This window comes from Lolium rigidum, chromosome 4, assembly GCF_022539505.1.
Source record: "Lolium rigidum isolate FL_2022 chromosome 4, APGP_CSIRO_Lrig_0.1, whole genome shotgun sequence".
NCBI lineage: Eukaryota > Viridiplantae > Streptophyta > Magnoliopsida > Poales > Poaceae > Lolium > Lolium rigidum.
Window position 1 is genome coordinate 23,364,345 of NC_061511.1, and position 72,089 is coordinate 23,436,433.

The window sequence follows — 72,089 nt, forward strand, 5'->3', positions numbered from 1 at the left end:
GCAAAGACTCGGCACGCACGTCCGATGCTGGTGCAAGGGCGTGCCACCTGACCTATACCTGGCCAGGAAGGTGTTGGATGTGCCTCGCTTAGTTTCCTGCATGGCATACATGTAAACATTAAATACGAGCCTCGATCGGCTCTCGAGTTGTCTTGTGAATCGGCTCAAGGAGCCGATCCACCCATGATCCGTACGAGGTGTACGATCAGATGGTGGTCCTGCTTGATCAAAATAAAGCTAAAACGACCTACTACGATTTAGGGTTTTCACCACATAATCGGAACATCCTACTCGTGATTGAGCATGGCGGCCACGCACGGTGATCATAAACCGACCCTAAACAAGGCCTAAAAACCAACACGAAGTTGATCCCCGGAACATCCTGTCTAGGGCTAGCAAACTACACCCTACGCGCCACTGGATCCTTCAACCCGTTTGTAAGGCCTAACTATGCAGATATTAAACTAATCCTTGAAGAACAAGGAGCAATCATAACGGATCGGATCTACTAAATAATGATCAAGCGGGGTGCCGCCCTTACACCCAATATAGGTGTAAGGGCGGCTAGACGTTTAAGGGTTGCATGGACGAAAGCATATGATACGATGAAACAATGCTAACCCTAAAACATCTATGATAACTACGTTGCTCGCCATCAACAAGGCTTCAGCACGAGCAACGCTTGAACAGCGAATAAACGTATACTGCCTAGATCGCAAGATGCGATCTAGGCAGCATGATGCTTACCCGGAAGAAACCCTCGAGACAAGGGAGTTGGCGATGCGCCTAGATTGGTTTGTGGTGAACGTGATTGTTGTTTATTTCATAAACCCTAGATACATATTTATAGTCCGTAGACTTTCTATCGTGGGAATAATCCCAACCGAGCACGAGCCAAACTCTATCTAATCAACACGTATCCTACTATGTTACAGATACACGGGCAAACTAGCCCAAACTTTGCATATAAGGCCGATTCATGTATTTCTTCCATGTATATTCTTCAAGCCCATCTTTAATCGCGGCCCACCTCTGATCCGGACAAATTCTGGTGATAACACATGCCCCCCTGGTTTTGGAAATGATAATTCCAAAATCACTATGCTTTTCCTTCGTCGGGTCATGTCGTGGCAGAGCAGAACCGTCGCAGTATCCTTCATCATGATGCCTTGCCTCCTCCACTTCTCCGCGTGACCTGACAATTTTTTTTTCTGTTGGGCACCACTTCCTCGGAAACTGCTGTGGCATTGAATCTCCACTATATCCCCTTTTATTTAACCGCTCCAAACAGTTTGCTTCTTCATCCCCTTCGCATTAGCACTCCAAAAGCCCTCCTGCGCCACCATGTCTTCTTCCTCCTCCGCCTCATCGGATCTTTCCACCCAATCCTCCTCCTCCCGCGAGCCGACGCCGGAGTGGGACCCGGAGGAGGCCCATGCGGCCAACATCCGCCGCGCCATCGAAGCCGGGGAGGAGTCCAGTCACGACTTCTCCTTCTGGTCTGAGGACGACAAGTCCTCGACCGACGGGGAAAGTGACCTCCGCTTCCTTGCCGACGGGGAAACGGAGGAGGAGAGCGATGATGATCGCTTCTCCTGTGATGACTTCACCTTCTCCGAGGAGGAGGAGGAGGAGGAGGAGGAGGAGGAGGATGACACCTCCTCCGACGAACCGCCGGCCAGGCGCTTCTGCCCCTGGCCGGGGAACCTCAGCGACTTCAACAGCGATGACGACGACGCTGACGAGGAGGACGAGGACAACGAGGGTCCTGCCGGCGGCCGCTACAGCAGCGACGACGAGCCCGCCGGGAGTAGCGCCGACAGCGGCGACGACGGCGACGACGAGGGCAGCGATGGCCCGTAGATAGGACCCTTAGCATAGGATCAGTAGTAGTAGATGGGGCAATGTATCCCCTAGTACTCCTTTTGAGAGCAATCAGCTCTTTATGTAAGAAATCCTGTTCATCAATGAAGAATTTCCCCCAATTTGATTTTGCCGATTTCCTTTAAGCTAATTTAGCCGATTTCCCCTCATACTGACCCTGCCGATTGTCCACTTAGCCAATGCTCAATGAGCCGATGGCAACGCATCGGTCCTTCACAATCTATCCTTCAACTCTTCGACTGATAACTTTGAGACCTGGTGGATAACATGGAAGACCCTTGCCTTCACGAGACACTAGTAGGAAAAGCCTCATCAGTGGCGCACCAAAAATGGATTCTGTGGCGCATGGGAGGTGCGCCACAGAAACGTCGCGACAAAAATAAGGTTTCTGTGGCGCACCTGCCCATGCGCCACAGAATTAAGGTTTCTGTGGCGCACTTTTTCTTAGGTGCGCCACGAAAAGCGTGCGCCACGGAATTGGTTTTTAGTGCGCCACAGAATTTGCTTGTATTATACACGATTTTGTGCTGCCTGCTATACACATGCGGTTTATAGACAGCAATACGGATACACGGATACACGAGTTATATACAGCAACATTCAGATATAATATAAATATCATGTACATTGCACGAGATATAACATAGACATCATCATCACATTACTTAGAGCCCGATCGAGATACATATATAGTGGCAAGTGTCAAATGTTTTGCATACAACTCTTAATTCATACAAAATTCACAATTTCGAGATACAAAGTAGTCTTCATCCGGTTCCCCCTTTGCTCCGTCATCTCTACCCACCAGGCTCGCTTGCATCGGGGTCCTTCATCCAGTTCCTACTATGATGAAAATGGAAGAAAGTGAGACCAACAAGTCCGACGCACAAGAGAAATGGAATAAATGCCTCATACATTGTTGGTCAACACAAATATTAACATTCAGGGACGGTGTAAGTGAGACCAAGTCCGATGCACAAGAGATTGATATTTGTGCTATCTTACCAGGCTCACTTACGCCGCCCCCGAGTGTACGGTGACCAAACAATTTAGTCATCGGCATTTTGAAAATCTCAAAGCAAATGGAATGACAAAATGGAATAAGTGCCTCATACATTGTTGGTCAACACAAATATTAACATTCAGGGATGGCGTAAGTGAGACCAAGTCCGATGCACAAGAGATTGATATTTGTGCTATCTTACCGAGCTCACTTACGCCACCCCCAAGTGTACGGTGACCAAACATTTTAATCATCGGCATTTTGAAAATCTCAAAGCAAATGGAATGACAAAATGGAATAAGTGCCTCATACATTGTTGGTCAACACAAATATTAACATTTAGGGATGGTGTAAGCGAGGCCGGGTAGGATGCACAAGAGATTGATATTGTGCTATCTTACCGAGGCTCACTTACGCCACCCCGAGTGTACGGTGACCAAACATTTTAATCATCGGCATTTTGAAAATCTCAAAGCAAATGGAATGACAAAATAGAATATGTGCCTCATACATTGTTGGTCAACACAAATACTATGGTCAGAAACCATAGTTGCGGTATACACCGCCGTATACTTTGCGAAGGGCCCCTTTCCCCGGTCGGCGTTCCGTCAACGGGTGCTTGACGACACAACAACGCCGATCCGCATCTCCGGCGCGAGAACCACGCCAGTCCCTCGCTGTCCGGTGAACGAGTCCTTGATGCAAAGACCGTGCCGGCCTGCCCGAGCATTATGCCGGGCCGTGTTGCCGTGCTTCAAGCCGTGTGTCCCGCTCCCGCATCGTTCGCCTTCTTGCCCGGTGAACCAATAGGCTGATCGTTGGAATAAGGAAACCGATGACAGCCGGTCGCAAGATTAAATTGCGATCGGCCGTCATCGGCTTCCTTATTCCAACGATTAGTCTATTCGTTCACCGGGCAAAAGGCGAAGAGTGCAGGCGCGTGATCGACACGGCCCGAAGCGCGACAACGAGGGTCGGCATGATGCTAGGGAGGCTGGCACCGTCTTGGCATTAAGGACTCGTTCACGTACTCGGACGGCGAGAGAAGAAAAGTGGTGCTGCGCCGGAGAGGCATGTCGGCGTTGTTGTCTCATCAAGGACTCGTTCACGGAACGGCGGCCGGGAAAGGGGGGCTCGTCTACAAAGTATATTGCGGCGTATAGGTGACCAAACATTCTAATCATCGGCACTAAAATGGAAGAAAGGCCAATGCAATTAAGAAGTAGCTAGTATGAACTAAATGGAATGCCTCATACTTTGTTGGTCGAAACAAATATGAACATCCCGGGATGGCGTTAGTGAGGCCGGGTAGGATGCACAAGAGATTGATATTTGTGCCATCACACCGGGCTCACTAGCGACACCCCGGAGTGTACGAGTGATCAACCAACCATCTAATCATCGACAAGTACAAAAACACCACCAAACCAAGCAACCATGGTGACATAAGTCAAGATGCTCAAACACACATAGCATGCATGGAGCGAGATGCTCCAAAGGGATTATTCATCACTTGGTAGTAACCAAGTGATGCTGGCAAGAGAGAGGCCAAGCCTGAGCTAGTCAATCCAGTAGAGATGGATATGCATAAGTAAGCAAGAACACATAGCCTATCCAAGTTAACCAGATAAAACCAACCTTGACAGCCAACTGAATCACCTAGCACCACCTAGCCTTTTAAAACCATCAGAAACAGTCCTTTTTCTTCAAAGGATACCACAGTGGCATTCATTTACATGATCCCCAATAGTGGATATCTCTAATTTCATCAAAGCCAACAAGAAAAAGAAATATATCATTACTCAGTTGAGTTCAAAACAAAGCTAGGGTCCATAAGGGATTACTCATCACTTGGTAGTAACAAAGTGATGTCGGCAAGAGAGAGGCCAAGCCTCGAGCTAGTCAATCCGGTAGAGATGGATATGCATAAGTAAGCAAGAGCACATAGCCAATCCATGTTAACCGAGATAAAACCAACCTTGACAGACCAACTGAATAACCTAGCATCACCTAGTCTTTTAAACCATCGAAACTTCCCATTTTCTTCAAAGGATACCATAGTGGCATTCATTTACATGATTCCCTACTGTGAATATCTCTATTTGGATAACATAAGCAATCCACACCAGGTAAACAAGTCCTCATCACCTTATACGAGGTTCAAACTTTGGATTTGTTTCCAACAAAGGTTGGAAAACAAATCAAATCCATTTAGTTTAACTGAATCATCACCAACACATGGTTCATTAATAAGAAGTGACAAGCATAGCACCAATTAATCAAGCAATATAGCGAGTATCGGTAACAAACATAGCACCAATTAATCAACTATAGCTCCATCGGTAACAAGCATAGCAGCAATTAATCAAGCAATAGCAGCATGACACTGCACATGACACTTTACTAAAGACAAAGCTTCGAGTAAAGCAATCAAGGCTTTCATGCAGTTCTTGACAGGCAACAAGCGCAAGCAATGGGATCATAATTCAATCCCTGTGCACATACAAGGTGATAAGCGGTTAATTACAATTGCATTAGACATCAATTGCAACCTGGCACAGGTGAAGATTGAATCACCCAATGTCCAGAACCAAGCAATTGCATGGATTCGAGTTACCATAGCAAGACAATCAAAGTAGCGAGATAGCTTCACTTGGCTGCATAAAGGAGATACTGAGTAACAAACCAAGCCGGCAAAGGAGGGAGAGAGTTCTCCCCTCTCTCGCATAGAGGAGATACCGAGAAACAACATCCGGAGCATTTCATCGAGCACCTTGCTCGCGCGGGAGAGGAAGAGGGAGGGGAGGGCAGAGGTGGAGCTCACCGAAAACAGGGGTGGAGGAGGAGTTTGACGACGATGGCAGGGGTGGAGGAGGTGGAGGACGCGGCGGCTCGGCCTCCTCCTTGATGCGGCGGCGCCGGACCCTCCTCCTGCACGCCTTGGCCCCTCCTCCACGCTGCAGCGGCATGTGCTGCTGGTGGCGGGGATGGGTGGAGCGTGGGGGCATGCGCCCCTCGCGGAGGAAGGCGGCGGCGACGGCGATGGCGACGGCGACGACCATGGCGGCGCGCCTTGGTACGGATCGGAGGGGAGAAGGGAGAGAGGCGGCGCGGCGGTAGAGGGGATGAGGGCGCGGGGAGGGGTACGGGGATAATATAAGTTCCCCTATTTCCGTGGCGCACCGGCTCAAGTGCGCCACGGAATCAACAACTTCCGTGGCGCACCGAGCAAGTGCGCCACGAAATAGTTATTTACGTGGCGCAGCGGGCCGTGTGCGCCACGGAAATACCTACGCTAATAATTGGGAGTGCCGGGATGTGGGCCCCACATAGTTTACGTGGCGCAAGGTTCAGCAATGCGCCACAAAAATAAGCTAGTTTTGTGGCGCACACAGTCTCGTGCGCCACAAAATAAGTTTCTATGGCGCATTCAAAACGGTGCGCCACAGAACTAAGCTTTGCCTATAAGGGTTTTCCTACTAGTGAGAGTCCTTAAATTCCACCCACCAGCTCCAGTGATCCTCTTCTGCAAGAACTCACCATCTTTGAAGAAGGTTGCGACGCAGGACCAGCCGATGACGCTCCAATCGGCTTCTAAAAACAGAGCATCTACCAGGTCAGCTGCCCCCCGAGCCTCAGTCAAGGCGAAAACAGTGATGAGGACACGCAATTCAGACAAATGGACCTGAACTCGATCACATCTGAGAAAGCTACCATGCAGAGCCAGCCAGAGCCGATCACCTTTCTTGCGTTGAAAGCCGATATTGCAGATGATCATCAGCGGCTTAGAAACCAGAACTCCTCTGACAAGGTTGTCTTGTACGCCAAAACTCCTCTGACAGCACTGCTGAACTGGCAACCTTGCGCACAGAGTTGGAGGTCCTCGTGTCTTGAACACGCAACTGGTAGATCCCATGAAATTTGTACTAGAGTCGATGGCTGTGCATCGGCTTTGTTCCTTAGCTCTAAAGTCGATGTCCGTGCATCGGCTGTACATCATGAGAAATTTTTTTTTACTGGCCGATTTTTCTATCGGCCCCCAATATTTCACTGCACATGTATCGCACATGTTCATCTGATTAGGTGCCCCCCGAGCCGATTCTCGCCGAGTAGCTGCTGATATCGGCTCTGTGGTTAGCCAAGGCACTATATGTGAACGTCGGCTCTGTTAGGACCAGTGTTGACTTCTTCCAGCTCATCAGCCGACGTAAACCCATTGCCCATTAGATGACGTTGAACCCCGACAGAATACATGGTGAGGATAATTTTGGCCGATTGCTGGAATCGGCCTCCATGTTGATTGAATCGCTCAATGAAGGTTTTGCAATGTTCCTTCATAGATCTTTGGGGCCGATCCCACGGATCGGCATCGCCACGTTTGTCCATATATGTTGCTCTTGTTACACGGTCAGGCCGGTGGATAAAACCAACCTAACCCCGTCCTTCGTCACGTCGATGCGCTCGCAGTCGTCCAAATTGATGCCTGAGAGTGGCTCTTGGCCTGTTGTCTCCCAAACGTTCATGCCAACCGTTGAAATCTCGGCTGAGTCATCTGCATGGACGACCTCTACCTCATCTCCATCCCACTGTATTAAGCATTGGTGCATCGTGGATGGAATGCAACAGTTGGCGTGGATCCAATCTCTTCCTAGCAGGGCAGCATAGGTGCTCTTGCTGTCGACAATAAAGAACGTCGTAGGGATGGTTTTCCTCCCTACGGTCAGATCCACGTTCAGAACACCTTGTGCGTCAGATGCTTGGCCGTTGAAATCGCTCAGTGTCACGTTGGTCTTGATCGGATCCGAGCTAGAGCGTCCCAACCGACGTAGCATGGAGTATGGCATAATGTTGACTGCCGCTCCGGTGTCCACCAGCATCTTGTTGACAGGCTGCCCATTGATATAGCCTCGCAAGTACAGGGCCTTCAGATGTCTGTAGCTTCTTTCTCGTGGCATCTCAAAGATAACCGGTCGTGGGCCGCAGTCAAGTTGTGCCACAGGTGCTTCGTCTAATCCTGGAGCACTAAACTCCGTTGGAAGGATGAACACCATGTTTGTGCCAGCCGATGTCTCATCATCGGCTTTCTTTTGTCTGGGGCGCCACTCTTTCCTTTGTGGCCGACCTTCTTCGTCCAGGGTTCGCTGAATTTTCGCGGCCAGATCAGGCCGCGCCTTCCTTAACGTGTGAAGGTATAACCTTTCGGCTTCCTCCAAACCACGTAGTCGCTGAACCCTACGCTTTTGGGAACGGCTGAGTCCATCAGGGCACCACCTTGGCCGATGGTACTTATCTTCTTCTTCATCATCGTCCTCTAGTTCCTCGAGATCTTCTACCCGAGAGGACTCGGCGTGCTTGTTCCGAGGCGGGAGAGGCCCTAGACGTTTGAACACGGACACGTTAGCTGCATCCTTCTCCTTCGTCTACATTACGGGCGGTTGCCGATTGTAGGCAATCGGCTCATTCCTGAATCCCAGCGAGTGTCCGAAGAAGGGGCAGTCCCAGTGCCTATCCACGTCATCTTGCTCTCTCGACTTTTCCTTGGCGTGGCGCTCATATCTCTCCTCGTCGCGATCATGCCAACGGTGTCTCCTGGCGTCCCTAGCCAGACGATCTCTTTCATCATTGTCGTTGTATCGTCGGCGTTGGTCGTATTGACTCACATATTTGTTGAGGAGGTGATCAGAAAGAGGTCGCTGATATCTCACATTCCTCACTTCTCCCTCTGTGATATAGCGCTTGCCATCGTGACGGAGCCGATCGCGTGGAACGGCTTCCTCTGTGTCCTTGCTATGAGAGCAGCTGCCCTCGTCTCCGTCCTTACCAGAGTGATGCCCAGGTCCTACCATGTTGATGTTGAACGAGAATCCTGGCTGGCACCCTCCAGGGTAAGTGCACTCCACCATGTTAACGGCGGGGAAGGGGTGTGTGTCGACCTTCATGGCGTACTGGCTGAAAATTAGACGCCCTTGTTCTATCGCCATTTGGACCTGCTGAGGCCACACCCTGTAGTCGTTGGTGGCATGGGTGAACGTGTTATGCCACTTGCAGTATGGCTTTCCGTTCAGCTCCTGCACCGTGGGGATCTTGTGGCCTTCGGGTACCTTTAGCTGCTTCTCCTTAAGTAAGAGATCGAAAATTTGCTCAGCCTTGGTGACATCGAAGTCAAACCCTCTTGGAGGACCTTGTGGCTTAACCCACTTACAGGACACGGGGCTTGCCCCCCGAGTCCATTCATCCACTGCTACCTCTTGATCTCCCGCAGAGCCTTCATCTTCATCTGCCTCAACTAGGACCACCGCACGTTTGAATTTGTCCTGGTATACATCTGGGTGGCGCTGTTCATATACTGACAGCTTCTGCACCATGTGCGCCAGTGAAGGGTAGTCTGCTTGGGAGGCCACGTCCTTGATCGGTGATGCGAGACCCACCACCGCCAACTCGGCTCGCTTCTTTTTCGGTCACACGAGCCGAATAGCATCGGTTCCTAACGGTCCTGAAGCGCTGGACGTATTCTGAAACTGTTTCTCCGCGCTTCTGTCGTACTTGTGCTAGATCGGCAATGCCAGCCTCGGAAGCTTCTGAGTGATACTGCATGTGGAACTGCTCTTCCAACTGCTTCCAAGTCCGGATGGAATCTGGCGGCAGCGATGTGTACCACCCGAAAGCCGATCCTGTGAGGGACTGTGCGAAGAACCTCACACGCAGCTCATCTGATGCTGAGATCGTGCCCAGCTGTGCCAAATATCGGCTCACATGCTCGATGGAGCTGGAACCATCCGATCCATTAAACTTGGAGAAATCGGGGAGCCGATATTTGGGTGGTAGAGGGATCAACTCGTACTCGTTGGGGTACGGCTTGGAATAGCCGATTGTCCTCCTTTTCGGCACCATGCCGAACCGGTCTTTCGAGATTGTACTCGATCCGATCCGCGGTGCTTGGCTGTAGGCGTCGAACTCGAAGATTCGCCGGAGTGGCATACTTAGCCAGCCATGCTTGCTTTTCCAGCTCCGAGCCAACCGCAAGAGCTGAGCTCTGGAGGTTTGTCGGAGTGGCATACTTAGCTAGCCACGTCTGTTTCTCAAGATCTGTTCCCGAAGTTCCTCCTGTTGTTCCAGAAATCCCTGCTGTTGCAGTCTGGTTTGTGAGTGCCCAGTTACTGTAGTCTGGCACGTATGTGCACGTGTATCCGTGAGGGATCTCCTTGGGCGCCTCATGCAAGAACTGGTAGTCACTAGGGTCACCACCGATCTTGTAGACGATGTATGCCGGTGAATTCGGCACTTCTGGTGCTGCCAACGCGAATGGCAGCGGTGGACGGGACTGGAGTGGCATCTCTCCTTGGTGAGTCCCCGCAGCTGGTCCCGACGGAGAGTACCGATGCCTCATGATTTCCTGGATCACGCGAAGAGCGACACGCTCCAAAGTGTTCACCGAGGCTCTCGGAATGGCGGTGTAGCGAATGAGCTACCATGAAGTTAATCTCCCGACGCAGAGACCTGGTGCGTTCTTCCGACGGGGCGGACAGGTCCACTCCATCGAGCGCGCCTCGGTGAGAACCCTTTCCACCCGATGCCATGTGAGCGGGTTCTGTGAAAAGAGCCGATGAGGTCGGCTTCGAGGATTGCTTTGACCTCGTCATGCTTCTTCTTGAGCTCCTCGGTCAGATCCTCGTACGTGACTGGAGTGCCTTCCGCCATCTCAGATGTAGATGGCGATGCGGTTGATGTTGAAGATGGTCCCACCGGGCGTGCCAAAATGTGTTGCGGTCGGAAACCCACCGGCGAGCAGCGACGGGCAACACGGTAGAGCCGGGAGGCTCCCGGGACTGCGGCTGGCCCCGGCCCCTCCGAGCGACGGCCCGCAAAGACTCGGCACGCACGTCCGATGCTTGGTGCAAGGGCGTGCCAACCGACCTATACCCGGCCGGGAAGGTGTTGGATGTGCCTCGCTTAGTTTCCTGCATGGCATACATGTAAACATTAAATACGAGCCTCGATCGGCTCTCAGGTTGTCCTGTGAATCGGCTCAAGGAGCCGATCCACCCATGATCCGTACGAGGTGTACGATCAGATGGTGGTCCTGCTTGATCAAAGTAAAGCTAAAACGACCTACTACGATTTAGGGTTTTCACCACATAATCGGAACATCCTACTCGTGATTGAGCCTGGCGGCCACGCACGGTGATCATAAACCGACCCTAGACAAGGCCTAAAAACCAACACGAAGTTGATCCCCGGAACATCCTGTCTAGGGCTAGCAAACTACACCCTACGCGCCACTCGGATCCTTCAACCCGTTTGTAAGGCCTAACTATGCAGATATTAAACTAATCCTTGAAGAACAAGGAGCAATCATAACGGATCGGATCTACTAAATAATGATCAAGCGGGGTGCCGCCCTTACACCCAAGATAGGTGTAAGGGCGGCTAGACGTTTAAGGGTTGCATGGACGAAAGCATATGATACGATGAAACAATGCTAACCCTAAAACATCTATGATAACTACGTTGCTCGCCATCAACAAGGCTTCAGCACGAGCAACGCTTGAACAGCGAATAAACGTATCTCGCCTAGATCGCAAGATGCGATCTAGGCAGCATGATGCTTACCCGGAAGAAACCCTCGAGACAAGGGAGTTGGCGATGCGCCTAGATTGGTTTGTGGTGAACGTGATTGTTGTTTATTTCATAAACCCTAGATACATATTTATAGTCCGTAGACTTTCTATCGTGGGAATAATCCCAACCGAGCACGAGCCAAACTCTATCTAATCAACACGTATCCTACTATGTTACAAATACACGGGCAAACTAGCCCAAACTTTGCATATAAGGCCGATTCATGTATTTCTTCCATGTATATTCTTCAAGCCCATCTTTAATCGCGGCCCACCTCTGATCTGGTCAAATTCTGGTGATAACAGAAAGATCATTACCCTTTACCATTTATTGATCAAATGCTAGAAAGGTTGTCTAAAAATACTCATTTTTGCTTTCTTGATGGTTATTCTGGGTTTTCACAAATTGCTGTTAAAACTAAAGATCAAGAGAAAACCACTTTTACTTGTCCCTATGGAACTTATGCTTATAGGCGTATGCCTTTTGGTTTATGTAATCCTCCTGCTACTTTTCAAAGATGCATGTCTGCTATTTTTCATGGCTTTTGTGAGAGTATTGTGGAAGTATTCATGGATGATTTTTCTGTCTACGGGAATTCTTTTGATAGTTGCTTGCGAAACCTTGATAAAGTTTTGCAGAGATGTGAAGAAACTAACCTTGTTCTTAATTGGGAGAAATGCCACTTTATGGTTAATGAAGGAATTGTATTGGGACATAAAATTTCTGAGAGAGGTATTGAAGTTGATAGAGCTAAAGTTGAAGCAATTGAGAAGATGCCCTATCCGAGGGATGTTAAAGGTATTCGTAGTGTTCTTGGTCATGCTTGGGTTTTATAGGAGATTTATTAAAGATTTCTCCAAGATTTCAAAGCCTCTTACTAATCTTCTTCAAAAAGACGTACCTTTTGTTTTTGATGATGATTGTAAGGAAGCTTTTGAAACTCTAAAGAAAGCCTTAACAACTGCTCCCGTAGTTGAACCTCCTGATTGGAATTTGCCTTTTGAAATTATGTGTGATGCTAGTGATTTTGCTTGTAGGCGCTGTTCTTGGACAGCGAGTAGATAAAAAACTGAATGTTATTCATTATGCTAGTAAAACTCTTGATGCTGCTCAAAGAAATTATGCTACAACTGAAAAAGAATTATTAGCTGTAGTCTTTGCTTGTGACAAGTTTAGATCCTATATTGTTGATTCAAAAGTCACGATTCATACTGATCATGCTGCAATTAGATACCTTATGACAAAGAAAGATGCTAAGCCAAGGCTTATTAGATGGGTACTTCTTTTGCAAGAATTTGATTTACATATTGTAGATAGGAAAGGTGCTGATAATCCTGTTGCCGATAATTTGTCTAGATTGGAAAATATTGCTTATGATCCTGTTCCTGTTAATGATAGTTTTCCAAATGAACAATTGGCTGTAATAAAGGTGAGCTCGCGAGACATTCCTTGGTATGCTGATTATGCTAACTTTATTGTATCCAAGTACTTGCCTCCAACCTTTTCAGCTCAGCAGAGGAGGAAATTCTTTTATGACTTGAGGCATTATTTCTGGGATGACCCACACTTATATAAAGAAGGAGTGGATGGTATTCTGCGAAGGTGTGTTCCCGAATATGAACAACAAGAGATATTGAGTAAATGTCATGGTAGTGCTTATGGAGGACATCACGCCGGAGATAGAACCGCGCAAAAGGTTCTACAATCAGGTTTTTATTGGCCAACTCTCTTCAAAGATGCAAGGAAGTTTATTTTATCTTGTGATGAATGTCAAACGGTTGGTAATATCTCCAGACGCAATGAAATGCCTATGAATTATACTCTTGTTATTGAATCATTTGATTGTTGGGGACTTGACTTCATGGGACCTTTTCCCTCTTCAGAAGGTAACACTCATATACTTGTCCCTGTTGATTATGTTACTAAATGGGTAGAAGCTATACCCACAAAAAGTGCTGATGGTGAAACTTCTTTAAAAATGCTTTTAGATATTATTTTTCCTAGATTTGGAGTTCCTAGATATATTATGACTGATGGAGGTTCTCATTTTATTCATGGAGGTTTTAGAAAAACTCTTGCTAGGTATGGTATTAATCATAGAATTGCTTCCGCTTATCACCCTCAAACTAGTGGTCAAGTAGAATTATCAAATAGAGAGATTAAATCTATTTTGGGAAAGACCGTTAATAAATCTAGAAAGAATTGGGCTAGTAAATTGAAGGAAGCACTATGGGCTTATAGAACTGCTTATAAAAACCCCATGGGAATGTCACCTTATAAAATGGTTTACGGAAAAGCTTGTCATTTACCTTTAGAACTAGAGCACAAAGCTTATTGGGCTATTAGAGAACTAAATAAAGATCCTAAACTAGCCGGTAATAAGAGGTTGTTGCAATTAAGTTCTCTAGATGAATGGAGAAGTGAAGCTTATGAAAATGCTAAACTCTTTAAAGAGAAAGTTAAAAAATGGCATGATAGAAGGATTATCAAAAGAGAGTTTAATATTGGGGATAAAGTCCTATTGTATCGGTCTCGTCTCAGATTCTTTGCAGGGAAATTACTCTCGAAATGGGAAGGACCATATGTTGTTGAGGAGGTGTATCGTTCGGGAGCAATTAAAATTAGCTCTCTCCAAGGCAATGCTACGCAAGTGGTGAATGGACAAAGACTCAAGCATTATATCTCGGGTGATTCTTATAATGTTGATGTTGATATTATTCAAGTGGAAACACCGGAGGCTTTCATCAAAGGACAAATTGACGAGTCCGCAGAACTCGACTTTGAATAGGTAACAGTACAGGTAATAAAAAGTTCGCGATTTACTTTCCGAACAATGTTTTTGCTGTTTTTGGAAGATATGAAAAATTACGAGATCGAAACGGAGTGGAAAAGACGCACGAGGGCGTGCCACCACAGGCCGGCGCAGCCTGGCCTGGGCCCGCGCCGCCCTATGGTTTGGCCGCCTCGTCGCCCCTTTCCGACTCTGGTTCGACCTGGTACTTTCCGTTTGTTCTAAAAAAAATTACTATATAATCCCCCGGACCCCTGGAGGTCCGTATATCGTTTTCTCGACGTGTTTTGTTTCGAGCTGTTTCTGCCAGGATCTATTTTCAATCTAGGAGCACCATGGCCTCCGACAACAAGGGCAAAGGGCCTTCGAAGGAAGAAGTGAAAAGGGTGTCGTCAAAACAAGAGCAACAAGCTGTTGGGAGTAAGCAAGTCTTGGTGGGATCTGTTGATACTCGACGTTCTTTCTCTCATAACTTGCAGGGACCCTTACCACCTGCTCTTGGCCTCGACTCTTTCCCGGTGCTGGAAGAAGCTCTACGGACTACCGATGAGTTTTGTGGTCAATACCGGGCTCTTAGAAGAGAAGTGGAGATACTCAGGGAGGAGAATTACCGACTCCGTAGAATGCTAGAATATTACTTGATGCCCGTCACCAGGTCGCCACCGCCGATTTCAGATAACAATGAATCTCTTCGAGACTTAGTGCAGATTTGCCAAGCTGAGAAGCTGAAGCTGAAGGAGATCTGTAAGAAGCGCATGAGGAATTCATCACCACCATCGCCAAAGGAGTAATTCATCATCGGTATTGGCATCCCCTTGGTTTGTTCCAAGCTTGGGGAGTGCCGCGGTATCACATCATCACTACCTTTTACTTTTTACTATCAAGTAGTGTCATATCATGAGTAGGGAAGTTATCGTATAAGATGGGTTGCAGTGTGGAAGTATCTCTCCTTTAGTTTGTCTATGTATCCCTTGGTGTGAGTTATCGTTATGAAATATTAATGAGAAGTCTTATCATTTACATATTGCACACCTTATTTTAGTTTGCAATTTATACTATATGATTGATCTTGATTTTAGTATTGGTACCACTTTGGGAGCATTGAGTAAATCTATTTGGTTTTGGCAAACTTAGCATTGGTCAATAGCAACAACACCTTGAGGTTTAAGTAGAAAAGAGAAATTCATATAGTTGTTTCATTGTCTTCCTTTCTTGTTAGCTCATAGCTTATTATTATGAAGTTAAGATTGTTTGTACTTACAAGTAAGATGCATGATTGTTTCTATCACATGTATATTTGTTTGTTTCCCTCAACTCCTATGCTTGCTATTTAACCTTGCTAGCCAAAGACCTGTACTGAGAGGGAATACTTCTCGTGCATCCAAACCTGAACCCAAACCTATGCCATTTGTGTCCACTATATCTACCTACTGCATGGTATTTTCTGCCACTCCAAGTAAATACTTCATGTGCTACCTTTAAACAATTCAAAATTTATTACTTCTTATTTGTGTCAATGTTTTATAGCTCATGAGGAAGTATGTGGTGTTTTATCTTTCAGTCTTGTTAGGCAGCCTCCACTAATGGACTAGTGGCTTCATCCACTTATCCTATAATTTTGCAATAAGAGCCGGCAACGGGGTTCCCAGCCCCAATTAATCAACTTTCATTAATAATTCTCTTCACGTGTTTTGCTCGATTCATCAGTAAGCAACTTAATTTTGCAATAGACACTCCTCCATGGTATGAGATTGTTGGAAGACACCCGAGGATTCGGTTAGCCATGGCTTGTGTAAGCAAAGGTTGGGGGGAGTGTCATCCTTAAATAAACTAAAATACATGTGTAAACAAAAGAGAAGAGGGATGATCTACCTTGCTGGTAGAGATAACGTCCTTCATGGGAGCCGCTCTTTGGAGGTCTCGTTTGGCAAGGGGGTTAGAGTACCCGCTACCAGTCGTTGACAACGACAAACACTTCTCAAAACTTTACTTTTATTCTCTTTATATGATTTCAAAACTGAAAAAGCTCTAGCACATGATTTAATCCCTGCTTCCCTCTGCGAAGGGCCTGTCTTTTACTTTATGTTGAGTCAGTAAACCTATTTCCCTCCATCTCAAGCAAGCATTTGAGTTGTTGTGATCAAATTATTATATTGTGATTTGCTTCATCATGTCTTTTATTCTTTCTTGTTTAGTACAAGTTTACCTGAATGAATATAGCTTTGAAAGTCATCAATGATTAATATGATTGAGTATGCGAGTTTACCATAAGCTTTAATATAAGAGCGCTGCTCAATAGATAAGTATAATCTGTTAACTGTTCTCTGACCAAGAACAAAGTTTGCCATCACCAATTATGATTCCTTATGCACCTTTATTTGTGATTACCTTATACTTATTTCAAGTTGAGTTATATGAGGAAGTTGTTTACTATAATGTCTTGTGTGAATGAATATGATGCTTCTTGTCCGTATTTTATTTATCGACTCTTCACTCCATAAACATGTGGTCCTGTTTACCGAGTTCAGTTTCGCTTGGGGACAAGCGAAGTCTAAGCTTGGGGGGAGTTGATACGTCCAATTTGCATCACTATTTTATATCATAATTTTCTGTTATTAATCGATATATTTCATATTGGGACGCAATACTTATGTTATTTCATCTATTTTGCATGTTTCATGATTATTTGGAGATCGCGCACCGGAGCCAGGATTCTGCTGGAAAAAGCACCGTCAGGATGCAATATTTCGGAAGATCAACTGTGGAAGGAAATTATACCAAAAATCCTATTTTTCCGGATGACGGAGAAAGCCGGAAGGGGAGCCGAGAAGACCCAAGGTGGGGCCGGACCACGGCCGGCGCGGCCCATGGCCCGGCCGCGCCACCTTGTGGTGTGGGGGCCCCACAGCCCCTTTCGCCTCCTTTTCTTCGCGAAACCCTTCGTCCCGAAAACCTAAGCTCCGGAGGGTACGTCGCGAAGAGCCACAGCCGCCTCGCGGGGCGGAGAACACCGAGAGAGAAAGAGCTCTCCGGCGGGCAGGAATCCGCCGGGGAAATTCCCTCCCGGAGGGGGAAATCGACGCCATCGTCACCGCCATCGAGCTGGACATCATCTCCATCACCATCACCATCATCTTCATCATCATCACCGCCATCTCCACCGCAGCACCTCGTCACCGCTGTAGCAATTTGGGTTTGATCTTGATTGTTTGATAGGGGAAACTCTCCCGGTGTTGATTTCTACTTGTTATTGATGCTATTGAGTGAAACCGTTGAACCAAGGTTTATGATCAGATTGTTATTCATTATCATATCACCTCTGATCATGTTCCATATGATGTCTCGTGAGTAGTTCGTTTAGTTCTTGAGGACATGGGTGAAGTCTAAATGTTAGTAGTGAATGATGGTTGAGTAATATTCAATGTTATGATATTTAAGTTGTGGTGTTATTCTTCTAGTGGTGTCGTGTGAACATCGACTACACGATACTTCACCTTTATGGGCCTAGGGGAATGCATCTTGTATTCGTTTGCCAATTGCGGGGTTGCCGGAGTGACAGAAACCTGAGCCCCCGTTGGTATATCGATGCAGGAGGGATCGCAGGATCTCAGAGTTTAAGGCTGTGGTTAGATTTATCTTAATTACTTTCTTGTAGTTGCGGATGCTTGTGTTATCACCAGAATTTGACCGGATCAGAGGTGGGCCGCGATTGGAGATGGGCTTGAAGAATATACATAGAAGGAATACATGAATCGGCCTTATATACCAAGTTTGGGCTAGTTTGCCCGTGTATTTGTAACATAGTAGGATACGTGTCGTTTAGAAGTTAGAGTTTAACCCGTGCACGGTTAGGTGCACGCTTGAATTAGAAAGTCCCCCGGACTATAAATATGTATCTAGGGTTTATAAAATAAACAACAATCACGTTCACCACAAACCAATCTAGGCGCATCGCCAACTCCCCCGTCTCGAGGGTTTCTTCCGGGTAAGCACCATGCTGCCTAGATCGCATCTTGCGATCTAGGCAGCACACGTTTATTCGTCGTTCATGCGTTGCTCGTATTGAAGCCTTTTTGATGGCGAGCAACGTAGTTATCATAGATGTTTTAGGGTTAGCATTGTTCATCATATCATATGCTATCGTCGTGCAACCCTTAGGCATCTTGCCGCCCTTACACCTATCTTGGGTGTAAGGGCGGCACCCCGCTTGATCATTGTCTAGTAGATCCGATCCGTTATGATTGCTCCTTGTTCTTCAAGGATTAGTTTAATATCTGCATTGTTAGGCCTTACAAACGGGTCGAAGGATCCAGTGGCGCGTAGGGTGTAGTTTGCTAGCCCTAGACAGGATGTTCCGAGGATCAACTTTGTGTTGGTTTTTAGGCCTTGTCTAGGGTCGGTTTACGATCACCGTGCGTGGCCGCCGAGCTCGATCACGAGTAGGATGTTCCGATTATGCGGTGAAAACCCCAAATCGTAGTAGGTCGTTTTAGCTTCATCTTGATCAAGCAGGACCACCATCTGATCGTACACCTCGTACGCATCATGGGTGGATCGGCTCCTCGAGCCGATTCACAGGATAACCTGAGAGCCGATCGAGGCTCGTATTTAACGTTTACGTGTATGCCATGCAGGAAACTAAGCGAGGCATCATCCAACACCTTCCTGACCAGGTATAGGTCAGGTGGCACGCCCTTGCATCAGCATCGGACGTGCGTGCCGAAGGCTTTGCGGGCCGTCGCTCGGAGGGACCAGGGTCAGCCGCAGTCCTGGGAGATTCCCGGCTCTACGGTGTTGCCCGTCGCTGCCCGCCGGTGGGTTTCTGACCGCAACACATTCTGGCACGCCCGGTGGGACGATCTTCGACATCGACCGCATCGCCATCTACATCTGAGATGGCGGAAGGCACTCCGGTCAAGTACGAGGATCTGACTGAGGAGCTCAAGAAGAAGCATGACGAGATCAAAGCAGTCCTCGAAGCCGACCTCATCGGCTCTTTTCACGGAACCCGCTCACATGGCATCAGGTGGAAAGGGTTCTCACCTGAAGGCGCGCTCGATGGAGTGGACCTGTCCACCCCGTCGAAGAACGCACCAGGTCGCTGCGTCGGGAGATCAACTTCATGGTGGCTCATTCGCCGCACCGCCATTCCCGAGAGCCCGGTGAACACTTTGTAGCGTGTCGCTCGCGCGTGATCCAGGAAATCATGAGCCATCGGTATTCTCCGTCAGGACCAGCTCTGGGGACTTACCAAGGAGAGATGCCACTCCAGTCCCGTCCACCGCTGCCGTTCGCGTTGGCAGCACCAGAAGTGCCGAGTTCATCGGCATACGTCGTCTACAAGATTGGTGGTGACCCTAGTGACTACCAATTCTTACATGAGGCGCCCAAGGAGATCCCCCACGGATACACGTGCGCATACGTGCCAGACTGCAGTAGCTGGGCACTCTCGAACCAGGCCGCAACAGCGGGGACTTCTGGAACAGCAGGAGGAGCTTCGGGAACAGATCTTGAGAAGCGTACGTGGCTAGCTAAGTATGCCACTCCGACAAACCTCCAGAGCTCAGCTCCTGCAGTTGGCTCAGAACTGGAAAAGCAAGCATGGCTGGCTAAGTATGCCACCCCGGCGAATCTTCAGAGTTCGACTCCTGCAGCCATCACCGCGGATCAGATTTGTACAATTCTGAAAGACCAGTTCGGCATGATGCCGAAAAGGAGGACAATCGGCTATTCCAAGCCGTACCCCAATGAGTACGAGTTGATCCCGCTACCACCCAAATATCGGCTCCCTGATTTCACCAAGTTTAATGGATCGGATGGTTCCAGCTCCATCGAGCATGTGAGCCGATATTTGGCACAGCTGGGCACGATCTCAGCATCAGACGAGCTGCGTGTGAGGTTCTTCGCACGGTCCCTCACAGGATCGGCTTTCGGGTGGTACACATCGCTGCCACCAAACTCAATCCGGACTTGGAAGCAGCTTGGAAGAGCAGTTCCACATACGGTATCACTCGGAGGCTTCCGAGGCCGGCATTGCCGATCTAGCACAAGTACGACGAAGCGCGGGAAACGAAGCGGCGGAATATGTCCAGCGCTTCAGGACCGTTAGGAACCGATGCTATTCGGTTCATGTAAGTGAAAAAGAAGCAATCGAGTTGGCGGTGGTGGGTCTCTCATCATCGATCAAGGATGTGGCCTCCCAAGCGGACTCACCCTTCACTGGCGCACATGGTGCAGAAGCTGTCAGCATATGAACAGCGCCACCCGGATGTTTACCAGGATAAATTCAAGCGCGCGGTGGTCCTGGTTGAGGCAGATGAAGATGAAGGTGCTGCGGGAGATCAAGAGGTAGCAGTGGCTGAATGGACTCGGGGGCAAGCCCCGTGTCCTGTAAATGGGTTAAGCCGCAAGGTCCTCCAAAAGGGTTTGACTTCGACGTGACCAAAGCTGAGCAGATTTTCGACCTCTTACTCAAGGAGAAGCAGCTAAAGTTACCCGAAGGCCACAAGATCCCCACGGTGCAAGAGCTGAAAGGAAAGCCATACTGCAAGTGGCATAACACGTTCACCCACGCCACCAACGACTGCAGGGTGTGGCGTCAGCAGGTCCAAATGGCAATAGAACAAGGGCAGCTGTTCTCATAACGAGGACAAGGAAGAAGCCCTTCCACGCGACCGGCTCCGACGACACTGCCCAAAAAATCTATGTATGGACAAACGCGGCAATTCCGATTCGTGGGATCGGCCCCAAAGATCTATGAAGGAACATTGCCAAACCTTCGTGGATCAACCAACATGGAGCCGATTCCAGAAATCGGCCAAAATTATCCTCACCATGCGTTCTGCCCGGGTTCAACGTTGATCTAATGGGCAATGGGTTTACGTCGGCTGATGAGCTGGAAGAAGTCAACACTGGTCCTAACAAGAGCCGACGTTCACATGTGGTACCTTGGCTAACCACAGAGCCGATATCAGCAGATACCTGGCAGAATCAGCTCGGGGGGCACCTAGTCAGATGAACATGTGCGACACCGATACATGTGCGGAGAAATATTGGGGGCCGATAGGGAAATCGGCCAGTAAAAAAAAAGAAAATCGGTACATGCAATCAGAGCCGATGCACGGCCATCAACTTTAGACAAGTTCAGCAAAGCATGCATCAGTTTACACAAAGAGGCCCTACTGAAGAAAAGCGTTAAGGGCGTGAAGAGCATCGGCACGGATTCGATCCACCTCGGCGATCTCAGCCTCGTCGTCCTCGTCTCTCCCCATCACCAGCTGACTGCTCAGGGCACGAATTTCAGCCAGATCGGTCTTCAGATCGGCTGTGAGACCTTTCGCTTCCTCTTGAGAGCGAGCAATGAGGGTTTCCTTGTCTTGGATAAGTTGTTTGGTCTCCCTGACCCTCTTTTCAAGGTCCTCCAGTTCCTTGCGCAAGGTCTCGAGTTCGACACTATGGGTAGAAGTGGCGGTTTTGGCGTCTAAAGCTGCCTTCTTCTCGTTGAGCCGTTGATATTTGTCTGTAATATCGGCTCTCAACGGGAGCTGGGCGCGGCGAAGAGTAATTCTTTGACGAGCCGACTGCACCCTTGACCTGAAAACCGACAAAGTCACAGCCGGCCAAAGCTTAACCTGCAGCGTCACCGGGAGACGGGGCTGGATGTCTTCGAGGATGCCCTTGATTGCCTCGGGGTTTTCGACCAGGGTTTCGACCGAGGAGGAGAGCAAAACCTTGAGACGCTGGAGCGGGCCATGGACCGCGCTTGGGTTTGGCTCTTCACCTGCTTTGGAAGTAGCTGGCTCGATGGAGTCGGGATCGAACGTCAGCAAGCTTGAAGGATCACAACCCTGACAGACGAACAAGAGCAGCATGAGCATACGACAAAGGAAAAGGGTAGGCCCGAGAGAGTGGAGCGTACCTCTCCCAAGAAAGGAAGGGCAGCCGATGTTGTGACAATCGGCTTTGCGGTAGACTGGGCCAGGTTAGCCACTTGGTCAGCCACGCTCGGCGAGTTGGATAGGCCGAGTGTAGCAGATGGCATCGGTACCTCTTCAACGTCCCCGCTAGAGGTCCCATTAGTCTGCAAAGGAAATGGTGAGGCAATCCAATTAGTAACGGGACGGTGTGGAATATGAGCTGTTGAGGTAATTACATTTGAAACTTCCTGGCTCGACGAGGAAACTTGTGGGCCTTTGCGAGCCCTTTTGACGCATCGACGCTTCATGCGTGACCCCGTTTTGATCGGAGCTTGAAGGTTAGCAGGCTCGGGAGTCGACCTTTTCCTAGAAGCCGACGCTGGCGAGTCCGTCTGGCTCTGTGTGGTGGATCTCTCTGAATCGCCCGGGGAGGAGTCCCTTGGGCTGGACTGTGCTCCCTCACTGGAGTTCTCTTCAGTGGAAGTCTGAAAGAAGAGGTACAACCATGTTACAAAGGTTGGGAAGGCAAATGTGTTCGGTCAAGACACGAGTCAGCTTACATGCAAGCTTGCTTGGACAGGAGCTTTGCGCTTCAGGGTTTTTCTGACAGCTACTTTCCTCACTGCCTTCCTCGCCTGGGTTGAGGCTCGGGGGGCAACTGACCCGGAGGATGCTTTACTCTTGGGAGCCGATTTCGGTGAAATCGGTTGGCTCTGCATTATGACCTTTTTCAAGGGCGGCGAGCTCTGACAGAAGAGAACTACCGGGGCTAGTGGAAGGAACTCGAATGGGGAACCGTCGGCTTGTGTGGGCTCTGGGCCATCCTGTTGCTGCCAAGGAATAAAGTCAGTTTACAGATAATCATCATGAGCCATTGCAGGTAATTTATATGTAATGGTACCTGGTGTGCAGGAACGTCATATTCAGCATCAAGTTGCTTCAGCAACGGTCCTAGAGCTCTTCTGAAGGCGTGAGTCTTCCACATCGACCACCAGGTCTCGAAGCCATCGGTAGTAGTGGTAAAACGGAGGTTATGAGGAATTGGAATGGCCAGAGCGTCGAAGAAGGTATAACACCTTTGGCCCGTAATAATGTCGGGCAATTCAGCCCTGCTTGCTGTCGGTGGTGGAGAAAGAAGTGTGGGGGCACTTGCCCGAGGCCAAGCTGCCGGGCTACTACCACCGGTTGGTAAGACTCGTAACCAGTGCTTTATGATCCTGTTTGAGGTACTCATGCCAACTCGGGAGAAAGCAAGGACGGATCATGATGGAGTACAGGTGCTGGGTGCTGGCGTCATCGGCAAGACTGTCTAATCGGAAGGAGACTGGGTTCTCAAAGATTTCCAATTCACTATAGGGGAAGAACAGGGGGTTGTCCAGGCCTTGGAAGAAAATCTTGAACCACTCTGCTGCTTCCTTGGGGATCAGCCTGCTGCCTGGGAGACTGTACAGAGCTTGGCCATAGCTAGTGCATCGGATTTCCTTCCCATTTGCATTTGGGAAGGTGCAGGTGGCCAAAGGTGGGAAATTTGGGATTTGATTTTGAAAGTACAATTGAGCCCATAACTGAATAAACCACCAGGGGCCTCCTGTTTTGACTGTCCTTTGGGAGAACAGTTTGACAGACATCAGTTGAAGAGATCGATAGACTTCTCCAAGGAGCAGTTTTCCAAGGCCAAGTTGAGTACCTTTGGCGAGTTCATAGGCCAGGGAGAGGTAGTTCTTGGTTGGGGCGAGTGAAGGACCACAAAATATGAAGTGCTCCAGCCCGAAGTTCAAGAAAGCCGTGTGCTCTCTTCTCGTCACGGTGGCCTTTGGTTTTCATATAACGCCCGAGGTAGGCACCCCAGCCTTGTGCACTCGTTTTGGAGGAAAGGGTGAAAGGGACCTTTGGCAATTTAAAGGCGAGAGGGGCTTGGGGATGAAATGTCTAGGCCTCGTGATCATGGCCACGTCCAGCAGAGTTGGTGTCATGGGGCCATGGCCGAACATGAAGCAGTTCAGTGCATCAGACCAAAAGTAGCCGATGGTTTTCAAGATGTTCTCGTTCTTTTCGAGAGGAGACAGTGGTAATGATAAGGCATCGGCTATCCCTATCGAGTCCCGTGTAGCATAGTGTGTTTTAGACACTCTACCGTACCATGCCACCCAACCTTCGGGAGGATTAGGCCAGGCTCGCAGCGGTCGGCCAGGAAGTCAGATCTAAATTCTGATTCACGAAGGGGATCCTATTGGCCTCGCATGAGATTAGGTGAGCGGGACTCTCGGAAGAACGGGGGCCAAGACACATAGAGTTTGGGAGAGAAGGATGCGGCAACAGGATGTCTGAAACCTAGAATTGATAATGGAATAGAACATTAATTCAGGTGTTTGCTGTTTACTCCTAACATTGATTCGCATGACGAGGAGGCTGTTGAGGATTACCTTCAGACCGGAGACCATGGCGTTGGCGTTGGATGATTCCGCCATTTGATGCGCTGAGGAATTGGGGCGGCGCGGCTGAGATCTGAGATTCGTGGAGCTGCTTGGGCGTCGATTTGGGGATCTGAGTTTGCTTTCTCAGACGGAGGGCGCAGGTTACCGTTTGGAGGAGCAGTTAGGTTGGCCTTACTCTTGTTTTATCATAGAGGCTGATGTGAGACCATCGGCTCTTTTGGGGAGTGCTTGACTCTGACTATCGGCAAAGTTAAGTGAAGACATTCCTTCATTTTAAGATGGATTTTTTAGATTGGTGATAAAAGTCAAGGAGGCAAGACGCCACGACATGACCCGACGAAGAAAAAACAGAGTGATTTTGGAAATGTCATTTCCAAAACCAGGGGGCATGTGTTATCACCGAATTTGACCGGATCCAGAGGTGGGCCGCGATTGGAGATGGGCTTGAAGAATATACATAGAAGGAATACATGAATCGGCCTTGTATACCAAGTTTGGGCTAGTTTGCCCGTGTATTTGTAACATAGTAGGATACGTGTCGTTTAGAAGTTAGAGTTTAACCCGTGCACGGTTAGGTGCACGCTTGAATTAGAAAGTCCCCCGGACTATAAATATGTATCTAGGGTTTATGAAATAAACAACAATCACGTTCACCACAAACCAATCTAGGCGCATCGCCAACTCCCCGTCTCGAGGGTTTCTTCCGGGTAAGCACCATGCTGCCTAGATCGCATCTTGCGATCTAGGCAAGCACACGTTTATTCGTCGTTCATGCGTTGCTCGTATCGAAGCCTTTTTGATGGCGAGCAACGTAGTTATCATAGATGTTTTAGGGTTAGCATTGTTCATCATATCATATGCTATCGTCGTGCAACCCTTAGGCATCTAGCCGCCCTTACACCTATCTTGGGTGTAAGGGCGGAACCCCGCTTGATCATTGTCTAGTAGATCCGATCCGTTATGATTGCTCCTTGTTCTTCAAGGATTAGTTTAATATCTGCATTGTTAGGCCTTACAAACGGGTCGAAGGATCCAGTGGCGCGTAGGGTGTAGTTTGCTAGCCCTAGACAGGGATGTTCCGAGGATCAACTTTGTGTTGGTTTTTAGGCCTTGTCTAGGGTCGGTTTACGATCACCGTGCGTGGCCGCCGTGCTCGATCACGAGTAGGATGTTCCGATTATGCGGTGAAAACCCCAAATCGTAGTAGGTCGTTTTAGCTTCATCTTGATCAAGCAGGACCACCATCCGATCGTACACCTCGTACGCATCATGGGTGGATCGGCTCCTCGAGCCGATTCACAGGATAACCTGAGAGCCGATCGAGGCTCGTATTTAACGTTTACGTGTATGCCATGCAGGAAACTAAACGAGGCATCATCCAACACCTTCCTGACCAGGTATAGGTCAGGTGGCACGCCCTTGCATCAGCATCGGACGTGCGTGCCGAAGGCTTTGCGGGCCGTCGCTCGGAGGGACCAGGGCCAGCCGCAGTCCTGGGAGATTCCCGGCTCTACGGTGTTGCCCGTCGCTGCCCGCCGGTGGGTTTCTGACCGCAACAGCTTGCAAGGGGTATAATCACAAGTATGTATTAGTCCTAGGAAGGGCGGTACATTAGCATAGGTTCACCCACACAACACTTATCAAAACAATGATGATTAATCAGCTGTATGTAGCGAAAGCACTAGACTAAAATCCCGTGTGTCCTCAAGAACGTTTGGTCATTACAAGTAAACAAACCAGCTTGTCCTTTGTGCTAAAAAGGATTGGGCCACTCGCTGCAATTATTTCTCTCGCATTTTACTTACTTGTACTTTACTCATCTGTTACATCAAAACCCCCTGAATACTTGTCTGTGAGCATTTACAGTGAATCCTTCATCGAAACTGCTTGTCAACACCTTCTGCTCCTCGTTGGGATCGACATTATTACTTATCGAAGATACTACGATACACCCCCTATACTTGTGGGTCATCACTCATGCATGTTAGTTTGTGTCATTGTGCAAGAAAAAGCCTTTACATGGTGCTCCGAGCCAGATAGTCACACGACTCTTCTTTAACTGGCTAATCTAGCGAACGACACAACCAAGAAACGGCCTAACAACCTAAGGCAATATTCCTACATTGGTGAGCAAGCCATCTCCTGGTTCGAGTTAAGTGGAATTTTTTAATATTATACATTTTGTAATTGTATGGTTATTCTTTCTATAAACATGACTTAGAATCATATATTTTATCTCAATTACATTTTGTTTGAAATACAATTTAACTATATTTAAATATTATAGTGCTATATTTTTAAATTATTTGGATCCGTAGCAACGCACGGGCATTCAACTATTTAACTATAGTAAAATATTATAGTGCTATATTTTTAAATTATTTGGATCCGTAGCAACGCACGGGCATTCAACTAGTAAAATAAATATCGTAGTTTTGTCTAGATTCGGACTCGTATTTATACGCATTTTAGTTATATAGATATATCTATATTTATATGGATTTTAGTTATAGATAGATTTATCTGTATTTATAAAGTTGCGACACTTATATTTTATAATTGTTGCGGTCAGAAACCCACCGGCGAGCAACGACGGGCAACACAGTTGAGAGCGAGTTGTCCCCACGCACGGTAGCTCTAGGCCCTGCGCATCACCGTCGAGCACCAGCAGGAGAGAAAGGAAGGGGAGTTGAGAGCGAGCTCGATTGTTGGGGATTGGGGGTAACCAATTAACAGAGAGAGATCCTCTGTCCCGAAGTTCTGTGTGTGCAACGCAGTTCGTCAATCTGGCATCATTGATTGACCAAGATGATGTCTGCTATTCTAACCTGATTGTATAGAGTCTGACACATCTTCATCCCCTCTGGTTCATTCGTTGGTCACTTAGGTTGATTGTTTGGACTTTTTATTGTTGTCAAGAATTGGTTCCGAAATAATTAGAGTTTGAGAATCCTAATTATTTGTATTTGCAAGCTGGTCTGCAGCGATCTTAGTTCTTATCTTTGTCGACCATTGCAGGTAGCTGTCAACACCCGGATTTTTAAGTCCCGATGCCTATTATGCCATACATCGCAATCCCAGGAAAATTGTTTTTGCGAGACATAACAGTTGAATATCATAGAGTCATCATTCATTACAACACCATAGTAGTCATTACATAAAAGGGCTCACATGATCCAGTCTCATTACAACACTTGATCTAATGATCATTACACAAATACGTAGCAGAAGTGAAGTAGTAGTGGACTATCTATTCCACAGGCAACGCTTGACGTCAGGAGAAGCTCCTAGTTGTCGTAGACGTCCTGCTGGCCGTCATCTTCATACTGCTGTTCAGCTTCATAGTCTGGCCATTTGAATAGCCAGGGACACAGCTCGTGAGTACTTTCAAGTACTCGCAAACTAATACTAGTGTAAGTACTAACAGCTCTAGTGAGAGGGTGCTAAGCTCTAGGTTTATTTGCATAAAGCCAATTTTAGTTCATAACCACTTTAGTAAAAGACTCCTCATATGCTAACTAACTCAAGTGGGAACATTAGTGTCATTCCCACAACTCCGTTGTGATTCAAAACAAAGTCTCATTTCAAATTCAAACCATAAGTCACGCTTTGGTAAAAGTTCTGATGACGGAACAGTATGGCCTTTCCAATCGTCCATGACCGCGGACGCGGCTATTCGAATAGGTTTACACTCTGCAGAGGTTGCACACTTGTGCCACAACATTTGATTACATCTGTCAAGGATAACCTTGAATAATCATAACTCAGCATGCGGATCATCAATCATTAATCTTTCACTTACACCCCCTAGTATAGGCACCTCTCCCCATGAGCTTGGCCTCCCGGTGATAGCCAACTGTTATCCCGGGAACTGCACAGGGCTTGGGTCGTACATTCACCTCATTTTACGTCATTTCACTTTCAACGGAGGCAGCCTCGGCATAACCTCTATGACGCTTGTTTAGAGGGAACCCATACTAAGACACATAAATTTCAGCTAAAGCCTTACCCATAATCAGGTATTGTGAGGTACTAAAGAATTGGAATGGTATCGCATCCGAACCTAATCATCAGTTTTCATCAAAGACACCATTTTATTCAAGTCACATTCACCTTTAAAATCTTTCAATAGAATGACTCATCATTCCAAGGTTTTCAAAATTCAAAAGTTTCACAAGTTCCCAGCCTAGAGTAGTCATTTTTAATTTAGCACTAGCAACTAAGCATGAGGGGTGCTACCTAGCTTGTAGCTTTCTAGGATAACTTTGATACTCTTGTACTACTTCACAACTAGACTCAAGTCAACTATAAATGAAATCTTGTAAAGCAAAGTAAAGTTTTGAGAGATAAAACTGGGATTGTAAAGTGGGACACCAATTAATAGGGCAATGGTGCCTTGCTCAAGGAGAGCTTTGCACTAAGGTAGCTTGCAAGAATATTAGCTTGCCTTGGTTGGTGTACTGATCAAAGTGGTCTTCTTCTTCCTGGAAGTAGACCTCCTCCTCCTGGTACTCCTCGGTACTAGCGTCTAAAATCGAATATGAGGTATACAATCACCACACAAATCTTAAGGCTAAACTAAGCACACACATAGTTCACACAAGCTATTCATTCATCATAACCCTAATCAAAAGGGGTTGCCTTGTGTGTTAAGAAAACTTGTAAGAGAGAAATAATTTCCTCTCACTGAATCTTTTTACAATTTAATTTCCTCAAATAATAATAAGGTATGAATTCATGTTGAACAAGGTCAACACTTCATATCTATTTTTTGGGAACAAAGATTTAAATAAGGTACTAACCTCATACAATTTAAATCTTACTCTTGCAACAATTTAATGTCTCTAAGTAATCCAATATGGGATGATATAGACTAAGTCAACACATCACTTTGAATTTCTTAGGACCATGATTTAAATGAGAGGGAACCTCTCATTGTTGGGGGGATGACCCCCGGTATGCCAAAGGCATGCCAAACCGGATGGTTTGAGCCATCGAGATACCGGTTTAATGTTCATACCGGAACATAGAGATAAGAAGTTAGCTAAGTGAGGCTAAGCCGGTATCCCCAAGAGGGGTATGCCGGACCGGATAAGAAGATACCGGGTTACCGGAAGGAAGAGCACGTCGGCAGGACTGGTCAAAGATTCTCTCCAGAGCTAGAAGACAAGGATGAGCTAAGCAAAATAGCTTTAAACGAAGGGCTGACGATAAAGAGAAGGATGACGGTCAAAGAAGCCGGAGAACGTCGACATCCCTGATTAAAGAGGACTCCGGTGTCATCTATGATTAAAGTAGCTTTATAAAGTAGTTTGTCTAGTCAAAGATGCCATTAGGGTTTCTTGCCCTGTAAGCCACCCTCTTCCCTATATAAGGAGAGGGGGCAGCCCTTCTTACGGGCAGACGCACGGAGAGACCTAGGGTTAGAAGAAAACTTGTATTGAGAAACTTGTAACCTGTTGAGATCAATAAAGAAGATGATCTAGAGCGAGTTCTTCCTTATGTCTTTCTTCTTCAACCTCTAGCCTTGGCTAAGTTCTTGAGGAAACCATCCGGAAGTTCATCCCGTCTAATCACAAACCCTCCCCCGAATCCTCTTGCGTCCCTTCGGCCTCAACCTAAGCCATCCTATGGCATCTGTTTGTTCACCACGACGACAGTTGGCGCCCACCGTGGGGCACGAAGTGGCGCTTGCTGGAGTACATATTCGGGCGGGCATCCTCGAGGTCGCCGGCGAGCGGACAGTGTCTGCGCTCGTCCAGCGCTTCTACTCCATCGACTTCATCAACGACAACGCGGGTTGCTTCGCCAACGGCGGCATCTTCCCCAAGAACGGCCGCATCATCGAGTTCGGCAGCCACCGCGTCTACTTCGGCACCGTCCCTGTGCGCCAGCGCCTCTCGCCGGTGCTGGTGGCACCGGACCCGCCAAGGTGGCTCTGTGCTGGCCGCGCCGCCGGCAGCGTCGAGGTGATGATGGCTGGCGCAGCCGGCGCGGGCAAGGAGGCTGCGGATGAAGTTGCTGGTCGTGCGGCTGCAACTCGTGCGGCCAAGCCACCGCTGGAGCGCGACACCGGCGCACCGGGAGCGTCTTCCGCACCACCGGCAACACCTCTCCAGGCGGCGATGAACGTGCTGGCAACGCCCATCGCGCAGAACATCGACCCGGCAGCGGCTCAGGCGGAGCTGGAGGCGCAACGCCAGAAGATACTCGAGAGCGGCAAGGACGTCGTCAGGCGCAGCGCGAGCTGAACCTAACCGTACGTGAGTATAACGCTGCCCATGGCTTTGCTTCTGTTAGCGCTCATGCTGCTAGGATGCCGGAGAACCGGCTTAAGGCTCGCAATCTAGATCAGGATTTGCGTAAGGAAGTTCTTACCGGCAAGAGTACCTCTGCATCTGCTAGCATCATAGAGAAACCTAAGTACAGTAGCCCGGATAAAACCATAAAAGCTGCTAAGGCTGCTGTAGATCTGTGTGATTCGCTTACCGGAGAGGCTTCGGCAAAACAACAAGAGCGTGTCAGAGAGCTGCTAGACACTGTAGAGCAGCAGAACGCTGAGCAGCTGGCTAAGCTAAACAAGGCTATGGCCTCAAGATCCGCGCGTTCAACAAAGAATGCCGGAAGCAAGTCCCATGGGCAGGCCTCGTCCCCCCATCCGGACAGAAGAAGAGAAAAAGAGGTGATGCACAGCAGATGACTGTGTACGATCCGGTCCTTGCCGATAAACAACAAGCCGGGCAACACGATGCCGGTAGAAAAAGCCAAGGGGCAGATCGAGGCTACGCCAAAGGAGGCTATGCCGGAAACAATCATGCCGGTAGACACGAAACCGGGCAAAACTATCCGGCTGCGAGGGCAGCGTATGATGATGAGGAAATGCCTCCACCAAGGTACCGGCAGGCAAGGGCCGCGGTACCGGAACATTACGATGAAGCTGATTCAACAAGACTCACCGCTTACCGGAAACCTTTGGGGGAGCGGTTGGGAGAAAGAAACTTGCCGGAATAGGATGCGAGGCACCGTCTGGACAGAGTGTACCTGTCTGAAATGATTGAGGCAGAGGGTCCTCCGGGTCCGAAGTGCTTTGGCCCAAGGATCATGAAAGAGCAACCACCAGTCCGCAACTTTCAGTTGCCCCGTGACACCAAAACATACGATGGCACCACTAAGCCGGAAGACTGGCTCGCGGATTACGTGACCGCGGTATACGTCGCCGGTGGCGGAGGTGTCATAGCCGGAGGAGGAAACCGGCGTTGGGCCGTGAGAATCGTGCCAACGGTTCGGTAGGACCGGCAAGAATCGGCTGAACAACTTGCCGGAAGGAAGCATAAATGGCTGGTTGGACTTTGAGGAAGCTTTTGTGAGCAACTTCAGCAGCACCTACGGAAGGCCAAACAGGCCTCAGCAGCTCGCTTTGTGCGTGCAGCGCCCGCAAGAAACAGACCGGGATTACCTGACCCGGTGGAACTCCACTAGAAACTCTTGTGAAGGAGTGATAGAAGCACAGGCCATTGCTTGGTTCAGCCAAGGATGCAGGCGAGGTTCACCTTTGTGGCAAAGGCTGCGAGAGGAACATGCCAACAACGTTGGCGGAAATGATGCGTGTGGCGGAAAACTATGCGTTGGGAGACCCAATGCAACCGGCGATACAAGCTGAGCCGGAACAGTCAAACCCGCCTCAGCAGCAATACCGGGATAACCGGAACAACAAAAGAAGGGAAGATTTCCCGGATCGAAGGTATGGCTCGCAGCAAGTTGCTGCTCGTGCAAGAAAACTCGATGCCGGCGGCAGCCGGAGGCAAAGAACCGGATCGCAGCCATGGGCAGGTCCTAAGAAACAATGGGTCGAAAAGAAACCCTGGGGCCAGAAAAAGAATTGGCAAGAACCCGCGAAATACACCATGGAAGCTGCCATGGATCAGCCTTGCCGGTGGCACACGCCGAATCCGGCTCACCCGTCAAACCACTTGACAAAAGATTGCACCTGGACCAAGTACTTGATGCAAAAGGGAGCGGTAAAAGACACCCAAGGACAAGGGGGCAATGCAATGATGCCACCATGATACGTCTCCGACGTATCGATAATTTCTTATGTTCTATGCCATATTATTGATGATACCTACATGTTTTATGCACACTTTATGTCATATTCATGCATTTTCTGGAACTAACCTATTAACAAGATGCCGAAGTGCCAGTTCTCGTTTTCTGCTGTTTTTGGTTTCGTAAATCCTAGTAACGAAATATTCTCGGAATTGGACGAAACGAAGACCCGGGGGCCTATTTTGCCACGAACCTTCCGGAAGACCGAAGAGCATACGAAGTGGGGCCACGAGGTGGCGACACCACATGGCGGCGCGGCCAAGGGGGCCGCGCCGCCCTATGGTGTGGGCCCCTCGTCGGGCCCCCGACTCGCCCTTCCGCCTACTTAAAGCCTCCGTCGCGAAACCCCCGATGCGAAAAACCACGATACGGAAAACCTCACCGAGACGCCGCCGCCGCCGATCCCATCTCGGGGGATTCGGAGATCTCCTCCGGCACCTGCCGGAGAGGGGATTCATCTCCCGGAGGACTCTACACCGCCATGGTCGCCTCCGGAGTGATGAGTGAGTAGTTCACCCCTGGACTATGGGTCCATAGCAGTAGCTAGATGGTTGTCTTCTCCTCAATGTGCTTCATTGTTGGATCTTGTGAGTTGCCTAACATGATCAAGATCATCTATCTGTAATACTCTATGTTGTGTTTGTCGGGATCCGATGGATAGAGAATACCATGTTATGTTAATTATCAAGTTATTTCATATGTGTTGTTTATGATCTTGCATGCTCTCCGTTATTAGTAGAGGCTCTGGCCAAGTTGATGCTAGTAACTCCAAGAGGGAGTATTTATGCTCGATAGTGGGTTCATGCCCGCATTGACACCTGGGGAGTGACGAAACCCCTAAGGTTGTGTTGTGCTCGTTGCCACTAGGGATAAAACATTGATGCTATGTCCGAGGATGTAGTTATTGATTACATTACGCACCATACTTAATGCAATTGTCTCGTTGTTAGCAACTTAATACCGGAAGGGGTTCGGACGATAACCTCGAAGGTGGACTTTTTAGGCATAGATGCGATTGGATGGCGGTCTATGTACTTTGTCGTAATGCCCAATTAAATCTCACTATACTTATCATGACATGTATGTGCATTGTTATGCCCTCTCTATTTGTCAATTGCCCGACCGTAATTTGTTCACCCAACATGCTTTTATCTTATGGGAGAGACACCTCTAGTGAACCGTGGACCCCGGTCCATTCTTTTAATACCGAAATACAAATCTGCTGCAATACTTGTTTTACTCGTTTTCTCTCGCAAACAATCATCTTCCACACAATACGGTTAATCCTTTGTTACGAGCAAGCCGGTGAGATTGACAACCTCACTGTTTCGTTGGGGCAAAGTACTTTGGTTGTGTTGTGCAGGTTCCACGTTGGCGCCGGAATCTCCGGTGTTGCGCCGCACTACATCCCGCCGCCATCAACCTTCAACGTGCTTCTTGACTCCTACTCGGTTCGATTAAACCTTGGTTTCTTACCGAGGGAAACTTGCCGCTGTGCGCATCACACCTTCCTCTTGGGGTTCCCAACGGACGTGTCAACTACACGCATCAAGCAAATTTCTCGGCGCCGTTGCCGGGGAGATCAAGACACGCCGCAAGGGGAGTCTCCACTTCTCAATCTCTTTACTTTGTTTTTGTCTTGCTTTATTTTATTTACTACTTTGTTTGCTGCATTATATCAAAACACAAAAAAATTAGTTGCTAGTTTTACTTTATTTACTCGTCTTGTTTGCCATATCAAAAACACAAAAAAATTAGTTTACTTGCATTTACTTTATCTAGTTTGCTTTATTTACTACTGCTAAAATGGCCAACCCTGAAAATACTAAGTTGTGTGACTTCACTAGCACAAATAATAATGATTTCCTATGCACACCTATTGCTCCACCTGCTACTACATCAGAATTCTTTGAAATTAAACCTCGCTTTACTTAATCTTGTCATGAGAGAGCAATTTTCCGGTGTTAGTTCCGATGATGCTCGCTGCCCATCTCAATAATTTTGTTGAACTATGTGAAATGCAAAAAATATAAAGATGTAGATGGTGACATTATAAAATTAAAATTGTTCCCTTTCTCATTAAGAGGAAGAGCTAAAGATTGGTTGCTATCTCTGCCTAAGAATAGTATTGATTCATGGACTAAATGCAAGGATGCTTTTATTGGTAGATATTATCCCCCTGCTAAAATTATATCTTTGAGGAGTAGCATAATGAATTTTAAACAATTGGATAATGAACATGTTGCTCAAGCTTGGGAAAGAATGAAATCTCTAGTTAAAAATTGCCCAACCCATGGACCGACTACTTGGATGATCATCCAAACCTTCTATGCAGGACTAAATTTTTCTTCGCGGAATTTATTGGATTCAGCTGCTGGAGGTACCTTTATGTCCATCACTCTTGGTGAAGCAACAAAGCTCCTTGATAATATGATGGTTAATTACTCTGAATGGCACACGGAAAGAGCTCCACAAGGTAAGAAGGTAAATTCCGTTGAAGAATCCTCTTCCTTGAATGATAAGGTTGATGCTATTATGTCTATGCTTGCGAATGATAGGACTAATGTTGATCCTAATAATGTTCCATTAGCTTCATTGGTTGCCCAAGAAGAACATGTTGATGTAAACTTCATTAAAAATAATAATTTCAACAACAATGCTTATCGGAACAATTCTAGTAATAACTATAGGCCATATCCTTATAATAATGGTAACGGTTATGCTAATTCTTATGGGAATTCTTACAACAATAATAGGAATACACCCCCTGGACTTGAAGCCATGCTTAAATAATTTATTAGTACACAAACTGTTTTTAACAAATCTGTTGAGGAAAAGCTCAATAAAATTGATATTCTTGTTTCTAGAGTTGATAGTCTTGCCTCTGATGTTGATCTTTTGAAATCGAAAGTTATGCCTAATAGGGATATTGAAAATAAAATTGTTACTACAGCAAATGCCATCCAAGTTAGGATTAATGAGAATATAAGATTAATGGCTGAACTGCGTGCTAGGTGGGATAGAGAAGAAAATGAAAAACTAGCTAAAAGGAAAATGTAGCTAAAGTTTGGACTATTACCACCACTAGCAATGCTAATGATTCACATGTTGCTGCACCTCCTACTATCAATGGTAAAATAATTGGTGTTGGTAATGTTTCTACTCCTAGTGCAAAGCGCGCAAAATTACTCGAAACTCGCTAAAACTGCTGAAACTGCTTGTGATAAAACTGCTGAAATTTTTTCCAACCTTGGGGATGATAATCCCATTGCTTTAGATTGTAATGATTTAGATTTTGATGATTGCCACATCTCTGAAGTTATAAAGTTCTTGCAAAATCTTGCTAAGAGTCCCAATGCTAGCGTTGTAAACTTGGCTTTCACAAAACATATTACAAATGCTCTCATAAAAGCTAGAGAAGAGAAACTAAAACTTGAAACTTCTATTCCTAGAAAGCTAGAGGATGGTTGGGAGCCCATCATTAAAATGAGAGTCAAAGATTTTGATTGTAATGCTTTATGTGATCTTGGTGCAAGTATTTCTGTTATGCCTAAGAAAGTCTATGATATGCTTGACTTGCCACCATTGAAAAATTGTTATTTGGATGTTAATCTCGCTGATAATGTTAAAAAGAAACCTTTGGGGAAAGTTGATAATGTTCATATTATGGTTAACAATAACCTTGTCCCCGTTGATTTTGTTGTCTTGGATATTGAATGCAATGCATCTTGCCCCATTATATTGGGAAGACCTTTTCTTCGAACCGTTGGTGCTACTATTGATATGAAGGAAGGTAATATTAAATATCAATTTCCTCTCAAGAAAGGTATGGAACACTTCCCTAGAAAGAGAATGAAGGTACCTTATGATTCTATTATTAGAACAAATTATGATGTTGATGCTTCATCTCTCGATGTCACTTGAGATACACTTTCCGCGCCTAGCTGAAAGGCGTTAAAGAAAAGCGCTTATGGGAGACAACCCATGTTTTTACTCCAGTATTTTTGTTTTATATTTGTGTCTTGGAAGTTGTTTACTACTGTAGCAACCTCTTCTTATCTTAGTTTTGAGTTTTGTTGTGCCAAGTAAAGTCTTTGATAGTAAAGTAAGTACTAGATTTGGATTACTGCGCAGTTCCAGATTTCTTTGCTGTCACGAATCTGGGTCTACCTCCCTGTAGGAAGCTCAGAAAATTAAGCCAATTTACGTGCATGATCCTCAGATATGTACGCAACTTTCATTCAATTTGAGCATTTTCATTTGAGCAAGTCTGGTGGACTAATAAAATCCATCTTTACGGACTGTTCTGTTTTGACAGATTCTGCCTTTTATTTTGCATTGCCTCTTTTGCTATGTTGGATGAATTTCTTTGATCCATTAATGTCCAGTAGCTTTATGCAATGTCCAGAAGTGTTAAGAATGATTGTGTCACCTCTGAACATGTGAATTTTTATTATGCACTAACCCTCTAATGAGTTGTCTCGAGTTTGGTGTGGAGGAAGTTTTCAAGGATCAAGAGAGGAGTATGATGCAATATGATCAAGGAGAGTGAAAGCTCTAAGCTTGGGGATGCCCCGGTGGTTCACCCCTGCATATTCTAAGAAGACTCAAGCGTCTAAGCTTGGGGATGCCCAAGGCATCCCCTTCTTCATCGACAACATTATCAGGTTCCTCCCCTGAAACTATATTTTTATTCCGTCACATCTTATGTACTTTGCTTGGAGCGTCGGTTTTTTTTTGTTTTTTGTTTTGTTTGAATAAAATGGATCCTAGCATTCACTTTATGGGAGAGAGACACGCTCCGCTGTAGCATATGGACAAGTATGTCCTTAGGCTCTACTCATAGTATTCATGGCGAAGTTTCTTCTTCGTTAAATTGTTATATGGTTGGAATTGGAAAATGCTACATGTAGTAACTCTAAAATGTCTTGGATAATTTGATACTCGGCAATTGTTGTGCTCATATTTAAGCTCTTGCATCATATACTTTGCACCCATTAATGAAGAAATACTTAGAGCTTGCTAATTTGGATTGCATATTTGGTTTCTCTAGAGTCTAGATAACATCTAGTATTGAGTTTTGAACAACAAGGAAGACGGTATGGAGTCTTATAATGTTTACAATATGTCTTTTATGTGAGTTTTGCTGTACCGTTCATCCTTGTGTTTGTTTCAAATAACCTTGCTAGCCTAAACCTTGTATCGAGAGGGAATACTTCTCATGCATCCAAAATCCTTGAGCCAACCACTATGCCATTTGTGTCCACCATACCTACCTACTACATGGTATTTATCCGCCATTCCAAAGTAAATTGCTTGAGTGATACCTTTAAAATTCCATCATTCACCTTTGCAATATATAGCTCATGGGACAAATAGCTTAAAAACTATTGTGGTATTGAATATGTACTTATGCACTTTATCTCTTATTAAGTTGCTTGTTGTGCGATAACCATGTTTCGGGGACGCCATCAACTATTCTTTGTTGGATATCATGTGAGTTGCTATGCATGTCCGTCTTGTCCGAAGTAAGAGAGATCTACCACCTTCATGGTTGGAGCATGCATATTGTTAGAGAAGAACTTTGGGCCGCTAACTAAAGCCATGATTCATGGTGGAAGTTTCAGTTTGGACATATATCCTCAATCTCATATGAGAATAATAATTGTTGCCACATGCTTATGCATTAAAGAGGAGTCCATTATCTCGTTGTCCATGTTGTCCCGGTATGGATGTCTAAGTTGAGAATAATCAAAAGCGAGAAATCCAAAATGCGAGCTTTCTCCTTAGACCTTTGTACAGGTGGCATGGAGGTACCCCATTGTGACACTTGGTTAAAACATGTGCATTGCAAAGATCCGGTAGTCCAAGCTAATTAGGACAAGGTGCGGGCACTATTAGTATACTATGCATGAGACTTGCAACTTGTAAGATATAACTTTCATAACTCATATGCTTTATTACTACCGTTGACAAAATTGTTTCATGTTTTCAAAATAAAAGCTCTAGCACAAATTTCTCCTATAAATGTTGCAAGACTACCCAGCCATCTAGGGGGTCTTAGAGGGGCAAAACAATCTGGTTCGTTCGTTTCACCAGCCACAATCCCACTTTTCGCCACAGCCGTCGGATACGGTAACATTTTTCTCACCTTCTGCTTGTCTGATTAGGTCCATGACGAATGGGACCTAGCGTGTGTGGGGACGGCGAGCAGAGACAACGAGACCGCTCGTTCACGTCGCCTTTCTTCCCTCGTTTTCCTGTGCGGGCGTGCGGTGGGTGAAAACCCTAGATCAGGGCGTGGTGAAAAGGTTCCCCAATCCGGTGCTCTCCTTTCCTCCCCAATCCTGTTTCTCCTTCCCAACGGCGACCTCTCTCCTGATCCCAATGGTGGCACGCCGCCTCTCCCAGAAATGGAGCCGGACGGGGACGACCGAGGTGGCAGGCCGGAAGAGGAGATGCAGGAGAGCGCACGAAGGTGGGCGGCAGCGCGGAGAGTGGTGGCGCCGCGAGCGCCGCCTTGAGGAGCTCTTCCACAGACGGCGGGGCTTGATGAGGATGGGAGGAGTCCTGGCGGCCATGGATGAGAGGAAGGATGCGTGGAGTTCAGGGATGGAGCGTCGGCCGTCCCCCGTCGACCGGGTCGGCGGCAGAGTAGGCGCTTACGCGCGCCATCGATTTCGTCCAGCGGCGGAGAGAGGAAGCAAACGAGCGGCGACGGCTGGTGCGCGCGCCCTCGATTTCGTCCTCGGCACAGGCCTGAGGTTCGTCTTGCTTCTCCCTCCTCTCGTTCTCTCGTCTCTTCCTCTCCGTCTATCTCTCAATCTCTTTTCTCTCCCCCGATCCGCCAGCCGCCGCTGCTCTTCTCCCTGTCCGACTCCCTGTGACCGCCGGCCGTGGCTTGGGTCGCCGCAGACTCTCACTTGGACGGTGGACCCCGACCACGGAGCTTGCTCCTGGATGGGATTGAGCTGCGCAAGGCTGGTAGCAGGATCCGGAGCCGCGCGGGACACCAGGGAGTCGCGCGACGCGTAAGGTCAACAATCTCTCTTCTCACGGCTTGAACTGATGGATGGTGCTAATTTGATGTTGCCTGCCATAATTTATGAAGGTGTCTTCAGGATCGATGATTCATCTACCGCAAGAAAATACGCAGATCGGTGCTTCGGTGGTGCTTCAGACAAGATGACATGAAAAGTCCTACTAATCAGAGTTCAGATATTTTTTAATCCCTCTATGCATGCTCTGGTGCGTGGTTCTCATCGAATCTTCAGGTTTCCATCTACTTGCAGGCAAACAAATTGGCAGAACTGCAGAAGTAGCTAAATTGGTCGGATCTAAAAAAAAAGACTTCTTCCTTGGATTTTACTTTGGACATATGTACGTTGGCATCTCCATCTTTGTTTTTATTCATCGGTTTGATCCACATGGTGGTGTTTGCATCATTGCTTAAGTTCTGGCCATGCATTTGTGCGTACATTATGATCAAATAGCTAACATAAATCAGATGGTTTGCTAAAGTTAATTACTTGGAGGGGGCTCTATTAATCCCTACTTCCTAATAGATGTCTAAAATTTTGCATAGTCTTGATTTCTTATTAAACTTATAACCCTTACTTTTCAATAGCTGACAAAATAAGCATGTCTGTTGCTTTGGTCTTTTCCTTTGCAGACCCGGCTGTTTATTTAGTAGTGTGTCGGATAGTGAGTTTTTTCCATTCTCAGTGCAGGTGTGAAAAAATTATTTTGTATTGCATTGGGTGTATATGCTGACTCCAACTCAAATCTGTAATCTCAAGGATGAATAGAGATGCAGTGAGAGAAAAAGTTCGTTTTGATTTCAGAATAGGTTTATATATTTTCCTCTTTTCATTTAAACCTACAACTTTATATATGGTCTGACAAATAATGTATGTGTCCGGTTCCAAATTCAGCTATCTAGCATTACTGCGACAGCCAAGAGCATGGGTGGAAGCAAGTCCATAAGTTGCTGCTATTTACAAAAGTCTTCATCTAATTCTTGTGATTTCTGCGCTTTACGTAAGTCAGAGCTACCGGGCCTGGAGAAATTCGCCGCGGTGCGCCAAGACCACCTTCGTCTCCGTCTACTTCTCAAACCTCATCCGGAAGGTTCACCCTTCTTCCTTTGTGTGTGGTTAATGAGAATGGAAATGCGTGTTTTTGGCGCTTTGATATGATCGATTTGCTTGTACCTGCGTTGTGTGTACTCTAATTGGGCTGATTTTCCCTGTAACATATAGTGATTCCGTGAACTTTTTGTTCCATCGTATTCTGTGCCCAGTCTGATCACTCTCTGAATTTGCGTACTGATTCACATCTATTTTGCCTTTGATTGGTGTCTAGGTAGTTTTCAGTAGAAAGTTCAAAGGAGTGTGCAAATTCTCCAATAATTTTATGGTGCGCTTACTTAAGCTGAAACATTTACTAATGTTGGTTCAGATCTATTTTGCATTTGCTTGACTAAAACTTGTGCTTCATGCATTGAAGAAGCACTACAGTTTTTGTTTTTCGCTTGATTCTTCCGAATGGACCCTACAAGGATTCCACGAATCAAATATAAGGATCCAAAGGACAAGTTAAATGCCACCTATGTAGAGCTTATGGATTTCCTGCATTGTAGCTCAGAGCAAATGTCCTAAACCAACACTCAATTTTCATTTATATCGGTAGCTCGGCTGGACACGGCAGCGGCGGTGGTAGGCACGACGGCGTTGGGGACGGCCCATGCGTGAACGCGGAGTAGCAGCAAGCTCTAGGTGCGAGCTCGTCCGTTGTACTTCGTTTCTGGAGGCGTTGGAGCGGAGCGCGCCTGGCTGAACAATGGTGCTCCCCTGCCGTCTCCCTCCGTTGGAGCTGCTGGTACTCGGTATTCCTCCCCTCTCTCCTATACTCCCCGCACGCCTCATGTCATCTCTCCTCACATGTTGTACTGCGAGTCCGTAGCAACTCCTGAGAGGAGACCAGATTCATGATGGATGGCTTTGGTATGATGCTAGCTTGGGAGATCCCACTCTATCGGATCAACAAATTACCATGGTGAGTAATTATAGACATATATATGACAGATTAGCCCTATGTCTGCTTCAATTTTGAACTGATTTGGTGCGCTGAATATTACAGGAGAGCATAGTGAAAGAAAGAGGAGATAGGATGGAATCATTGAGGCCATGAAGTTGTGATGGGTAGACATGTAAGTTTACCAATGATATGGTTAGGTCTATTTTTCTCTTGAGTATTCATATGTTAAATAACCCCATAGGTGAATGGCTGACCAACTTTTGGCAAAGATGCATATGTGTGGTTTTGATCTGTGTTCCCTTTGGCTTGTGATCATTTATGTGTATATTTATTTTGCTGCAGGTGGCAGAAAATAAAAAACAATGTTAAATAGCTATTTGGAATGCAAGGTTAGTATTGTCTCGCTCTACAAGATAATCTCTGTGTTCTGAGATAAACTTGAGTAATTTTTGTGATGTATGAATCACGATAGATGAAAATCGAGGACACGTCGATGCAACTTCCGGAGTATCTTGTTGATGAAGTTTTCATAACGTGGTTAGTTATTGGTTATATGAACATATAGCTTTTTTGTTGGGATATTCATATATGCATAACTGGAGAGGAACTATTCATTTGCCACTGTAACTTACCTATTGCTTGAAAGACAATCTCTCTTCTTTGCTTACTAGGAAGATGATACATTTCAGAACTTCCATAGCAAGAAGTGGTCAACAACCACGACATGCAGCCTTTTCTATGCCAAGGTCTGGTTCAATTGTTATTTGAGGTTCTTTATATCCTCATCATATTTCATGTACATCTATTAATTAGTGCTCGAAGGAGACTCGGGAGGTGTTTCACTATTATGAAATCTTTTATCATCGTGTTTGTTTATTGAACTATCTTTCAAAGCATGCTGATGCATTTAAACCTGTTGGTGCTTTCTCACAACCAGATGTGATAGATTTTGTACAACTATTTATTCGATAGGCTTGCTTCTGAGTATGTTGATCAATTCCGGAGCATTAAGATTTCAGAAAAAAAAAATCACTTCATATTATAGTGCATGTGCTCCTTGGCTCCAAGTTCAATTGGGGAGCCAAGACAAGTTGTTTATTTATTAATAGAGTTTCAGTACTTTGTATGTATAAATTTGACAAGAAAAGTTCTTATTTTATTTTAAAGTTGCCTCCCAGATGATAGTTTATAGCTTATCTGGTTCATAAGGAACCATCAAGCATATTTGCCTTGTATTCATATTTCTGACGGTTGATGTTTTTTTGAGAGAGAGACACTTGGATGGTTGGTGTTGTAGCAGCTTGATTTTGTTGACACTGAAGCTATAGGTTTCATTTCCGAATTTGAACAAATCACCACAGTGAATGGATATTATTTTTTACAGTGCCAGTTTCTCTGTATGTTATTATTGGCATGATTAGGAAAACTGCATTGCAAAAAATCATAAACGATCCGAAACGCAGCACTCGTTTTTTGTCCCGCTTCGCGCCATCCTATCATAATTTGGGAATTGTTGAGACCTGTCATATTTTGCGGTTCCGGACTTCCAAGTACGGGAACCCCGATGCCGTGTGCTCCCCGCTGACCAATGCAAAGAAAAATGGGAAAGACTTGGTGGTAATCGACTGAATACATTCCTTTTTTAGTTACCTGACCATATATGAGCACTTATGGTTTTGTTAGTTTCTTAGGCATCTTGAAATCTTTCTGGAGATGAGAGCAAGTAAATAAACTTGCATATGTCTCTTTCTTGCTTTGAAACTTTAGCTACACTAGGTCGATTCTTATTATCTAAAGAGACACTGACCAATGAGTGTAGAATGAAAACTTTGAAATGTCAAGTCCTCCTACAGTCCTGTATATGCAAAGGGAAAAGTACAATGACGTTAAGTGGGTATTATGGATGAGCCAACGAGTGATTTTTCAGCCCGTGCCCCTTCCTCTTTGGATCTTTTTATACTTTTACATTTCAATCTAAAATACAATTACATAATGATAACTAAGCACACGATTATCTGTTTCTTAAGATAACCGGAGTAATGCAATTAAGTCTTGAAGTATTATGGCTTTAAACAATTCAAATTTTATATCAACGTGGCGATAAAACATGTTTTTAACTATCTATTTATGTTATTGTGACTAATCTCATTTCTTACCTGATTTGTTATTTCCTTATCTTCTTTCTTTGTTTCTAGGTTGTTACTTTGATCAATCTTGATGTAACAAGTTCGGTCGCTCGGTCGTCTATCCACCAGAGGTGAGAGAATCTAGATCGAACGAGGTCCTCAGTCCTGGCCTCGCTCCTCGCTCCTCCTCTCCTCTCCAATGGCAGCCTCTCCTCTCTCCCCCTCGACTGGATGCGGGCCGCCGGTCGCGGGCGTCGCCGTGCGAAGAGCAGGTGGAGCAGGTGGGAGCATGTTATCTATGTGAGGTCTCCTCTCACTCTCTCAGGTAGTACAAGGATACTTTATTTGGTAGCATCATGTGTATTTTCCTTGTGCATATCATTCTATGTTTCACTGCCAATGCATATTCTTATTTTAGTCATCTGTAACATTCTTCTTTTTCTTATAATTGATTTGGTTTTCCACATTCTTTGCTGCAATTTTTCATAGATACACATGGAGGTACCAGGAAAAGCTTTTGATATGCGCATGAACCTCATTTTTATCCGCGCTCCCTTCTAAGGAGTCCCCAGTTCAGAACAAAATGAAGGAATGAAAAAGGTAACCAGCAACGGAATTTATCCGCATCTATCATCTCTCTAAACCAATGTGATCCAGCCTAACGTTTGTTCTTTGTAAGTAGTTGCATATATCTTGCGCCTTCCAGGTTTTGCTTCTACATGATTTTTGCTTGACATAGTTCCTCTGTTCTTCTTTTCTTTTGTACTCATGGAAGCATGGCCGCTGACTTTCGTAACGCTCAGAGAGTTGTGGTTGGTAACATCGCAGGAAAGGTATAAGTCATCTCTCCCGCGTTGAATTTATTTGTAATTGTGCAGCTGGTCTGCAGTGATAATTATGATTTAAGTTTCTGGATGCGTAGTTCAAAATTTAGTAATAGTAGCGACAATGAGGATGTTGCCTATATATTCTTACATTCAGCTGCAAAAAGAATTACTTGGTCCTTTTGGAAAAACAGTGTATTAATAGCTTTTTTATGTTATTTCTTTTTTGCGGGGCCGTATGTTACTTTAAGTGGGGTGTAAATATTGCAATTCTACAACAAGGTAATGTCAGCTCGTGTAACAATTAACTGGTGGTCTTGACCTCACTGCCCTCCCCGTGGCCATGGATGGGGATGGTGCCCTCCACCTCATGCCCTCCCCGTGGCCTCTGCGCTAGATTGGTGCCGATCAATTGACCTGTGGCATCCATTATGCTGCAAGGAGATCCCTCTCTCATGACTCATCTAATCTCGTGTTATCACTATGTGAAAAGGTAATAGAATGAATCTTCTGCCCAGGTCTAATTTACATGAGTTGTAGTAGCCATGTGGCAGCCTCCGAATCTAGCATGGACTGGAGTTAAAGTAGTGGATTTTTATATTTGCATTGCAGGCTAGATGAATAAGATTGACTCGTGTCTTTATTATTCCCTGTGATATGAGACAATATGCTCAATTATTGCTAATTTATAAAGTGCAATTCTTCTTTTATTTATAAGAATATGGTGACTAAAACATAGGCCTGGATAAATAAATGTGAGGTCTTCATTATTTTTCTTTATCCTCTGAACTGCTGCAATTTTTTTAGAGATGCTTAGGCTACATGTACTCTAATTCCAGATAGTGAGTTTTCTCAGTATTTTCTTTTTAAAAATGATGGGAAGAACTAATATTATCTGCGTTACAATATAGGTTCCATCGGGAAATTTAGTTCATAGTGAATGTGCCGATTATCCCAATCATTTTAGGACCAACCCTCGTATATGCGTAAGTGACACACCCTTTCTAATTCCATATCGATTCTAGCACTCAGCTTGGCACTCAGCTACACGAATATGTTTCAAATAGGCACTCACCTGCACGAATACTTGCTCAAATGAGTAATTTGGGAATTGATCTTACATTCAACAGAAGTGCGATTCATTTCCAAAGGGAATGCGATGCTTTGTTATGCTGTAACTCATGATTTTCCTATGTAATATATGCAGGTTTCAATCTCAAGTCGTTCCATCATTTTACATCAAGTTCCTGTAGGACACGTTGGGGTAGGAGGTGCTCTTTTGAAAACCAACACTGCAGGTAGTTTTTTGTTCAAATGTTTCTTGGCTTTATTTTCTGTTTGATTGCCTTTTCATCTGAAGTTGTCATTTATTATTATTACCCAGTTTGAGTCACTACAGGTTACACTCTGTAATACCCTTTTTTAGCGTATGATACCTAAATTCCTGATGATTTGTTTTTTGCTTCCTCTGAAATCCGCTACTGCTCATCCGTAAATTATGAGGTTGTTTAACTGTTTCAATCAATCTATTGTGTTGGTAGCTCAGCCTTGATGGTTCGGATCAAGTACACACCAACTTCGGTGTTGCGACTATTAAGACATCAGCTTGCACAATTTATTATTGATGCTTGTCGAGTAGGAGATAAAAGAAATTAAGTCTCATGTCCGTAGGAGATAAAAGAAAGATTTTGCCTATATGGAATTAACCATCATTCTTCCTCATTCCACTTCGTTACGGGGAAGCCTGTATTTTGGCTCACCTGAAAGTACACAATCCAGCATATTAGGCCATCCAAGAAGCCTGTCAGATCGATTAAAACATGTTATGTTGAGGTTAGCTCAGTACAACGGTGGACTAAATCTAAAAAAATCAAAACATTAACTAACAAGTAGGGATGATCTGTACAGTAATGAAATATGGGTCTCAAGCTAGAAACTTAGCGCTTCCACAATTATATCTCCCAATTAAACCATGTTAGTAACCTCTAGAAGACGACTAAAATGTTATTGTTATCTTGTTCATACCGCAACAATTTTTTGGCTTGATACTCGCTTACATGAGCCTAAGATTTCCATTCTTTCAAATCCTCTCTTCTAATGATCCTCACATCCTGTGGTGGTCACTGAAACTGACTCTCCACTGATAATATGATTTTAATTCGGTTGAATTGGCTTTGATCCATCCAGACCATATTACTTTTTATATTATGTCTCCAGACAACATTACTTTTCAAAGCGATTATTTAGTAAGAATAATGCACTTGGCTCCATGTTTCTTGCGGCCATATTTCTGCATAGGAACTTTGGATTGTTGAGAATGGGTATCTCTTCTGGGTAATATTTACCCACCAGTGGATCCATCAAATTTGCTTCTACTCAGTCTTCACTAATTCTTGTGATTTTCTGAGTTGTACAGAACTTGGAGCTGCCGGGCCTAGAGAAATTCACTGCGTTGAGCCAAGACCACCCGCATCTCCATCAATCTGTCCAGTGGCAAAGTCACGCCAACCTCATCCAGAAGGTACACTCTTATTCCTTTGTTTGTGGTTAATGAAAATGGAAGTGTGTGTTTTCTGGGTTTTGATAGGATCGATTACCTTGTACCTGTGTTGTGTATACTCTTCCTGGGATGAGTATGCTTAAACATGTGCCTTCATGTCTTAGTAATTCCCTGTAACATGTATATTCCATGAACTATTTGTTCCATCATATTCTGCACCCAGGCTGGTCACACTTTGAGTGATGTGCCAAGATGCTCAAAACAAGCTTTGCGATCTTGCTAGGCGAAATCTGAGAAGAAACTTTTACCATCTACATGACACAAAGAACTTACTGATATGCCAATAGTTATGATTTCAGAAAAAAGTCTGAAAGATGGGGGTAGATAATAATCTGACATGCAAGCTTAATTACTTTGCTGCTGACATGCTATCTTGTCATTATGTCATAGCTTGGTCAAAAGAAGAAAGTGCAAACGGTGGCTTATGATTTCTACCTCGATGCATGCCCCGGCAGGCAAAACGACATGAAAATATAAGGTAGGGTGGATTAGTGTTAATGCAATTTTGTTGTCAAGGTAATGGCTCATGCTACAAAGGTTTTATGAAATGAGTGCGTCTGCAGCAGTAGGATCAAATGCACCAGTATGAAACTGGTCCTAACCATGTTGTATGTTCTTTCTAGGAGATCAGAGCATGTTTCCTTTTGTTCCATGCCTACATCTCAATGTAGGTAATGCTATTTTTATTTGGCCGTGATATTATTATTAGCGTAAGGATCATTTGGTGAAAAAACATATCAGCCTTCTCTCTAATAAGTAAACTTAATAGTATGTTATAGTGCATCATTACCATACAAAGCAATCTGACTTGACAAGTGGATGTTATAATTTCTGTTTGCTTGAAATGGGAGTTGAGGGTTGATTTGTGCAATATTTGGCTATGGTTATTCTATTACAAGTGCATATCCCGCATTTGATTGATTTACTGGAAAACTTGCATTGAAATTAGATAATGGTTTCTTGCACACCACTTTCCTTTCTCCGGATGCCATATAATAATAACAGCTACACGAGTTCAACATGATGCCATATAATGCTTGATAAGATCAGATTTGTTTTCTCTACGAAATGCGAAGGCACTATATAAGCATGTGTTATTCTAAGTTTAACGAGAGATGAACTTTTTCTGTTTGGAACAAGTAGCGTTGTTCATGGCTTAGTGATCAAGATAAAAGTTCATTCCTCTTTGTTTCAAGGGTGTGGTAACCTTTTCATTCTTGATATAGTATTTGAACCCTTCTACTCTATCAAAAGGTTGTTTTCCTCTTTGGAAGTTCAATGGTATTATCTAATTAAGCTCCTTAACGGGGATAAGTTATTTATAACTTCATATTTCTATTTCCTTTGTCGTACCAAGGCACACCAATTGTGATATCTTAGCTGAACTCCGAGTTGGAGAAAGCACATATAATAGTACTATTACCAATTGTGATATCTTAGCTGAACTCTGAGTTGGAGAAAGCACATATAATAGTACTATTATGAATATATACTGCGCAAACACATAGGTATTGTATATGAGGTTCCATTATACTCACTGATGTTCCATCTGCTTTCGATTTCATGAGATGATGTGCGATTAAAAAACAACTCTGCAGTAGTTGTGGCACTTAGAGTCATGCTATTATGGTGCTTCACCTTCCTTTTATATGTCTGTATCCAATTTTTATACAAAGTCTTTGCAGTGAACTTTTTAATCACATTCAGTTATTCCTTCCGTCGTGCGATCTTTTCAGCTCAAGAGCTCTTACCAGACCAATATCTCTATGCGTTGGACATTGTCTACTGACAGTATGTGAAGGTAGCGAGGATTGCTACCGGAGCATGGCCGCTTCCGTTGGTTAACGAATGAGCATAGATGTGACAGTTAATAGAAAATCCGTGTTGCCCGAGACCAAGCTCAAGGACGGGGATAGAGTTGAAGTGAGGTTTTCTCTGCATATTAGCCGGAGTAATTTATCAGGTTGGCTACCGCCTCCTAAATTTGTAAATAATGAAACCATCTGGTAGTAATTTGTGCTGCAAATATAAGTTTTCATGCAATAAATTCAAGTTTGAATTGCATACTCGTGCCTTTGCTTCCTGAGTTTATACATAGTGCTATTGTCGGCGAGGACAATGTTATTGGACATTCTCTAAATTTCCGTAGAATTTACATGCGAATTCCACCCCTTTGCGTTGGGGACGGAGTTGTTATAACCACGAAGCCCATTTATAATAGTTTACGGTTTACGTGGTACTGGTTAAGTGGGTTAAAATTTTGAACCAAACTTTTTATCCTCTTGCTCGCAATAAATACAATCAAAGCTAAATCTTATAGTTTAGATTTTGCCATTTGCGCGATAGCGCAACCGGTCATCTAGTATAGCAATCGATGCTTTCCTCTTTGAAGGACCATTCTCTTTACTTTTATGTTGAGTCAGTTCACCTATTTCTCTCCACCTCAAGAAGCAAACACTTGTGTGAACTGTGCATTGATTCCTACATACTAGCATATTGCACTTGTTATATTACTCTATGTTGACAATTATCCATGAGATATACATGTTACAAGTTGAAAGCAACCGCTGAAACTTAATCTTCCTTTGTGTTGCTTCAATACCTTTACTTTGATTTATTGCTTTATGAGTTAACTCTTATGCAAGACTTATTAATACTTGTCTTGAAGTACTATTCATGAAAAGTCTTTGCTTTATGATTCACTTGTTTACTCATGTCATTACCATTGTTTTGATCGCTGCATTCACTACATATGTTTACAAATAGTATGATCAAGGTTATGATGGCATATCACTTCAGAAATTATCTTTGTTACCGTTTTACCTGCTCGGGACGAGCAGAACTAAGCTTGGGGATGCTTGATACGTCTCCGACGTATCGATAATTTCTTATGTTCTATGCCATATTATTGATGATACCTACATGTTTTATGCACACTTTATGTCATATTCGTGCATTTTCCGGAACTAACCTATTAACAAGATGCCGAAGTGCCGGTTCCGTTTTCTGCTGTTTTTGGTTTCAGAAATCCTAGTAACGAAATATTCTCGGAATTGGACGAAACGAAGACCCGAGGGCCTATTTTGCCACGAACCTTCCGGAAGACCGAAGAGCATACGAAGTGGGGCCACGAGGTGGCGACACCACAAGGCGGCGCGGCCAAGGGGGGGCCCGCGCCGCCCTATGGTGTGGGCCCCTCGTCGGGCCCCCGACTCTGCCCTTCCGCCTACTTAAAGCCTCCGTCGCGAAACCCCTGATGCGAAAAACCACGATACGGAAAACCTTACTGAGACGCCGCCGCCGCCGATCCCATCTCGGGGGATTATGGAGATCTCCTCCGGCACCCTGCCGGAGAGGGGATTCATCTCCCGGAGGACTCTACACCGCCATGGTCGCCTCCGGAGTGATGAGTGAGTAGTTCACCCCTGGACTATGAGTCCATAGCAGTAGCTAGATGGTTGTCTTCTCCTCATTGTGCTTCATTGTTGGATCTTGTGAGCTGCCTAACATGATCAAGATCATCTATCCGTAATACTCTATGTTGTGTTTGTCGGGATCCGATGGATAGAGAATACCATGTTATGTTAATTATCAAGTTATTTCATATGTGTTGTTTATGATCTTGCATGCTCTCCGTTATTAGTAGAGGCTCTGGCCAAGTTGATGCTAGTAACTCCAAGAGGGAGTATTTATGCTCGATAGTGGGTTCATGCCCGCATTGACACCTGGGGAGTGACGAAACCCCTAAGGTTGTGTTGTCTTGTTGCCACTAGGGATAAAACATTGATGCTATGTCCGAGGATGTAGTTATTGATTACATTACGCACCATATTTAATGCAATTGTCCGTTGTTAGCAACTTAATACTGGAAGGGGTTCGGACGATAACCTCGAAGGTGGACTTTTTAGGCATAGATGCGGTTGGATGGCGGTCTATGTACTTTGTCGTAATGCCCAATTAAATCTCACTATACTTATCATGACATGTATGTGCATTGTTATGCCCTCTCTATTTGTCAATTGCCCGACTGTAGTTTGTTCACCCAACATGCTTTTATCTTATGGGAGAGACACCTCTAGTGAACTGTGGACCCCGGTCCATTGTTTTAATACTGAAATACAAATCTACTGCAATACTTGTTTTACTGTTTTCTCTGCAAACAATCATCTTCCACACAATACGGTTAATCCTTTGTTACGGCAAGCCGGTGAGATTGACAACCTCATCTGTTTCGTTGGGGCAAAGTACTTTGGTTGTGTTGTGCGGGTTCCATGTTGGCGCCGGAATCTCCGGTGTTGCGCCGCACTACATCCCGCCGCCATCAACCTTCAACGTGCTTCTTGACTCCTACTGGTTCGATTAAACCTTGGTTTCTTACTGAGGGAAACTTGCCGCTGTGCGCATCACACCTTCCTCTTGGGGTTCCCAACGGACGTGTCAACTACACGCATCACACCACCACAAAATATGCCGCGTCAGCAACAACTACCACCACCACCACCGCTTACCGGGGCAAATGCCTTGCCGGTACATCCTCAGCAAAACAGGCAACAGTATCAACAAGTCAATCAGGTGGGAGAGGGCCACGGCCAACCGCCTCCACCGGCACCTTTGGGCCGGAACATTTATGAGGATCCAGATGTGTGCTGTGTCGTGTTTGTCACCGAGCCGACAGACAAGCAGAGCCTGCGCCGTCGTTCCATGGAGGTGAACGCGGTGATGCCGGCAGTGCCAAAATACATGTTGTGGTCAGATCAGGAACTCACATGGTCATACCGGGACCACCCTAAAATCATGCCGAACCCGGGTGGCTACGCTCTCGTGGTGGACCCAATCATGAAAGGGCCAACGACTCGCGTCAAGTTTAGCAAAGTGCTGATAGACAATGGGAGCAGCATAAACATAATGTACCGGCACACCATGCATACGCTGGGCATAACGGAAAACATGCTTCAGCCAACTCATACGACGTTCCATGGGATCGTTCCGGGTTTGTCCTGCGCACCGGTTGGAAAAGTCCGGGTGGATGTGTCGTTTGGAGGACGTGACAATTGCCGGGTTGAAAACCTTGAGTTCGAGGTGGTGGACTTAGATAGTCCGTACCATGCATTACTGGGGAGGCCGGCATTGGCAGCCTTCATGGCCTCGACCCACACGGCGTATCTCAAGATGAAGATGCCGGCACCTCGTGGACCCTTGACTGTGGTGGGAAACTACAAAGTCTCACTGGAAACAGCATCTGCCGGATCGAACCTAGCGGAATCGCTGGTGATCGCGGAGGAAAAAATGAGGATGCAAACCGCAGTCGCGCTGGCTCAGTCTTCACAATTGAGCTTAGCGGCAATGAGTGCAAGTCTGAGCGCTCCAGCGTTCAAACCGACAAAGGAAACAAAGGACATCGTGCTGGACCTGGATTTCCCTGAGCGTACCGTTCGTATCGGTGCCGGTCTCAGTGAGGCATAGGAAAGCGCGCTCGTCGGCCTTCCTCCGTGAGAATCGAAATATCTTTGCCTGGTCTACCGATGACTTGGTAGGTGTTCCGAGGGAGCTGGCTGAGCACTCTCTGAACGTTCGGAAGGATGCCAAGCCGGTGCGACAACCACTGCGCCGGTTCGCTGAAGATAGGAGGAAGATTATTGGAGAAGAGGTGACGAAGATGTTGGTTGCCGGTTTCATTGTGACGAAGAGGTGACGAAGATGTGACATAAGGAAGATTATTGGAAGAAGGAAAGGAAATGCTCGAGGAGATTCACCGAGGAGAATGTGGACATCACGCTTCGTCAAGGGCGCTGGTGGCAAAAGTGTTCCGGCATGGGTTCTATTGGCCAACGGCTTTGGAAAACGCGGAGGATCTGGTAAGAAAATGCAATGGGTGCCGAGGTACGCCAAGCAAAATCATACCCCAGCCTCCGGCTTAAAGACAATACCATTAACTTGGCCGTTTGCCGTTTGGTGCCTAGACATGGTTGGCCCATTCAAAACAGCAAGGGGAAACATGACCCACATCTTGGTTATGGTGGACAAATTCACCAAGTGGCTAGAAGTCAAACCCATCGCAAAGTGTGATGGGCGCACAACGGTCAAGTTCTTAAAGGATGTCATTTTGCGGTATGGATACCCACATAGCATTATCACTGACAATGGCACAAACTTTGCTCAAGGTGAGTTCAAAAGATTTTGTGAAGACAACAATATCCGGTTGGATTTGTGCTCAGTCGCACACCCACAGGGCAATGGCCAAGTTGAAAGGACAAACGCTTTGGTGCTTTCCGGTATCAAACCGAGACTCATCGATGCGGTGGAAAAATCGCCGGGGTGTTGGCTTGATGAGCTACCATCAGTGCTGTGGAGTATAAGAACAACTCCAAACCGGTCTACCGGGTACACTCCATTTTTCATGGTTTACGGAGCAGAAGCGGTCATACCAACCGACATTCTCCATGACTCACCAAGGGTGCAACTCTATAACGAAGAAGAGGTAAAGGAGGCTCGAGAAAACGATGTGGACTTGCTAGAAGAAGCAAGAGAGCTAGCCTTGGCAAGAACAACCATTTACCAGCAGAACCTCAGACGCTATCACAGCCGGAAGGTTAACCCGAGAGTGTTCCGGGAAGGGGACCTGGTGCTACGCCTAGTGCAGCGCACTGAAGGCCGGCACAAGCTTTCTCCGCCGTGGGAAGGGCCTTTCATTGTGAGCAAGGCTCTCCACAATGATGCCTACTACCTGATTGATGCACAGGAATGGAAGAAAGGAAAGGCGGACAGGTCCGGAGAGGAGACCAAGCGTCCATGGAATGTAGCTTTGTTGCGTCCTTTCTACTCTTGAAGTTGTGGTGTAAGAAGTTCCTTTTTGTACCTTATTTGCTATGAATAAAAGATGTCGGAACCTCGAAGGAATCTCGGGGACTACCCCACTAAGATTGCATGTAACTTGTCTATTTTTTCAGTTTACCGGTTGCTTATTGAACGTTTTTTCTTTCCGGTTTAGTAGTGTGCTAAACCCTACCGGAGTCTTCGACTCTGCTGCTGTCCGCAACCCGGCTTCATGGCAAGCAAGATAAACCGGTAGGGGATAAGCACATGAACTGCGAAGAGGGAGAGCGGGAAAGAACAATCCGGAAAAGTTTAACTAACCCCGGTTATACCGGTTTTTTGCAAAAATTTCGAGTTATTTCTAAGTTCAAGAAAATGCTTGCTTGGTAAAAGAACTTTGTGCTCATACGCCAAAAACGCCCAGAGAAGGTAGGCAGAGCCAAAGCAAAAGAGCCAAGTGTGCATCGAATTGGATGCGGAAACAATTTCGAAATCATTGCGAGTGCAAGACCAAAATCAAAACGATAAGCAAAGTGCTAACAAGCAAACCAACATAACTTAATAAGTTACCGGTGTACAAGACACCGGCATAAGTTGTACCACAGCCAAAATAGAGCTTAAGTTTTATCTTACATCATAAACCCCGGCATACCGGGGTAGAATTTAACGGGCATTGTTTTGAGAACAACAGGACAAACATATTACAGGCATCATTCAGGCATAATTCAAACAGCAGGGGCCTCAGGGGGAGCAGCGCCGGCCTCAGGAGCTTCCGGTGGCGCGTCCTCGGCACCTTCATCTTCACCTCCGTCTTCTTCTTCCTCATCGCTGAGGTAGTCCTTGACATCAGGAGGGGGAGGGATGAAGGTGCGCATTTCAGCATACTCCGCGATGTGGTACGCGCAGTCTTGCCGCTTAGCGGTAAGGACCGGGTCCAAATCGGTAGGAGCTCCTTCGCGCACGCCAACGAGGGCATCCAGGTCCAGCTCCGGATACCAGGAGCAGGCAACGCGAAGCGCTGAGTCTGCTCCGGCACGGGCAGCAGAACACTGCCACTCCCGGATCCTTCGGCCGGCACCTTTCAGGCGGTCGCTGATGAGGGAGAAGGTGTCCGGCACCACTTCTCCAGGCCAGAGAGTCCTGAAGAGCTGGGCGGCCACCTCCGGAATGTCAGAGACATTCCGGTCCATGCAGCGCATGTGGGAGACCCGCGAGCTCAGCGCAACCAGGTGTTCATAGGGATCCCAGGCCGCGGCCAAGTCCGTACGCCCTTGGGCAACCCGGTGCTCTTCGACCTTCTTCACAGCATGCGCCTGGGAGTCCGGAAAGAGCCCTGCAAGACAAGGAAAAGAAGCTAAGTGCATGTTACCGGAACAAATAAGCTTATAAGCAGGAACCGGAAAAGGGAAAAGAAAAAACATACGAAGGGCAAGCGCGTCAGTCCGCGTAACCAGAAGGTCGTATTCCTTTTGCTCCGCCTCCAGCCGCACGACCTTGTCTTCAGCTGCCTTCTGTGCCTTGGCGGCCTCCTCCGCGGCTGCTTTATGAGCCTTGGCGGCCTTGCCCTCGGCTGCTTTCTGCGCTTTGGCGGCCTCCTCCAGCTCGGCCTGCAGCACCACGCTGGCATTGGTGGCATCCTCCAGCGCCTCTTGAAGCTTGGCCTCGGCAGCAGATTCAGCGGCTTTCAGTGCATTAGCATGGTCAAGGCCAAGCTGAATGTACTGACGCTTGAGCTCCCCGTAGCGGGTCTCCTGGGCGTCCAGCTCCTCCTGATGCTTCCGAGCAAGTTTGTCCTTCTCCTCTGAGGGCCGGAAAGCAAGTGTTAGCAAAATCGCACTAATACGATGCAGAGAAAGCAGGTTAACCGGAAAGCAAAAAGGGTACCTTGGAGTGCGGCAACCTGGACCTTGAGGGCCTCAATGGAGGCTTCCGGAATGGCTGTTATGCGAAAAGTTAGTAAATAACAGAGAAAGAAGAAAAGATTCCGGTGAAAAGGTACCGGAAGAAGAGGAAGGAAACAAACCTTGGCAGTGGCTGTGGGCCTCGGCAAGGTCCCGATGCTCCCACAGAAGCTCCTCGAAGAGCTGCTTCCGGGCGTCAGCGGTGCTCTGTTCAAAGGAAGATGATTGTGAGAAAGGAAAAAGCAAAAGATCTTAACCCGAAACTCGGGGACTGGCTATGCCGGTTTCGCGCGTTTCTAGTTAAGTTTTGCGCTAAGAGCAAAGATCTTAACCCGAAACTCGGGGACTGGCTATGCCGGTTTTGCGCGTTTCTAGTTAAGTTTCGCGCTAAGAGCAAAGATCTTAACCCGAAACTCGGGGACTGGCTATGCCGGTTTTGCGCGTTTCTAGTTAAGTTTCGCGCTAAGAGCAAAGATCTTAACCCGAAACTCGGGGACTGGCTATGCCGGTTTTGCGCGTTTCTAGTTAAGTTTCGCGCTAAGAGCTGCGCTCTCAACACAAAACTCGGGGACTGGGAGGATAGACAAGATCCGGAAAGAAACAAACCGGCATCAGCAAAATTTACAAGAGGATTGGAGAAACTTACCACGACATTGCTGGTGGCATCGTACCAGGCACTGTCGAACTCCTTCACGGCTCGCTTGAGCCGCATGAAGTGTTCTTCAGTGGACCGCGGCCCAGCTGGATCCGGCGCCGGAAGGCGGTCCTTCCCCAAGCCCTTCGTGGCGCCGGAGATGTCCGCTGCATTCCATTTCTGGGCGTAGGGGAGAAGGTGCCCCAGCTCCTTGCCCTCGCGCTTGAGCTCAACAATCCGGCCCAAGAGGCCGGAAGGTTTCTCCGAGACCGCAGCGGCGGCAGGCCCGACGTGCAGCACCAAGGACCGCGAGCCGCTTGAGGCGCTGCCGTCCACAGCCTTGCCACGAGACTCCCCCGGCTTGAGGCGCTGAGTGATCTTGGGGGCCGCCGGCGGTGGCTTTGGTGTAGTCGCGGGAGGCCCTTGGCTCGGCGGAGGTGCTGGCATGGTACCGGTCGCCTCAGGAACAGAGGTTTCCGGTGGCGGTGTTGGTGTGGCGTCAGGCAGTGGAGCTTCTGGCGCTGGTGCAGAGGTTGCCGGCACGGAAGTTTCCGGCACGGCCTTGGAGGGGGAAGAGCGCGAACTCTTCTTCTTCTTTTCTTTCTGGACGGGTGGAACCGAAGGTTCCGCCCGCCCAGCAGCTTCTTCTTCGGCGCCGATGTTGCTGGCGCCGGTGTCTTGGGTTTCTGGAGGGGAGGTAAGATCCTCCTCCGCGCGGTGGTCAGGAGATTTAGGGGCCGCGCGCCCCGAACTTGCAGTGCCCCCGGAGGGGAGGCAGAGATGTTGCCGGCACCAGATGGTGTCGGGCTTGAGTGAGGAGGAGGAGTTGAGGTCCTCGCGGAGCCGGCAGAGCCCTCGGTCCTGGGCCCAAGCTTGAGCGCGGGGCTGAAGGAAAGAAAAAGAAAGAATTGGGAAAAAGCAGCCGGAAAAGACTTAGCAAAAACGAGACAAGCAAAGGAATGGGGGCTTACCCGGAGGAAGTGGGCATCTGCTTGCCCTTGTAGCGCCTCGTACCTACCTGCTTCCCCGCAAAGGGTTCAGTCCGGAACCGTTTGGCAGGAGGGGCTTGGCTGGACTCGGCATCCGTCGCCGGGGCCTTGTTCTTCTTGCCCCCAACGGTAAGTTTCTCCAGAAACTCCTGGCCGACCGCGGCCTGCAGCGGGGTCACGTGCTCATGAACCTGTGGGTTGATGTTGGCTGAGGGAAGATCTACAGATGAACAATAACGGTAAAATATGAGAGATCAAATAGAGAAGCTACCTCGAGCAAGGTCAGGTCGTCGGACGAACCGGCAGGTTCCGGCGGAGACTTGCCAAGGCGCGAGGCTGGGGTCCTGCCCATCTTCAGATCCCGCCAATGAATGACAGGGTCGGGGTCAAACTTGTCTAAACCGCGCTTCCGGCAAGGGCCTCGCTTGTCAGACTCGATGCCGGGGAAACGGTCCTTGGCCTGAAAGAACAAAAGAAAAAGAAAAGGGGGTTAGTCACAAAGCAAAAGTTACCGGTAAGCCGACCCGAGTTGCGTAACCTCTTACTTCTTGGGTCGGGGGGTTAGTGGAACTAAGAGGCCGAAGACCCCATTCCCAGTCTTGCGGCATGGCGATCGCGCGGATCTGCCCGGCCTTGAGGACGATGTCCTTCTTGCTGAGAGCGATTCCGGTGATCTTGGTAGGATCACCGGGACCGTACATCTCGCTCATCTTGTGCGCGTGGCGCTGGAGAGGAAGCACCCGGCGAGAGATAAAGGCGCGGATGATATCGTCTGAGCAGATGCCGGTGCTCTTCATCAGTTGCCTCATGAAGCGTATAATCCGGTTGGTCTCTATGTGAGACTCCTTCGGGTTGTAGCTCCAGTTGGCCCTCGTGGGTGGCGCCGGGTTGAAGGGCGGCAGGTCGATAAGGTCTGCGGCGCCCGTGTTTTTCACATAAAAGAAGGTCCCTTGCCATAGCCGGCATGACTCGAGACCATAGAACTTGAAAAAAGGGCTCCCTTGACGGGAGCCGATGATGCAAGACCCGCATTGTACGGGGGGTTTGGGTTTAGGAATTTCCTTGCCCTGAACGGAATTGATCCGAAGAGCAAAGAAGCGGGCAAACGTCTCGCGAGTGGGCGAATGCCAATATAAGCCTCCATGAAGGTGGCATAGCAAGAGAGGTAGAAGATGGCGTTGCCTGGGAGATGGTGAGGTTGAAGCTGATAAAAATCAAGGAAGCGCCGGAAGAAATCAGAAACTGGAAGGCCGAAGCCGCGCTCAAAGTGAGCGAGAAAGACAACTCGTTCACCGGGTTCGGGCTCCGGTACGATCTCATCGCGAGGAAGCCGGCAGGCTACTCCTTCCGGAATCCTCCGGGACCGGTAAAGCCAGTCGATCTCATATTTGGTAACGTTGGAGCCCATCCAGGCCCCACGGGTGATACCGGAGGAATCCATACCGGAACCCTCACTAGAGCTACCGGATTCATGATTGTTACCGGACTTAGCGTCCATCCGGGCAAGATCGGCGGACAGTCCGTCGGAGGATTTGCTACGCCGGCTAGCGGAGGAAGAGGCAGAAGAAGAAGTAGAGGAAGATTCCCCGCTAGACATGGAATTTGGCGAAGAGAAACAAGAATCCCACGATCTACCCCCGCGTGAAGATCTACGAAAGAGAGAAAAAGCAAGAAAAAGAAGAAGTAAATACACTACCGAGACGAGATCTGGAAAGCAAGCAAAAGAGGGGCAAATCCAGATTAAGCCTAACCTGAGGCGGCGGAGTCGCTGAGGAAGAAGTTCGCCGGTGGATTGGCGAGCTTGCCGTGGGCGAGGAAGTCCGCCGGCGGCGAGGTGAAGAAGAGCTCAAAGAAACACCAATGCCGCGGCTGGGACAGAAGCGCTGCAGGAGTCCTTCACGCGGTGAAGTTCGGCGGCGTCCGGCGGGGCAGCGGCGGAGGTCCTTCGGGCGGCGGAGCTCGAACGGCGAAACGGAGCGGCGGAGGCGCAGAGAGCAAGAGCACTGTGCGCGAGGAAGTGGAGAATGCGAGAAGAGGAAGAAGGAGGAGCGGTTCCCCCTTATAAAGGAAGAGGGAGACGTGGGCCGAAAACCGCTGGGCCTCGGCGGTTTGGGTCGTGGGCCGCGACGGTTCGCTCCACGGGCCGCCACGTGGCATGGTGATACACGCGAGAAAATAGTAAGCCACAGGGAGGTGCACACGGATCCAGAGAGGTGGTTGGGATTCGCTGTGAAGCAATTAATGCGCGCGCGTAGCCGAAGGGAAGTGACCCACGACACTGGCGCGTCAGTTACAGTGCGCATGTCACTGACAGGCGCGGGGCCCGAGATATTCTCGACTTCGCCGAGGAAGTGTTTAATGACTAAGATGCCGGAGGATAAGACACCGGATAATGTCTTGCGAAAAAGAGATAGCGATGACCTGGGCAAAGATGCCGGATCCAAGCCCAATGCCGGATAGATTAAACCGGTATCCTAAGATGAAAGAACCTGGCATGGTCTGTTGGATAGGATTCGCCAGACTATACCAGCTTCGGGGACTAATGTTGGGGGGATGACCCCCGTATGCCAAAGGCATGCCAAACCGGATGGTTTGAGCCATCGAGATACCGGTTTAATGTTCATACCGGAACATAGAGATAAGAAGTTAGCTAAGTGAGGCTAAGCCGGTATCCCCAAGAGGGGTATGCCGAAACCGGATAAGAAGATACCGGGTTACCGGAAGGAAGAGCACGTCGGCAGGACTGGTCAAAGATTCTCTCCAGAGCTAGAAGACAAGGATGAGCTAAGCAAAGTAGCTTTAAACGAAGGGCTGACGATAAAGAGAAGGATGACGGTCAAAGAAGCCGGAGAACGTCAGCATCCCTGATTAAAGAGGACTCCGGTGTCATCTATGATTAAAGTAGCTTTATAAAGTAGTTTGTCTAGTCAAAGATGCCATTAGGGTTTCTTGCCCTGTAAGCCACCCTCTTCCCTATATAAGGAGAGGGGGCAGCCCTTCTTACGGGCAGACGCACGGAGAGACCTAGGGTTAGAAGAACACTTGTACTGAGAAACTTGTAACCTGTTGAGATCAATAAAGAAGATGATCTAGAGCGAGTTCTTCCTTATGTCTTTCTTCTTCAACCTCTAGCCTTGGCTAAGTTCTTGAGGAAACCATCCGGAAGTTCATCCCGTCTAATCACAAACCCTCCCCCGAATCCTCTTGCGTCCATTCGGCCCCAACCTAAGCCATCCTATGGCATCTGTTTGTTCACCACGACGACACTCATACTATTTGAAATCATTTTGGATAAGTTTAAATGGACTAGAAATGGCCACTTAGCCACTATTTTGCTCTAGTCCATGATCATACAAACAACTATGTGATGTTTTTGCATAAACTTGTAGAGTATGTGAAATGTGATTTATGAGAGTTGGAATCAACTCAAAATCACTTAGGGTTGATTTTTAATAATTGTTTGAAGTTATAAAAGTCCCTGCCTTGTTATTTTTATCACATTAATTCTACAAACAATCTAAGCGCGAGACCAGTGGGGTTGGATAGAGCTTTTTACAAGCTTTCCAACAATACCAAATTCATCAAATTTGGCCCAGTGGATTTGAAACTATTCAAATTTGAAAAATGGCATCTGTGAGCAATTTTGAATTAAACAGAAAATCGGATTTGAATTAAACGGGCCGGCGGGAAAACTAACTGGGCCCAAACCATTTAAACAGCGCAAAGGCCAGCCCACCACGCGTCCAGCACGCGTGGGCTGCCTGACAGGTAGGGGCCACTCGTCAGCGACGTGTAAACGCCGAAACGGTATGCTCCTATCTGCGCCGTAGGATTAAAACTGGATCGAACAGCGCACGGCCGTCGTCATCTCCGGCGAGAGGCGAGGCTACTGGCGGTGCAGGGAGGGGGTTGGCGAGCTCACCGGTGCTCCAGCAAGGGTTGGCAGGGTGCGCGAGGAGGTTGTCGACGACGGTGAGTCTTCTGGCACCAGCGGCGTCTCCTGGGGCGGCGTCTATCTCCGGCGAGCTTCTACGGCGGAGCACGGGCAGTGAGGAAGCAATTGGTGGTCTACGGTGGGCAATGTTGAGCGGCGAGTGGATGAGGAGGGTCAGAGAGGAGAGGGGAAGCTTGTGGTGTGCTTGGTTTGAGGAGGGAGGCCCTCCTTTTATAGCGGCGAGGCGAGGCCGAGGTACTGCGGAGGTGGCGACCATGGCGACGCGTCTACAGGGGAGCTGGGGCACTGGCGATGACGCGCGCGTGTTGGCGACGTCATGGCAGTCACCCCAGGCGTGATTGTGGTGAAAACGAGGCTGAGATGAGGACGAGCGCATGACGAAGGCGGTCAGTACTGCGGCGGAAGTCGCCGACGGTGTCGTCGTCTACAGGCGTCGAGCGAGCCAATGGGCATGTCTGGTGCGTAGAGGGTGACGTGGGGAAGCTGGTGGCGAGCGGAGTGGTCAAACGGAGGACGGTGGTGACGAGGGGCTTCGATGCTCTGGCGCATCCAGTGCGCGTCGCGGCGTGCTCTGGCGCGTCGTGGACGTCACTGGGCGTCCTTGTTCTGGCGCGCATGGTGCTCCGTTTCGTCGAGCAAGGTGTCTAGCATACGTAGGAGAGTGAGAGGAGTTGCAGTGACATGATTTGGCACGTTAGATTTGAGTAGAAATAAGAATGGCATGAGGAGAGGTGGACATGCCACGGCATGGCATAGTTTAGGATGATCTCATGCATGTACTGGTTTCCTGAGGCTTGGCTTCGGTCCAGAGGATGTAGGAGAGTGTCTTGGATGACCTAGGCAAAGGGGTTTAGGCAACAACACGTTGGATATTAGCAGGTCTAGGGTTGGCAGCAAGGTGCTCACCAGGTGCTCGATGAAATGGCCGCAAGAGAGGATTTTTCATATTTTGAGCTGAATTTTGGTGGGTTTGAATTGAACAAGATTTGGAGTAGAGTGGTGGTGGTGGTGGTCAAATTTGAGGTAGTTTGCAAAAATCCAAAATGCATATGATCTTAAATCTGCTTCAAAGTCTCCACTTTGCTTGATCATATCTTTGAATCCATAAAGAGTTTGCAGGGGTGTGTTTGAGAAAAGTTGTAATCCTTGATGTTGTCTTGGATGAGGTGCAAAGAGTTGGAATTGTTTGGTTTAAGAATCTCTCAAAACAGAGGCTCAAAGAGGGCATCATGCTAAACATGGCAGATTTGACCATTAGTGCATGTGAGCCCATTTTGAATTCAAATTTGATTTGATTTGAGTTTCTTTGATTCCAAAAGTGTTTATAAGTGTTTAGTAACCATCTCCAACCAATGGTGCAAACCAAAATGGTCTAGGTTGAAGAATTTCAAAAATGGCCTAAACCATATGTGAGGATTTTGTGATTTTCCAACTTTGATTCTTTCCTTTTTGTTTTTGCTTTTCTTTGTGATCACAAGGGATCAAGGGTAAGGTTTTAGTAAGTTGGTAAGAGTTGCAAACACACAACATGGCAATGTCACACAAATGCATCCATACTATGCATAACACTATATGCACAAATAAAAGTTTTTGTTGGTTGCTAAATTTGGATTTTGGGAACCTCTATTCTCATTGATTTGAAATTTGAGATGTTACAAACCCTTCCCCCTAACAAGAGATCTCGTCCCGAGATCTTAAAGAAAAAACTAGGTACTAAAGAGATCGGGGAATTCCTTCTTCATATCTTCTTCTCGCTCCCAAGTGGCTTCTTCTTCGGTATGATTGCTCCATTGAATCTTCAGGAACTTGATACTTCTAGTGCGGGTGGTTCTGAAAGCTTCTTCAAGGATGCGAATAGGCACTTCGCGATACGTCAGGTCCTTGTTGATATCAACAGATCTGTGATCGATGTTCTTGAACACCTCCGTCTTCTCCGGCACTTCTAAGCACTTCCGAAGTAGTGATATGTGAAACACATTGTGCACAGCGGACATTTCTTCCGGTAGTTCAAGCTGATATGAAACTTCTCCTCGGCGACTCAGAACTTTGAAGGGTACGACATATCTGGGGGCGAGCTTTCCTCTGAGTTGGAATCTCTGCATTCCTTTGAGGGGTGACACTTTGAGATACACAAAATCTCTGATGTCGAAGGTCATCTCTCGGCGTCTCTTGTCGGCGTAACTCTTCTGTCTTGACTGGGCAGTCTTGAGGTATTCACGGATCTTGTGAACCTTCTCTTCGGCTTCGCGGAGAATATCGGGGCCGAAGACTTGACTATCTCCGACTTCTGACCAGTTCAGAGGGGTACGGCACTTCCTTCCGTACAGGGCTTCAAAGGGGGCCATTTGTAAGCTGGCTTGATAACTGTTGTTGTATGAGAATTCTGCATAAGGCAAGCAGTCTTCCCACTTGGATCCATACTCTAGCACACAGGCTCTCAACATATCTTCCAGTATCTGGTTGACTCTCTCGGTCTGTCCGTCAGTCTGCGGGTGATAAGCTGTGCTGAAATTCAGCCGGGTTCCTAGTCCTTCATGCACTTTCTGCCATAATCTTGAGGTGAATTGAGATCCTCTATCAGACACTATAGACTTCGGGGTTCCGTGCAGGCTGACTATTCTGGAGATGTATAACTCAGCTAGCTTTGGGCCTTGGTATGTGGTTTTGACGGGGATGAAATGAGCGACCTTGGTTAATCTATCGACCACTACCCAAATGGAATCATTTCCTCTACTTGATTTGGGCAATCCTGTGATAAAGTCCATTCCTACCGAGTCCCACTTCCATTCGGGAATCTGTAATGGCTGCAATAGTCCTGCGGGTCGCTGATGTTCTGCTTTGACTCGCTGACAGATATCACACTTGGCGATGTAGCTTCCAATTTCTCGCTTCATTCTGTGCCACCAAAATTGTTCCTTCAGGTCTTGGTACATCTTGGTTCCTCCGGGGTGAATGGAATACAGGGTATCATGGGCTTCCTTCAGAATGACTTGCTTCAACTCTGAATCTGACGGCACACATAGGCGTCCGTTGTACCACAGTACTCTTTCTTCATCTTCGGTAAATCCCGGTGCTTTTCCTGCAGCTATTTGACTCTTGATTCCATCAATGCTAGCATTTCCCTTCTGGGCTTCCTTGTTTTGACTCATCAAAGTAGGCTGTAGCTCAATGCTTGCTAGAAATCCTTCACTAACTAGCTCTAGTCTAAATTGTTAAAACTCTTGATACAAACTAGGCTGTTCTATTGCGATCATGGAGTTCAACTGAATCGGTTGTCTACTCAGGGCATCCGCTACCACATTGGCCTTGCCGGGGTGGTAGTGAATTTCCATATCATAATCCTTGATCAACTCTATCCATCTGCCTGCCTCATATTCAGCTCCTTCTGGGTGAAAATATACTTCAGGCTCTTGTGATCTGAATAGATCTCGCATCGATTACCCATGAGGTAATGACGCCAAACTTTCAAGGCTAAGACTACGGCTGCTAATTCCAAATCATGGGTGGGATAGTTCTGCTCATGTTGCTTCAGTTGCCTTGACAGGTATGATATCACCTTGCCTTCTTGCATCAACACACATCCAAGACCAATCTTGGATGCGTCACAATAGACGTCAAATGGCTTCGTGATATCGGGCATGATCAAAATTGGGGCTGTGGTTAATCTGCGCTTGAGTTGCTGGAAACTCTCTTCACACTTGTCATTCCAGTCAAACTTCTTGTCCTTCTTCAACAATTGAGTCATCGGTCTAGCTATGCTGGGAAATCCTTCAACAAACCTGCGGTAATATCCCGCTAATCCGAGAAATGCACGGACTTCAGTCTAAGTGGTTGGGGCTTTCCATTCCTCAACGGTTTTGATCTTAGTGGGATCTACGGCAATTCCTCCTGCAGACAAGATGTGTCCCAGGAATCCTACTTACTTCAACCAAAACTCACATTTGCTGAACTTGGCGTACAACTTGTGCTGCCTAAGGGTTTCTAGGATAACTTCCAAATGTTGCTCATGTTCTTCTTCGGATTTGGAGTAGATAAGGATGTCGTCGATGAAGACACCGACAAACTTATCCAAAAAGTTCATGAAGATCTTATTCATGAGATTCATGAAATAAGCGGGGGCATTGGTCAATCCAAATGACATGACATTGTACTTATACAATCCATATCTAGTGGTAAAGGCAGTCTTAGGAATATCCGTTGCACGAATCTTCAGTTGATGGTAACCGATCCTAAGATCAATCTTAGAGAACACTTTGGCACCGGTCAGCTGGTCAAACAGGTCTTCTATCTTTGGCAAGGGGTATTTGTTTTTGATGGTGACATCTTTAAGCTTACGGTAATCCGTACATAAACGAGTGGCACCGTCTTTCTTATCCACAAACAAAACTGGGGATCTCCAAGGCGACGCACTTGGTCGAATCAGACCTTTGTACAGCATATCATCCAGTTGCTTCTTCAGTTCCACTAACTCTGCGAGGTTCATGCTATAGGCTCTCTGGGCTATAGGTCCTGTTCCAGGGATAAACTCGATGATAAACTCGATATCCCGATCTGGGGGCATACCGGGTAGATCATCAGGAAACACATCGGGGTATCGACAAACGACCCTGATTTGATCCAGAGTTGGCTTGGCTAAACTCTGGTTGCGAGTGAATTTTCTGGGCAGCCTTTCAGATACATGTTCTACTAAAATTCCGGTGCTACTAGTCATGGTGATGGCCTTCTTGGCACAGTCAATCAATCCATGATGTTTCGACATCTAATCCATACCCAGTACTACTTCCAAACCTTTTGTTCCCAGAACAATCAAATTGGCATAAAAATCTATTTCATGGATTCTGATGGGTACATCTTTGCAAATTTTTCTAGCTTTTGTAGTTGAACCAGGTATTTGAACTATCATGACATGTTTCAATCTGATTAGTTGAATCTTACTAGTGCATGCAAAATCCTCGGTAATAAACGAATGCGATGCTCCGGAATCAAACAACACTCTTGCAGGTATTGAGTTAACAGAGAACATACCCAACACTACATCTGGTGCTTCCTGGGCTTCCTCGGCGTTCATGTGGAAGAGGCGGCCGCCGCGGTTGTTCGGGTTGTTCGGGGTGAACTTCCTGCCGGTGGAGACACGGCGTTGCTGCTGAGCAGGGGTAGAGGCATTGGGGGTGGTCTTGCGAGCTTATTGGGGCACTCATTGGAGTAGTGTCCCACTATTCCGCATTCATAACAAGTCACCGTCAACTTGTCCTTGGGGGCGATGGGGACAGCGTTGCTCCCAGTCCTTGGAGCGGTGTTGTTGTTGTTGTTGTTGTTGTTGTTGTTGTTGTTGTTGTTGTTGTTGCTGTTGTTGGGGGCTCTCATCGGGGCGCGGTTGAAGTTGTTATTGTTGTTGGCATGGTGGTTGTTGTTGTTGTGGCCTCCTGGCCTTGGGTGTCCTCCACTCCGTTTCTGAAAACCCGGACGTGACATCGGTGCATTGGGCTTGTTGTTTCTAGGGGCGAACCCTCCGCTTGAGCTAGGCTATACCTTGGGGTATTGCTGGGCCCACTCTGATTCATCATGCGGCGCTTGCGGTTCTCGTTGGCTTGATGCAGTTTGCCCTCCATCTGGATGGCGGAATCCACCAGGGCTTCAAGGTCGGCAAAGGGGATGTTGACTAACACTGTTTGCATCTCGTCGTGCAGTCCGTTCAGGAACCTTTCCTTCCTCTTCTCAGTGGTGTCGGTCTCGTCCGGGGCGTACCTTGATAGGGTGAGAAACCTGTTGCGGTATTCTACCACAGACATTCTACCTTGCTTGAGTTCACGGAACTCATCCCTCATCTTCTTTATCAGACCCGGGGGCACGTGATACTTGCTGAACTTGAGCTTGAAGTCTGCCCAAGTCATGATCTGTCTGGCGTTCATGGCACGGGTGCTGGTCCACCAAGCTCTTGCAGGTCCTGCTAAGTAATGGGTAGCAAACAAGACTTTTTCTGCGGCTTCAACTCCCGCAACTTCCAGATTGTTCTCCATGGTCTGGAGCCAGTCGTCGGCATCAAGGGGCTCTTCTGTCTTGCTGAACACAGGGGGATTGGTGTTTTGGAAATTCTTCAGCTTCGACCCTGGTTGATCATGGTTTCCATGGCCATGGTTGTTGTTAGCAAGCCGTTGAAGCGCTGCAATGTTGGCCTGTCGTTCAGCTCTTTCAGCCTCTCTATCTTCCAGCATGATTTGCAACATCTGCACCATGGCATCTTGATTTGCGCTACGGGTTGGAGGGGTGATACGCGTACAGCACGCGTCCGTTAGGAACCCCAAGAGGAAGGTGTGATGCGTACAGCGGCAAGTTTTCCCTCAGAAAGAAACCAAGGTTTATCGAACCAGGAGGAGCCAAGAAGCACGTTGAAGGTTGATGGCGGCGGGATGTAGTGCGGCGCAACACCGGAGATTCCGGCGCCAACGTGGAACCTGCACAACACAACCAAAGTACTTTGCCCCAACGAAACAGTGAGGTTGTCAATCTCACCGGCTTGCTGTAACAAAGGATTAGATGTATAGTGTGGATGATGATTGTTTGCAGAAAACAGTAGAACAAGTATTGCAGTAGATTGTATCCGATGTAAAAGAATGGACCGGGGTCCACAGTTCACTAGAGGTGTCTCTCCCATAAGATAAATAGCATGTTGGGTGAACAAATTACAGTCGGGCAATTGACAAATAGAGAGAGCATGACAATGCACATACATGATATGATAAGTATTGTGAGATTTAATTGGGCATTACGAAAAAGTACATAGACCGCTATCCAGCATGCATCTATGCCTAAAAAGTCCACCTTCAGGTTATCATCCGAACCCCTTCCGGTATTAAGTTGCAAACAACAGACAATTGCATTAAGTATGGTGCGTAATGTAATCAATAACTACATCCTCGGACATAGCATCAATGTTTTATCCCTAGTGGCAACAGCACATCCACAACCTTAGAACTTTCTGTCACTCGTCCCAGATTTAATGGAGGCATGAACCCACTATCGAGCATAAATACTCCCTCTTGGAGTTAAGAGTAAAAACTTGGCCAGAGCCTCTACTAATAACGGAGAGCATGCAAGATCATAAACAACACATAGGTAATAGATTGATAATCAACATAACATAGTATTCTCTATCCATCGGATCCCGACAAACACAACATATAAAGTTACAGATAGATGATCTTGATCATGTTAGGCAGCTCACAAGATCCGACAATGAAGCACATGAGGAGAAGACGACCATCTAGCTACTGCTATGGACCCATAGTCCAGGGGTGAACTACTCACTCATCACTCCGGAGGCGACCATGGCGGTGAAGAGTCCTCCGGGAGATGATTCCCCTCTCCGGCGAGGTGCCGGAGGCGATCTCCGGAATCCCCCGAGATGGGATTGGTGGCGGCGGCGTCTCAGTAAGGTTTTCCGTATCGTGGCTCTCGGTACTGGGGGTTTCGCGACGAAGGCTTTAAGTAGGCGGAAGGGCAACGCGGGGGGCCACACGAGGGCCCCACACACCAGGGCCGCGCGGCCAAGGGCCAGGCCACGCCGCCCTGTGGTGTCGACGCCTCGTGGCCCCACTTCCTCCCCCCTCGGTCTTCTGGAAGCTTCGTGCAAAAATAGGACCCTGGGCGTTGATTTCGTCCACTTCCGAGAATATTTCCTTTGTAGGATTTCTGAAACCAAAAACAGCGAGAAAACAAGCAATCGGCTCTTCGGCATCTCGTTAATAGGTTAGTGCCGGAAAATGCATAAATACGACATATAATGTGTATAAAATATGTAGATATCATCAATAATGTGGCATGGAACATAAGAAATTATCGATACGTCGGAGACGTATCAGCATCCCCAAGCTTAGTTCTCGCTCGTCCCGAGCAGGTAAACGATAACAAAGATAATTTCTGGAGTGACATGCCATCATAACCTTGATCATACTATTGTAAGCATATGTAATGAATGCAGCGATCAAAACAATGGTAATGACATGAGTAAACAAATGAATCATAAAGCAAAGACTTTTCATGAATAGTACTTCAAGATAAGCATCAATAAGTCTTGCATAAGAGTTAACTCATAAAGCAATAAATCAAAGTAAAGGTATTGAAGCAACACAAAGGAAGATTAAGTTTCAGCGGTTGCTTTCAACTTATAACATGTATATCTCATGGATAATTGTCAATGTAAAGTAATATAACAAGTGCAATATATGCAAGTATGTAGGAATCAATGCACAGTTCACACAAGTGTTTGCTTCTTGAGGTGGAGAGAGATAGGTGAACTGACTCAACATAAAAGTAAAAGAAAGGCCCTTCGCAGAGGGAAGCATTGATTGCTATATTTGTGCTAGAGCTTTGGTTTTTGAAAACATAAAGAGAGCATAAAAGTAAAGTTTTGAGAGGTGTTTGTTGTTGTCAACGAATGGTAGTGGGCACTCTAACCCCCTTGCCAGACAAACCTTCAAAGAGCGGCTCCCATGAATTATTTTTATTTTTGGGTGGCACTCCTTCCAACCTTTCTTTCACAAACCATGTCTCACCGAATCCTCGGGTGCCTGCCAACAATCTCATACCATGAAGGAGTGCCTTTTTTATTTTAGTTTTATTATGATGACACTCCTCCCCACCTTTGCTTTCTCAAGCCATGGCTAACCGAATCCTTCGGGTGCCGTCCAACAATCACATACCATGGAGGAGTGTCTATTTAGGTTAATTAATTTGGGACTGGGAATCCCATTGCCAGCTCTTTTTGCAAAATTATTGGATAAGCGGATGAAGCCACTAGTCCATTGGTGAAAGTTGCCCAACAAGAATGAAAGATAAACACCACATACTTCCTCATGAGCTATAAAACATTGACACAAATCAGAGGTGATAAATTTTGAATTATTTAAAGGCAGCACTCAAGCAATTTACTTTGGAATGGCGGAGAAATACCATGTAGTAGGTAGGTATGGTGGACACAAATGGCATAGTGGTTGGCTCAAGGATTTTGGATGGATGAGAAGTATTCCCTCTCGATACAAGGTTTAGGCTAGCAAGGTTATTTGAAACAAACACAAGGATGAACCGGTGCAGCAAAACTCACATAAAAGACATATTGTAAGCATTATAAGACTCTATACCGTCTTCCTTGTTGTTCAAAACTCAATACTAGAAATTATCTAGACTTTAGAGAGACCAAATATGCAAACCAAATTTAGCAAGCTCTAGGTGTTTCTTCATTAATAGGTGCAAAGTATATGATGCAAGAGCTTAAACATGAGCACAACAATTGCCAAGTATCAAATTATTCAAGAAATTTTAGAATTACTACATGTAGCATTTCCCGATTCCAACCATATAACAATTTAACGAAGAAGATTCAACCTTCGCCATGAATACTATGAGTAAAGCCTAAGGACATATTTTTCCATATGCAACAGCGGAGCGTGTCTCTCTCCCACACAATGAATGCTAGGATCCATTTTATTCAAACAAAAACAAAAACAAAAACAAACCGACGCTCCAAGCAAAGTGCATAAGATGTGATGGAATAAAAATATAGTTTCAGGGGAGGAACTCGATAATGTTGTCGATGAAGAAGGGGATGCCTTGGGCATCCCCAAGCTTAGACGCTTGAGTCTTCTTAAAATATGCAGGGGTGAACCACCGGGGCATCCCCAAGCTTAGAGCTTTCACTCTCCTTGATCATATTGTATCATCTCCCTCTCTTGATCCTTGAAAACTTCCTCCACACCAAACTCGAAACAACTCATTAGAGGGTTAGTGTACAATACAAAATTCACATGTTCAGAGGTGACACAATCATTCTTAACACTTCTGGACATTGCATAAAGCTACTGGACATTAATGGAATAAAGAAATTCATCCATCATAGCAAAAGAGGCAATGCGAAATAAAAGGCAGAATCTGTCAAAACAGAACAGTCCGTAAAGATGGATTTTATTGAGGCACCAGACTTGCTCAAATGAAAATTCCCAAATTTAATGAAAGTTGCGTACATATCCGAGGATCACGCACGTAAATTGGCATATTTTTCTGAGCTACCTACGAGAGGCAGGTCGAAATTCGTGACAGCAAAGAAATCTGTTTCTGCGCAGTAATCCAAATCTAGTATGAACCTTACTATCAAAGACTTTACTTGGCACAACAATGCACAAAACTAAGATAAGGAGAGGTTGCTGCTGTAGTAAACAACTTCCATGACTCAAATATAAAATAAAAGTACTGTAGTAAAAATATGGGTTGTCTCCCATAAGCGCTTTTCTTTAACGCCTTTCAGCTAGGCGCAGAAAGTGTATATCAAGTGTTATCAAGAGACGAAGTATCAATATCATAATTTGTTCTAATAATAGAATCAAAAGGTAACTTCATGCTCTTTCTAGGGAAGTGTTCCATACCTTTCTTAAGAGGAAATTGATATTTAATATTACCTTCTTCATATCAATGATAGCTCCAACAGTTCGAAGAAAAGGTCTT

At 46.7% G+C, this 72,089-nt stretch overlaps 1 protein-coding gene and 2 long non-coding RNA genes across 3 annotated transcripts; all 3 read left to right on the top strand.

Annotated features, from left to right (window-relative positions):
* The first annotated feature begins 40,564 nt into the window (after positions 1-40,564).
* LOC124646762 lies at positions 40,565-47,486 on the top strand. The gene is made up of 5 exons (XM_047186830.1): positions 40,565-40,569; positions 40,800-40,884; positions 45,951-46,041; positions 47,160-47,264; positions 47,467-47,486. Exons 1-5 carry the CDS (start codon positions 40,565-40,567, stop codon positions 47,484-47,486), a joined length of 306 nt encoding a protein of 101 aa, XP_047042786.1.
* Positions 41,918-42,305, top strand: LOC124649646. Its single transcript, XR_006986734.1, has 3 exons — positions 41,918-41,965; positions 42,136-42,182; positions 42,266-42,305. It is a non-coding gene; the product is annotated as an uncharacterized LOC124649646 (long non-coding RNA).
* On the top strand, positions 44,195-44,850 carry LOC124649645. The gene is made up of 3 exons (XR_006986733.1): positions 44,195-44,244; positions 44,409-44,519; positions 44,695-44,850. It is a non-coding gene; the product is annotated as an uncharacterized LOC124649645 (long non-coding RNA).
* Positions 47,487-72,089: the final 24,603 nt, after the last annotated feature.

Coding starts and splice junctions, on each gene's coding strand:
- LOC124646762 (XM_047186830.1), top strand. Junction 40,885..45,950: donor TCTCAAACCTCATCCGGAAG/GTTCACCCTTCT, acceptor TAATATATGCAG/GTTTCAATCTCAAGTCGTTC. Junction 47,265..47,466: donor ACGCCAACCTCATCCAGAAG/GTACACTCTTAT, acceptor TTCTGCACCCAG/GCTGGTCACACTTTGAGTGA.